This window comes from Chelonoidis abingdonii, chromosome 7 (assembly GCF_003597395.2).
Source record: "Chelonoidis abingdonii isolate Lonesome George chromosome 7, CheloAbing_2.0, whole genome shotgun sequence".
In the NCBI taxonomy this organism is placed as follows: domain Eukaryota; kingdom Metazoa; phylum Chordata; order Testudines; family Testudinidae; genus Chelonoidis; species Chelonoidis abingdonii.
Genome location: NC_133775.1, coordinates 43,317,300 through 43,375,489, shown reverse-complemented (window position 1 = coordinate 43,375,489; position 58,190 = coordinate 43,317,300). Strand labels below are relative to the sequence as shown.

Genomic DNA, 58,190 nt, shown 5'->3' with positions numbered 1-58,190 from the left:
ACTAGCTGATGATGAGAACCAGTGATACCTTGTAAAGAAATTTTCTCAAAACTGGGTTTGTGCTGAAATGCAGAAGGTTTATTTTTCCCAGGGCCGCCCGTGGGTGTGGAGCAAGTGGGGCAATTTGCACCAAGTCCCGCAGGGGCCCCCATGAGAATTGTATAGTATACTAGTATAGTATTGTATAGTATTGCAATTTTTTTATGGAAGGGGCCTCTGAAATTGCTTTGCCCCAGGCCCCCTGAATCCTCTGGGCGGCCCTGGTAAATCCAGTACTGGTGCTACCTGTGGGTTGCTAATGTTAAGCTAAGTAGTAGATGTATGTGCAATAAAAGCAATTGTTCTAGAAATAATTTGTCAGTGAACTGCTGTTGAAATAAAGCAGAATTAAAATGTTTTAAATACTTGAAATTAAATATTTGGCAGCACATTAGTCCCACAAAATTGATTTTAACTATCACATCACCCCAACCACCCAAAAAAGGGTTCAAGGCTTAATGTTAAAATGTTTGTTGACACAATTAGAATGAAAATAGAAGGCCAGATCCCCTTACCAATGTCGTCTTTGAGCAGAGGTGACTGTTCAGCTTGTGGCTCTTGAGAGTGAGCAGGCATGACATTTCCCACCACCACCACCTTGCTGTAATTCTATGGCAAGGACTAGGCTTTGCAGCGAGAGAAGTAGTGGCTGTTATCCATACCACACAAATAATGCTGACCCTTGCTCTCCTACTTCATGGTTATGAATGAAGTGACTATCTCATCTTAGAGATAATTTGGGGGCAATAGTCAGCTTGGAAAGTGATGGAGCAACGGTTCCTGCAGGTTCCAGGTAGGCATGGAGGGCTAGGGCTTCATGCAGACATTGGGGGTGGCCTTAGCCTCTGTGGATCCCTCAAGACCTTATATAGCTTTTGGACTAACAGGGTTAGGAAGCCAACCCTCCACATTCCTACATAATGATGCTGTGGAAGCTTCATGAATGAGAGCTTGGAATTTCCCCTTTTCTCTCTGGGAGCTATTTTATCTATAAAATAACCATTCCTATGCAGTATGGAAAGTCCAGCAGGTCATCATTATTTTAGTTCTTGACAACTGGAAAAATTAAACTGATTAGAAACAAAAGTGAAATTGGCAGTGTATATAGTTTCACAGGACAACCTAAGTGACATTTAAAAAGAAAACACCCCATAATGGGGAGAGTACATTATAAGCATTCTTTCAGGTTTAATAAACCTAGCTGTAACACAGGTACAGTATTTACTGGGGATGGATGGAGGGGGAGAAACATGTTTTGCCTTCAGAAAAGCTGATGCACGACCAGTAACAATGACTTTTTCTTTAAACTAATTTATGTAACTAGAAAGCAGACCAAACATTTACGTTTTTTTTCTTCACAGAATACAGTTATGCAACTCTACTGGTCACCTGAATCATCACTTCGGGTCACTTACACAAAGCATGATGGAACATTCTGAATACCAGTACTAAAATATTATTAAAAATGATTTTTGTTCACTGTCAAATACAAATTGCCCTCCTTAGGATTTTTTTTAAATAAATGAATTGCACTACTTAGTAAGAAATAGCTAGCTTTTATTTCCAATTTAGGGTTTGAAAAGGTAGGAGAATATAGAAATTAGTGATGGTCTGTTTGAACTCCCCCCCAACCTCCCCAAAAACGGTTTTAATGCAGGTTTTTCTTCATAGTCATAACATTTTCAACCATGGGTCCCTAAACTTAGTCATGTACATAAGTGGTCTTTAGTCTGCTTTTTGGGTCATAAGCAATCAGTTTCCAATGATGTCAGGGCCAAACATGAGCCATAGCTTTTATCTGGCATACAAACAACTGATTTTTCTGTATTCTAACGTATATTTTTAGTAGCGTTCCATACAAAAGCACTATTGACTTTTGGCAGTTGGTTTAATTTACATCCAGGAATTTTTGTATTGGTTAGAAAAGTTTGACAAATTGCACACCCTTATAATTTCTATCACGTGGGGCAAATATTTCTGGGTTGGTGTTGCTTTTAATCATCTGACATTTCCACTGATACAGGCATAATAGTAGAGGATCAGATCATGATGCTGTGCAGGAGAAACTTGCAGTGGAGCCAAGAAACTCGAAGGAAACAATGATTCTCCCCTGAATTCTTCTATGAAGCTGAGGTGGTGTTTACCTTCCCCACTCCAAATGGGGAAAAAAAGAGAGATTCAAACCAAGGACCTACCATTTGTGGGAGGCTGGCTGAAACCCAGCATCTTCCATCCACAGGCCACATGCTTCTACAATAGATCCTCTGGCCCCAGCATTCCCATCTTGGCTGTGACAGGTACAGTGGAAGCTTTGCTACCATGCACTCAGCTGTGGCCCACTGTGGATAATAGTTGGTGGTTCCTTCACTGAGGCTAGAGCATGGGCATATACTTGGCATGGTTCATCTCCTTCCCCCACATTTGCTTCTTTTGCAGCATGAAGGAGACCCTGGCATGTGCCAGGTTGCACCCGCTTTTATGGCTGTTCCAGAACCTTCTCCTTAGGGTCTGGTTGCACTTTTCCCCCCACACCACCTGATCTACACTCACCCATCCATAACCCTACAAAGTTACAAAACCTTGTCAACAACCTTCTAGTGCTGGTTAATATGGCCATCCACCATACCAGGAGTATGCTGGACAGGGAAGTACTCTTGAGACTGAGGCCTATTTCTGCTCTTCCCTTAGATCCTGCATCTGGGCAGTTCCCCTGAGCCACATCCACTGACTCCCTAGACATCTTTGAGAAGCAGTGGGAAGCTGTCTGGGGTTCTTTGCTTGGTGTGTTGTCGTCCCCATCCCCCCTCGGATCCCTGCTTTTGACCCTGTAACCTTTATTCCCATCTCTGTGTTACCTTACTTGAGCCTTAGGTTCAGTGGATCCTCCCCTTAGGCTGGAGGTGGGGTCTTCAGAGGGGGGCAGGCTTGCACCTGTCCACTCCCAGAAACTCAGTAGGTACCATGGACTCAATCAGCTACTGTCACTAAGCTACCTCTCTTCCCCAAAAGTTCATAATATGCAGGCAGTGGGTTTGCACCAACAATTAATAAAGCCTATACTCTATTACATTTTTGAGCCCCATGCCCTCTGAAAGCTTCTCTGTAGAATCAGGAAGTTGGTAAAGATGGCAGTTCTCTCACCTCTTCCAGATATAAGATAGGTGCATTGTACCTGTTTTTATAGATGTAGAAAAGCTTAAACAAGTGACGATCTCCAGTTGAAGATGAACTAGCTTTAGCCTGTAGGTTGCATTCACTTGTGGCTCCCAGACAAACTGTATTTTTTATCCTCCAATTGAAAAATAAACAGGCTGCAACCACTCTTGAATACTAAACCATACTTTCAGGAGTATGGAACCAATCACCTCATATTTTAAGGCACAATTCTTAGTACACGTCTTCTGCACCCTCCCTTGGGCTAGTCCTCATGTGTGACTGTCTCTCCCCACGCGCCACTCACATACACAGAAACATGAATGCAGATCTGCATTTCTGACATGCTTTGGTAAGCAGTAAAATAGCTAATATTGATATTTAAAGTGTCATTGGCATGTAAGTTACCACCCACTGAGATATGAGTCAGTTTACAGGGCAAAATTATTGCCGAGGATGGGTTATACTGGCTTTGTACTTTGAAAGTTTGTCACCATTACTTTAAAAAAATTAAGTGTAGAAAACAATGGATAAGTCTAGCTATGCTGCTTCATAATTTTTGTATCTCATCTTTGTAATGTCATCCAAAGAGGATGTCTAGCCATTAGTTTTAATGAAACCAGTAGCAGTTTCAATGACTTAACTTTTCATCTTTGCTATAGAAAATCCAAGTCCACATATGATTTTTAATTAAGTAGCAGGCTGCATGAATTATAGTGAGGAGTTTCAAGGAAAGTACTGCTAAACAGTGTAGGTACACTAATTGTAAATAAATACCTTTATGATGGTTTTTGATCATCAAATTACCTTGAATCAAAACAACCAGCTGCATAAAATTTGGATATCTTAATTACATCAGCCCTCATTAAACTCAAACATACTTAAGACTGTTTGAGAATGAGCTAACTTTAGTTAGAATTAAATATGTAGTAGGTAAATAGCTACAAACAGCAACATACTCTTCAAGGAATGAAGGTTACTGACCTTTAAGCAGAGTTTTTCAAGATTGAATATATGTATAGTCTTACTCCCCACTCAGGTTAGCTCCTAATTAAATCTTAGACTGGAGGCAGCTGGGGCACAATGCTTTCCTTTATAGCTCTGCCTTCAGAATTTATCATCAAAGGTGGTGAAGGGGCAAGCACTCAGGTGCTGCTATTAAAAGGTTCCACCATCAAGGCATCCTAATTACTACTGTGTATAAACCACTGGGTTTGGGGTTTTTCCCCCTGCATGTACACTATGGAGTCCTCATCTACTGTGTCCCACGCATTCTATCTATTATAGCAGGACAGTATATCTGCAAAACCTCTTGCTAGAGTAGCCCCAATACTGCAATAGTACCTGAATCCCACTGAAGTCAGTGGGGTTCTGTGCAGGCACAGGGCTCCATCCACACAGCATATTTTTGTAAAATCTAGGCCTTTCCAGACACAATTGGCAGGGCTCACCACACCATTAACCGAGACGGGGAGTGGGGGGTGGGGAGAGGGGAAGAGGGATATTTAAAGAACCAGGCATTTGAACATCTCTGCCAAATCTTTCAGTAGAATACAGAAGTACAGACAGTGGGACAAATCCTGCTCACTTAGCACTATTCACATGAGTAAGTTAAGCAAGAGTTGGCTCCTTGTTGCTCCACATCACTTGCACTTTGGTTCTTTATAATGTATAAAACACACAAGGTTTTTTCTGGCCTTTTTACAGCAGAAATTTAACTGAGTCTAGAATCGTTTATAGATAATGGGATAAACTAGTATAGGATTAAGGCATCATAAATACACAAAAAATGAAACCTGATGGGAGTGATCTTTATTCAAGCCCCTTAAAACTATTTGCTTTTAACAGCAATTTAAAATACACTGGGGGTGTAAGGGGGAGAAAACATTTAAAGTTTCAAACCCTCACTCACCTTGAGTAAGCTCCCACTACATGCTTCTGAGATGTCCCAAGAAGTCCTCCAACAAACACAAATTTATATTCCAGATATTTACAAAGCCAGCTAAAATACAATAAACAAAAGCAGGGGGAACTAACACTGGCTATATCCCATTCCACACATATCAGGACAGCCAAGGCTTAGCCAATATGGCCAATGGCAACATGGTTTCTTGAGTCATGCTGCTAGGAAGGAGGCACAAAAAGGTGTGTATGGTTCTATAAGAACTAGGTATTAATGTGGGGTTGTAATTTTGATTCCACACCTTCCCTTGGGTTCAGCTGGGTTGGGAGACCACAGAACCTGCATTTTCCAAAACCTGTCCCCTTTTAAGTGAGGTATTAATCAGAAGCACTACTGTATTTGCTTTGCTGAATTTTATTGCCCTCCTTCCTTTTCTCCCCCACAGGTTTTACCAGGGAAGGGTATGATACTGCATAAAGGATGGCAGGATTTGTAGTGTTTATCTGTTCTAGTGTTTGGCAAGGGTTCAACTTCTATACCTTCCCCCAATTTACATTAATCATTGTATTAGATAGCATCTCATCTACTGGAACAAGTGCTTGAAATTTACTACTTGCCACACAAATTACTGCATTAAAGGATTTAACTCTAAGCATTTAGACCATACTAATCACTGAATTTTTAACTGAAAAATACTATGATTGTTGTACACAGCACTGTGCTGATATAATCAGAGAAGAAAATACCCCATCATTACTGGACACCAATCACTAGACTAGACAATTAAACAGCAACCTCAGACTTAGAGAATTCTTCCTAATTTTCTTCAGCCAGAGGGATGCCAACTGAAAAACAGGGTTCTGAGCATATGGGCATCAAGTCATGTAAACAGAAAGCAGCTCAGCACATCACTTTCTCTCTCACTTCCATCCTCTCAGATACACACACTTTGCATGAATAAAATAAAAGTTCTGTGATATGGCATGGCATGGTCAAAATTCTGAATTTAAGTGTAATGCTTGGTGTTCTCATATGCTCAGCAACCAAAAGGGCAGATAAGACCTACTGCCAAACTATTGTCTTCCTGCATTTGCTGGTGGGCTGCAGAGCCAACTCAGAGGGTGACAGCTCTTAAATATCATTAAGACTACTAAAATACACATTAAAATTTTTCCATGCAAGCAAATTTTAGTTGGCACAAGGTGATTATGATCATATGTGGAAGGGGAGATTACCCATAAGAATCTATTAAAATGTGAATCCAAAATCTGAGAAATGAAAGAACGTGAGATTGCACTTTCAGAAGTTTGGGTACAGTTGCATGTTCTCTTGAAAGCAAAAGTTTAGGATTTTATGTGCTTTTACCTGGCAGATTGTTACTGCTGATGGTTATAAAGGATATAGTAATTCACTGGCAATGAATCAGCATGCAGTGTTGTAAGTTACAAAGCAGCATAGGTTTTCACCTCTGGAAACGTAAGCCACTATTTACTTATGGATACAGCCAAACCATCCACAAAAACTTTTATTCACCATATCCAACTCACTATGACTGTAGTCCTGTAATTCTTCTGTGTAGATTCTCTCAAAGGGGTTTTGCACATTAAGAGCAAGGCAGCAGTGGCTGAGTTGTGGAAGAGGCACCATAGGCTTACCTGTTCCTTGACCACCCGTGTTACCAGTTTTTCACTAAACTATGTAACCTTGCAACTCTGTCTCCTTATTTTCTAACTTCATCCATTTCTTGTTTTCATTCATTACACCATATCTCCAGTCAGACTGTAAGCTCTACAGAGCAGGGCATGTACTTATTTGTCAGAAATATCCACCATGTGTCTGTATTACTGAATGGAATTTGAAGAGTCACATTATTTAACCAAATGTTAACAGAAATCTGGTCTCAAGCAGCACAGCGAAGGAGGAAAATAAATGGAAAGATGTGTTAACAGACTTATCAACTAAGCCATGTAGCCAATTCACCAAGAGAAGTAGACTTTTTGCAAAGAACCAGGCCTGGTCTACACTATGCGTTTAAACTGAATTTAACAGAGTTAAATCAAATTAACCCTGCACCCGTCCACACAACAAAGCCCTTTATATTGATATAAAGGGCTCTTAAAACCGATTTCTGTACTCCTCCCCGACGAGGGGAGTAACGCTGAAATCAGTATTGCCATGTCGGATTAGGGTTACTGTGGCCACAATTCAACTGTATTGGCCTCCGGGCGGTATCCCACAGTGCACCACTCTGGAAAGCAATCTGAACTCGGATGCACTGGCCAGGTAGACAGGAAAAGCCCCGCGAACTTTTGAATTTAATTTCCTGTTTGCCCAGCGTGGACCGTACGGGAGATACTGACTCTGATCGCTGTTTGGGGAGACAAATCTGTTCTATCAGAGCTCTGTTACAGAAGACGAAATGCCAAAGCATTTGAAAAAATCTCCAGGCTATGATACAGAGTCCACAGCAGGGACTCAGCACAGTGCTGCATGACAAGCATAACGGGAAAGCAAAGATCAAAAATGACGCATCATGAGGGAGGGGGACTGAAGGATCCAGCTATCGCTCAGTCCTGAAATAGCATTTGCAGTTCTTGGCTGAGCTTCCCTACTGCTGAAGGTTAGTAAACATTGTCTCGGGTTGTGTTCAGGGTCTCTCTCATCATTTTACCAGCTCCCCCCGCCGTAAAGCAAAAAGGGAAAAAAAATCGCTTCTCGCTTCTTTTTTCAATGTACCGTATATCTAACAATGCAATGCTTGCTGGTAACGCGGTGCTAAAACAGTCAGCATTCCTGATCCCCTTCCTTTCATCGTGATGGCTACGCAGTGCAAAATGGTGGAATAATCCATCCTCGATCATCCTGAGATGCTCCTGGCTGGCCTCGTAAAACAATGGAATGACTCGCTGGCTTCATTCCCGGCATGAACTGTGCAAAGATGAATACCGTAGCCTCATCACAGCAAATCTGGGGAAATTGAGAGCCTCGCATCAGCCCTCCGCTTCTCAAATGTCTATACGAAAGACTCTGTAATTGCCGTGGACTATCAATAAGCAGTCAGGAGGCTGCCTCCCCTCATATTTATCTCACTAACAAAAAGTCAGCATTTCTTATTCCTGCATTCTTTATTACTTCATTCAACAATACTCAAATGGAGGGGAACGTGCCACGGTAGCCAGTGAGAAGTTGGGGAAAGAAGGAGAAGCAATGGTGGGGTGTTTTTGAGGGCACCCCCTAAAATGGTATCGTTTCTGCGGGATCTCTGGGGCTGTGACCCGCAGGCAGCTGTTTTCCTCTGGTTCTCTAGTAAGCTTTCCCATATTCGAGCAGGACTATTTTAGACAAAACATAGAAGGAATGATCCGGAGAAAGCATTCCCATTTTTGCTATGCGCCACCTGGCCGACTCAGCGAGGCTAGCAAGGAGCAATCCAAAGACGGACAGCAGACAGTTACAAAAGGACTAATAACTGTGCATCACCAATTTCCAAAGCAACAGTGCTATAGCGGTAACCGTCTCTTTCACCCTTGTCAAAGGCAAATGAACGCAGGGATACGGTGGGGGGGGGGTGCTGTAGTAGCACTAGGCATACGCCACGCTCTGTCAGGGCAAGTATCCAGTACACATATGTTGACAGTGACAAAGGCTAAAGCAACGTGTCTGCATGGTGCCAATGCCTATGGCGTCTGCCAGTTGGCATCCGGGAAAAAAGGGCGCAAATGATTGTCTGGCATTGCTTTCACGGAATGATTGAGTACGAATATTACGACAGAAATCCACCGTGCGACACTGTTTTTGCATTGGGATGCTCAACCCAGAATTCCAATGGGGACGCGGAGACTGGCAGGAACTAGGGAATACGCTACCGCACAGTGCAACACTCCAAGAAATCGACCGCAGCCTTGGACGCACACCGCCGAATTAATGTGCTTAGTGTGGCCACGTGCAGTCGACTTTATACAATCTGTTTTAAAAAACCAGTTTATGTAAAATCGGAATAAGCTGGTAGTGTAGACATACCCCCAGACAACTACTGAGATCAGTACAAGAGTAGCAACAGTCAAACATTTAAAGCCAAGTCTCTGAACTATCTTCTATCATGCTGCTACCCCTCCCACTCCGTAAAGCAAGCAGAATCAAAGTAATCAAAATTGCAGATAAGATGCTGATTATACATTTTCTGATAAAAAGCCTCAAATGTTTTTGTTTGTTTTTAAAGCAAGAGAACAAGATAGACGGCAACAGCAGTCTGGGTTTTCTATTGCAGTGGATACTCTTACACCCACACAAGTTTCTCCTCAAACTCTGATTTCAAACTCAATTACCCATTGATCTAAATAAAAAATAAATAAATAAATAAAAACAACATAGGGGAGTAGCACTTCAATACTAAAAAAGTGTTTCTCTGCTTCTGGAGGGAAAAACAGAAAGATTAACAATACTTTTAGAATTAAAGGTGACCAGAAAGGGGGGGGGGGGGGAATTGAGCTTGTGCTACCATTGCTTCTTTAATACAGAAATGAGCTGATTTTTTTCCTCTCCAAAATATTTTCTTTTTGCCTTAGGTATTCAGGCACTTGCTATTTGTTCTGCAAGATCAGATACAACTAGAAAGTTGTTTTACTACAGTAAATTAACAGTTAGATTTATTGACATATACTATGAAAAAAAGAACAGGAGAGGGAAAGTGACTGTATTAAACACTTGTTTAAACTTAATACCTAGAAGTGCTACATCATACAAAAGCAAAAAAGGGGGCAGGGGGTGACACAAACCTCAATTTTTTATCATCTTCAGGTCACTCAAACCACAAATGATCCACCTTTCAACAATCTGAAACCCTGAGTTTAACCTGGTTAGTCTTTATATGTTGACCTACTACTTTGAAGTCCTGGTCCATACATAGTACCATTTCTCTTTAGATCAAGGTATATAGAAATCCACACATAGATCTTTTTAAATAGCATTGAACATACGGGGAAAAGCTGACACTCAGCACAAAGGAGTTAATCCAGTGTTTATTCCAGACCCATGGTTCTCCTCACTCAATGTACAAGTCATAAGAACAACCTATCAAGCAGAACTGGACTTTTATTATATGATTTTTCAATAGTGCATTTTGGTATTACCTCCTATTAGCTAACCTGTTTTAAAAACTTATTTACTTTTCCCACTGCTGGAGATGAAATTTTCAGCTCAGAACAGCAATCTTTATTAGTTGTAGAAAACATTATGAATTAAAAAAGGACACTATCAAGGTATTTCTTATTTTAAATGTTTTTCCATTTATAAAAATGCTTTGGAAGCCTGAAACTCAAATGTGTTTCTTGGCAAAAATTCTCCTTCCTACCTCCCTCCTCCATTCTCACACACCTTTGTTAGCCTAGGATTATGATGAGTGACAGGTTGACAGCACTGATTTTTTTTAAAATCAAAACAAACTGAAGAAAGGGTTGAAAAGAAGAGCAAATTTACATGGACTTTTTAAACAAGAAATAAAAAATGCATAGGTAGTTATGGTACATGCTTACCAACCTTAACAGTGTCCCTCTGAGGTAGCATTTCTAAGAGGGTTACTAAATAAGCCATAGCATAATCTAAATCCCTGCATTAAAAATTGCTACCTGCTTGAAAACCTACTCTGAATATAACACTTTGTTGGGGATTAAAACATAATACATTTTAAAAAGCTTTCTAAGACTGTAGATACAATGGACACAAGTTAATTCTAAGTCTTCAGTCCTTATGTACATCATATGCACATAAATATTTGAGCTATAATACATAATCAAGACCCACCCCCAAAGCTTCTGTCATACTATTATGCAAAGCACAGCCATGCTAATTTCTAGATATAAACCATAATTCCACATCTACAAAACAAAAGTAGAATTAGTGGCAGTTTATTGCCTTATATAAATTTAACCAACATGGTAACCATACCAAAGGAATTAAAACATTTTCAGGACATATGTACAGACTGTACATTTGAGAAACATTTGAACAATAAAAACGCAAGAACAATCTTTGCATTATGAATTAAACTAAACACATGTGTTGAAACCATCAATGCATCAAATGGGATTACAAAGGCACTTCCCTACCCAACATAGGAAATGACAACCTGCAGCCTAGAGGGAGGTTGAAAAAAGAGTGCTCAACTACTGCACAATCTCAACTTTAAGAAAAAAATAAGCAGGATTTAATCAAAAAGATTTATAGGATTCAATGTGATCCACTTTTCACTGAGTTCACACAGTCTCATCTTTGTTTTTATGTTGCTTTTCTTGGCTCTCTCGTTCTGTACTTTGGCTCCTTCGACAATCCTGTTAGTCTGAATGGTCCTTGCTATCACTGTGATCACGTTTAAGGGATCGTTCTTTGCTTCTACTATGCTTTCGGGATCTCTCTTTGCTGGGACTGTGGTCTTGTTTTCTGGACTTTTCAACACTATCGGTTCTTCCTCTGCTTCCACTTCTACTTCGTTTATTTGATTTATCTTTACTTTCATTTTTATGTTTACTTAATTTCTCCTTGCTCCTGCTTCTACTGTGCTTACCTGTATTCTTACTTCTACTCCTACGCTTTCTCTCCCTGCTTCGACTTCTGCTATGTTTTCTGTCTTTTTTGGAATCTCTCTTATCATCCCTGTGCTTCTTTTCATCCTTGTCATCTTTGTGTCTTTTCTCTTCTATTTCACCCTTACTTTTCCTGTCTCTTGACCGCTCCCTTGATCTTTCTCTTTCATTACCCTTTTCCTTGTCATAGTCTCTATCTTTTTTCCTGCTTCGTTCATTTTCTTTCTCCCGCTCTCTATCCCTGTCTCTTCTATCTCCCTTTCTACCACGACTTCGACTACGGCTTCTGTGTCTCTCTCTGCTTCTGCTTCGTCTCCGCTCTAATGCATGATCAGTACTTCGTGATCTTCGCCTCTCTTTTTCTCTCTCTTTAGCTTCACGTTCTAATCTCTGCCGTTCTCTCTCCCGTTCTAGTTCTCTATCAAAACTAGATGATCCATGGCCTTCCCGATGATGACTTCTGCTTCTGGATCTTCTAGGAGACCTCCTGGGGCTCACAGACCTTCTTGGAGACCTACATTAAAAATAAAGGATTTACCAGTTGAAATTTTTAACAATGAGCTCTCTGGATTTTTCCAGATTGTGTTTTATGAATCTTCCCGTTCCACATGCTAGCCTTAATTGTCAAACATTATGCGTTTATTTCAATATAATTTTATTATTTTATTCATCAGTATTACCATCAATCAACAATTTTGATTGATTGGTTTAGAAACATTAGTTGTCCCAGCAAAGGTAGAACACTATTTTTTCTGGTAATACAAAGTGTAAGGCACTAGACATTGGCTTTTACAATTGCACTATTTTGAAAAGATAATGTATAACCTTGAACGTCTACGCTCTGCATGTCGGTCTATTTCTTCCACTCCCTCCTTGGCATCCTTCTTGATTTTTCTAGGTCTGGTTTTTATTTGCTGATCAATGTTTTTCTGGACTGGAACAGGAATTCTTGGAAACAATGTTGAAAACCATTCGAGCTTAGTAAGAAAGGAACGAAGCATCTCCCCAATGGTCATAACACAACCCCCACCTGCCTTCACATCCAGGTCCTACAAAACACAAAGGAAAAATATCCTGACTGTCAAAAAAGTTCTTTGATTATTTTAAACAAATGCTGATATATTTATTGCCATCTTGAAGTCTCATAATTATGAAAATTTACTAGTTTCATACTTTAATACATGTTCCAGAAAAAATTCCAATTCTTGTACCCTTTGGATTTGGCAACAAATGTTGTTACAGATAGGGAGTGGGACTTAATACACATGCATGCAGGTCCATAGTAAGCCTGCAGCCATCTGGATGTTAAGGGATTGTCTCAATGAATAGATTAAGGTGTAATCCTCTTACTCTGTCTAGTTGAATGGTATGATCTTGTATCTTATTTAAATGCTACAAAACTGAGAATTTCTTTGTAAGACTATATTTAATACCTCATTTTATAGGTGCATGACGGTACACGGTGATAGCCAACACTGTGGTCTATCCACATAAGAACTACTTCGCTTCCTGTCTATAAATGATCATATAGAAAGTTGTAATACAAAATGGCGTCCTAACAAAATTGGAAGCAATAGCAAACCAACTGCCATGAAGCAGTGAGGTTTCTAATTTAGAAATATGTAAAAAAATAAATAAATGAACAAATAATTGGAAACGCATAATCCATGATGACCATTGTCTCTGAAAAGGGTCATTACCGCATGAAGGCCTTCTTGCTATGCCCTCTCACAGCTCAGGACATGTTAGTCAGCTATTGTCAAGTCCCAAACCTATAGTGCAAGCACACAAGGAAAGTGAGATTTGTTATCTAAACATGAAGAGAAAATCTAAATGTAAAACTGCTTGCACTCACACACATTTAAGTGTTCAGATATACAGTATTTCCAAATATAATCGTTGCACAGAGATCTAAAGAAGAAAACAACGAGTTAGCTTATATGTAGCACCTTGCGAGTATCTACATGGTTAAACAGAACAAACATTAGAAGCATTTAGAAAAATAACCGTGGAACAGAAAGAGGCCTTCTGTTGCAAGAAAGTGTGACAATGTTGAACAGCTTCAACATATTAGATTTATGGACTAGAGTAAAAATTTAGAGGTTAAAATTATCCTTCTTATAAACGTTTACCGTATCTTTAAATGAGTTTGTGCAACACTGGCAAAAAAAAAAATGCATATGAACCAGCTGTAAGTACTTCCTCCTACATAAAGAAGAACTAGGGAAGTGGCAGAGAGAGACTGGTTCTAATGCATCCTCTAACATACAGTTTTGGAGAGATAGGAGACATGAAAGTATGCCACTATTCAAAACATTAGAGCAAAAATCGTGTAGTATGTCATATGTATAAACTAAAAGTAGGGTCTTTACTATTAAAGACACCAATTAAGGCCTGCAAGTTCACTCATTTTCTTGTTCAACTTGTCCTATGAAGGAAGTAGCTTATAGGACTTTGGAATTGAAGCCTCCCCCAAAAAAGTTACAAGGCAGTACTTTACTTCTTGGATATGAATATTAACTATATTTCTATAAAGCAGCACCCACCTGGAGGGAGGGAGAGGGGAGAGAAGGAATGCTAACTATGAATTATGCGATCACCCCACAGCTGAATTCTTAATTAAGGAATATTTTGATCACATTACAAATATACAATAACACAGGTTTACCTGGATTAACAAATGTCTCCTTTGTACAGTATTTGATGCTTAGTATGAAAGTAGCTGTGTAAAATAAATATACTGCGTTGTAGTCATGCGTATGTATTACACTGCATTTTTATTAAAAATAGGGCTTTTCTGTAAACATGAAGTTTGATATTTCTTGTAATATAGGGTGTTAGTCTCAACCAGTCAAGGAAAATATGTTCTTAAATCTAGTAAATAACTTCAGACTCAAACTCAGTATACACTACATATTACTGCAATTTGAGGATTGTGTATTTAAAATCCTCTAACCTAGAAATATGTTACGTATGCTCCCACTCAATTTCTCTAGCCAGGAATTTTGGGATAAGAGACAACAATAATTCCCATAACACACTGCAATCTGTTTGACTGAAGGAGTTCAGAATTTAGCACTTAAAATTTCCTCTTGTTACTTCATGGATCAACATGAACATTCAGACAAGTACAGGTGGCACCATCCTATCCAGTAATTAAGTTGCTCGCTTCTGGTTAGTGTAGTTTAGTTTCTAGTGACTTGGGATATAATAGCCACAGAGATGAGCTGATAAAGTTTTGCTGTAAAATTGTTGATCCCAAATCACACACCTCTTTCCATCTGAAGTACAAGATTAAATTTTTCAATAATACACAATACATACATTTAGGAGCCTAATCTCTCAAATGCATTTTTGAAAGTCCTGGCCATAAACACTTATTTATTGTGGTCTGTTTAACATATTCTTTTCTCTCCTCCTTTTTTTTTTTAAAAACGTGTAACAGTATAGAGTATAAAGCCATTAGAGACACCACCATGCAGCCCAAAGGTCTTACTTTAAAGAAATTCTTTAAACTGTTTTCACATCGGTTTCTAACATATGTCATAAAGTTTAAAATGATCACTAGTCTTAGCCAGCGGAAAACTAAATTAAATCTTTTGAACACAAAAAACAAAGTTTGTTTCCGGATCAGACACATTCCCCCCATTAATCTATTAGTGTAATTAAATTAAAAGAAAATCACAACATGAAGATGCTCAAACTACAGGAAAATGTATCAAAACTTTTAATCTAAAAAAGCAGCATGAAAGGAAACAAAAGAAAACAAATTATTACCCTCGCTGACATACCTCTTCATCATCAAGGAACGATTCAAACCAGTCCCATAGATCAGTAGGAGGCTGTGTGTACCTTGAAGTACAAAGAAAATGTGTAAATTTAATACAATTTTCTGTGTATTAAACTAGTTTATAGTTAAATACATTGCTACTCACCTAATATACATAAATCCAAGAGCCCTAATATACGGAGAATCTGTGTGTGTAATGAGGCCCATCACTTGCTTACGAGTGAGTTTCAGAGTAAATAATTTGTATAGTAGGCAAAAAGCTGTAGACACAATTCCTCCAGTTCCAACACCTCGCACCTTCAGTGACAGAAAAAAAGATATTTAAGATGTTTAACACAGACAGTCGCTAAAACATTACTCCAGATTTTCAGTGGCAGAAGAATAAGAATTAAGCTTTTCCACCGGAGAAAAGCAAGAATACTGCTTGCCTCCCCAAACTCAAAACTTTCAGAGGCAAAGAGGGTCTCTCAGTCCTCTGTAATTTGGAAATGTGTCATCTACATTCTGATCCAATACTCAAGTCTCATGTGTAGACAAGACTGGGATATTTCAAAGGTGTTTATTTATCACACAAAAGTATTTAAGAAGGCACGTACTTCTACTTACCCCTCCGCACATCCCTGTCTGGCCTGCTGTTTTTCTGCTCCCTTTCTCCCATGGTTCAACATGTGTAACCTGAAAGCGTGAAAAAGATTACTATCACAGCCATCACATTTATCTTCACAGATTATCTACAAGTACATAAAACAATCATGACATGCCCAAATACAGTTAAGTTCATAAAAAAATTTCCTAAACCAATTCAGTAGTGCTCATCAATTCATACCAAATTAAAGGCAAGCTGGATACTTCAGCAAACAAACAAAATATCTGGTCTTTTTGTGACCACGTTACCCAAGATTTTAATAATCTTTCCTCAAAAGCTAAAAAAAAAAAAAAAAAAAAAAAAAAAAGTAAGTAACTGTTTTTATATTGCACTGCAGTCTCCCCCAAGTATTTATCTAGGGATAAAAACAATCATTACTATGGTCAATGATGAGTAATTCCACTTAAACATACTATTACCATTATGCTTGTTAATAGAGCATTTTAGTCTGTGGTACTTACTGCACATGACTATGGGGTACATACTCCACTATTTACGCAGTTTAATAAGATTAATATTTTCTTATTCTCTCCTTATTATAACCTAAATCTAAGACAATGAGAAAAAACAGCTATGAACTGTAATATTTTAATCTAAAAAGCTAATGGCTTTTTTGTAGTTTGTGACGATTCTCTCAGATAACGACCTGCTCTCCATACTAAACAATGGCGGCAGATTTAGTTTTATGAAACGTTTTAGCATAGTACAAGTACATCTTAAAACAAAATTAGATGATCAGTGCTAGAACTAAGTTGACCAATACCGTCCTTGGACTCTTGTAATCAGAGTCAGACACAACGATCTGCTCAAGTTACATTAGAAATTGAGCAATTCATAGAGGGAGTAATCACTTGGTTACACAGGTAAGTAAATTTATAAACTCATCAATTTAACATGGGTCAGTTCCACTACCTGGTTCAGAAACTGGAAGACAAAAATCCACAGGTCTTACACTGACGCTGTGTAATGCTCAGGTCCAAATATAAAATGGTAAAATTTTACTTCACTTGACACTTCAGAATTAGGGCTGTCAAGGGCTTTAAAAAATTAATCGCAATTAATCACACTTTTAAACAGAACAACATTTAAATATTTTGGGATGTTTTCTGTATTTTCAAATATATTTCAATTACACCACAGAATACACAGTGTACAGTGCTCACTTTATATTTATTATGAATATTTGCACTGTAAAAAATAAAAACATAGTATTTTTCAATTCACCTAATACAAGTATTGAAGTGCAATCTCTTTATCATGAAAGTGCAACTTACAGATGTAGGGTTTTTTTGTTACATAACTTCACTCAAAAAACAAAACAATGTAAAATTTTAGAGCCTACAAGTCCAATCAGTCCTACTTCTTGTTCAACCAATTGCTCAAACAAGTTTGTTTACATTTGCAGAAGATAATGCTGCCTGCTTCTTGTTTACAATGTCACCTGAAAGTGCGAACAGGCATTTGCATGGCATCGAAGGATAATTACATGCCAGATACGCTAAAGATTCATATGCCTCTTCGGGCTTTGGCCATTGTTCAAGAGGACATGCTTCCATGCTGACGACGCTTCTTTAAAAAGAGTTAATTAAATCTGTGACTGAACTCCTTGGCGCAGAATTGTATGTTTCCTGCTGTTTTACCTTCATTCTGCCATATATTTCGTATTATAGCAGTCTCAGATGATGACCCAGCACATGCTGTTCATTATAAGAAAACTTCTACTGCAAATTTGACAAAACACCAAGATGATACCAGTGTAAAATTTCTAAAGCAGCTGACCCAAGATTTAAGAATCTGAAGTGCCTTCCAAAATCTGAGAGGGATGAGGTGTGGAGCATGCTTTCAGAAGTCTTAAGAGCAACACTGATGCGGAAACTACAGAACCCGAACCACCAAAAAAAGAAATCAACCCTCTGTTGGTGGTATCTGATTTAGATGATGAAAATGAATATGCATCTGTCTGCACTGCTTTGGATCATTACTGAGCAGAACCTGTCATCATCATGGACACATGTCCTCTGGAATGGTGGTTGAAGCATCAAGCGATATATGAATCTTTAGTGCATCTGGTACGTAAATATCTTGCAATGCCGGCTACAATAGTGCCATGAAAACGCCTGTTCTCACTTTCAGGTGACAAATGTGAACAAGAAGCAGGCAGCATTATGTTCTGCAAATGTAAACAAACTTGTATGAGCAATTTGCTGAACAAGAAGTAGGACTGATTGGACGGGTAGGCTCTAAAGTTTTACATGGTTTTGTTTTTTTGAGTGAAGTTATGTAACAAAAAACTCCTACATTTGTAAGTTGCACTTTCATGATCAAGAAATTGTACTTCGGTTCTTGTATAAGTGAACTGAAAAATACCATTTCTTTTGTTTATTTGTAATAAAAAAATAATAGAAAGCACCGTATACTTTGCATTGTGTTGTAACAGAAATCAATAAATTTGAAAAAAAACGTAGAAAAACATCCAAAAATATTTAATGAATTTCAATTGGTATGCAACTGTTTAACAGTGTGATTTAATCACAATTAACTTTTTTGAGTTAATCACATGAGTTAACTATGATTAACCGACAGCCCTACTCAGAATTATTTAAGAGAACCTGTGAAATAAAACTTTGAATACATGCATAAAGCATGCTGAAATCCAATGAAGTAGTCCAAGGTTTATCTTACAGTCAAACAGCTAAATCACTGTTGACAGCAGCCATCTTGCTAAAAATGTGAACTTGTCTCATACCAATAACAACATGAAAACCCATTCAACCTGCTTTATCATATACAGCCTACATATTACCAGCAGCACATTTGAAGATCTCAGAAATACCAAGTACCATATAAATTATACTGAAAGAATATTTCATATTATTCACTGTGAATTGTACCTTTTATCTCACACAGCAAGGCACTAATGGGTTGAATAAAGTAGTTCTCTTTTCAGTCACAGGACAAGAACCAAATAATAAACAGTGTACACAAAAAGATGTTCTTCAAATTTGATTTGTATTACAGTAGTGGCTAATGGCCCCAACCAAAACCAGGGCTCCGCTGTGCTAGGCACTGTACAAACACATAGTAGGAGACAGTCCAGATCCCGATGCCTGTGCTTAACTTGATGGGACAACTCAGAGTGCCTAAAGTTGAGTGTGTGCAGGATCAGTACCTAAATGTGTAAAACAGTAGGAGAAAGGAGGTGCACCAGTTTACAGTGCTGAACTGAAACACACACATATTAGGGGACAGATTTTAAAATTAACTAATTCGGGCATCTAAACAGAGGCCAGATTTTGAGTAGTACTCAACAGCCAGTAGTTCAGAGTGTGACTCCCGGTCAGTTTTGCCAATAGGTCAGCACTCAACATGATGAAATCTTAAAAATCGAACTATTTTGGTGCCAAAATGGAAACAGAACTCTTTTGAAAAATAGGGCCATAACTGATTTGACCACTATTACTCAGAAAGTGTGTGGCAAAGCAGAGAATTAAATCCAAATCTTTTGCGTCCAATCTACTGTGCTCCAGTGTCTTATCCACAAAAAAATCCTTTTTAATCACACCCACTTTACATGTAAATACCAGGTAAGAATTCTGTTAGTTTCAATCCAACTAAGAACCTCTATGCCATAAACATCTAAATATTTTTAAACATCAGGAACCCCATTTCTGTGTGTCAAATTAATCTACTAGACATTTTTATTTAAAGAAGAATGGAAAATATATTTCCTTTAAAGGTTTACACAGACTGAAGTTAAATAATGACCAACAGTCCAAAACTACAGAACAACCTCTTTTCAACATGAATATGCAAACTATTTCAACTACTCTAATTAAACTTTAGAGAGTATTTAATTTAGTACAAAGCAATTTGTATGTACTAATTTTAAAATATTTTTTAATATATCTAAAATGTGACTATGGAAAACACCTTCTCATTCCAGATATGCTATTCAGTATTTAACCTCAATGTAGGTGACAAAAATAGTCTTTACATCCTTTCACTTCCATTAGTCCTATACTTTCAGCACAGCTCCAGGAAAGTGAAGTGGGCTCTGTTACTTCTTTCGCATCAACAGGATTGGTTTATGGAATCCCAATTGATTATTCCTATGCAATCTCACTGACTGTAATGAGTAACACATGTAATTGAGAACAATAATCTGGTCTCCAAAATCTGTGTTACTGGAAATTATGCATGATAAGGAAAGAGTCCATCTTGACTCTCAAGAGACTAGGTTGAGTTAACAGCACTCTAGCATTTAGGGGAAAATGCCATCCTCTTTAACCAGTAAACTGAGCAAACTTGATACAGAAATAATTGACACACAAACATGGAATCACACACAGTTGTTATTACAGAATCACTTTTGAGAACACTATTCTTTAAGCAATGGACTTACCTATGAATAATGTTTTGAGCCAAGCAAGCAAGTAATAAAGCTTATTTCCAATTATATTTACACCCACTTAGTGATAACGCAAATGAGGAGTACGGTCAATACACGCCAGAAGCATCAATATTTTCCAGAGTACAAATGACTGAAAACAATGGCCTAAATAACCCTAAAGTTGTACACATTAGCAGGACAATGTATGTAATTCTGTTGATGAGCATTAATTTTGCATACCTCTACCTGGTACCCTGGCTTGATGGAAGCCTCGCAGCAAGACTGATTCAATCCTGCTAACGAAACAAGAACTGAGACAAGGATGCACCGAGGAGTTCATTTATCTCCCCAGCACAGCCAGACTAATGCCAACGCTGATCTCGTTTCAATACCTGGATGCCCCAATCTCTAACTGGAGAGCAAGGCCACACGCAAGCTCCTATTGGGAACAGTGACTGGCACCGCCATCCCTTTTACACCCCAGCAGTACAACGTACTAGCAATCGCTCGGTGATGGGGGCTGGCCGTGGCCCGGGGCACAAACTGAGGAGATTCCGATGCTCTGCGCACTCAGCAGACAGGCTCCCTTTCAGAGACGGGCGCGCGTGCTTCAACCGCTGCACATGGTTTTTACAGCTTCCTATTCACCGTGTTCTCGGACTCGGCTCCACGCGCCCTTGTGCGGGAAGGCCGCGGATCCCCGCGCCCGGGGCCCTGAGGAGAGGCTGCAAGCGGCCATTTCATCTCCGCAGCGCTGACAGCCCCCGCGCCCACCATTCCGCTCAGCACCGGAACGCTCCACTGAGCCCAGCTATGCGCAGGGGGCAGCCCCTGCCCTCCCCTGCTCACGCGCAGGGAAGGTGGATGCCGCCCACTGCTGGGCCGAGATAAAGGACAAGGGGACCCCGCCACCCGGAGCGAGGGCGGGCTGGGAGGAACCCGCGGGCCGGAAGCGCCCCCAGTCCCGCACCACAGCCGCTCCCCCGAAGGAAATGGGCAGCACGCAGACGAGCGGGAAGGCCTCGGGGGAGCCAGCTGGCCCAGGCCCCAAGCCGCTTCCACGATGGTGCCTCCCCGCCTCCGCTGGCCTCACCTTGAAGTAGATCTCGTCCACCACCTCGTGGTAGGTCTTGAGCTCGTAGAGCTGCACCTTGAAGTAGGGTGAGGAGAGGATGTTGGTGAGGATCATGGGGTTTAGGTTCATGGTCTTCTCGTTTCCCCACAGCGGCAGCACGTTGCCTTGCTTGCCCGAGGCCGCCGGTTTGGGGGCCCCGCTCTGTAGCGGCGGCTGAGCCGGTGGGAGGGATCCGGCCTGGTGCTGGGCCGCCTGCTGCTGCTGGCAATTGCCGGCGCCTGCCGCGGGGCTGTTGTTGGCCATCGTGCCACGGCGGCTCAGTGCTCCGGCCGGGGCGGGGAACTGACTCGCGGCACCGAAAGACGAGTGGTCGAGCCGGGCGCTGTCTCCACTAACTGCCAACAAGATGGCGGGCCCTGCGGAAGTGACGAGTTCGTGTTCCGGGACCGACCGCACTGCCGACCAATCGTACCGATCCGGCCGCTGTGACCCCAGAAACCCCGGTGCTGAGAGAGCTGGGATGGCGCCGTTTCCCTGTGCTGAGAATTAGGGCCCCTCCTGGTCAGGGAGATGAGTGACTCCGCGGGGCCCCCGCTCGCAGCGGGTAGAGAATCCGCAAGGCGGGGTCTCTCCGCGCTCCTTAGCTGTCGCTGTCTTAGGGGCTGTGCAATCATTTCGTTTGCTTGAAACCAGCTTGGCAGGAAATGATTTTCTCCGGCCTAGGACGTGTCTCCTGCAGCTTGGGCCTGTCCTAAGAACAAACTGGGTGAAGAGCTATGAGCCCCTGGTTCTGGCACTAGTGGAGAGCATACACTGAAGTCCAGGGCTACAACGAATGGGAAATAAATTCCCTCTTGGGGGTTTTAGGACGTGATTCCATGAAAAGGGCTGCTAACCAAAATCCTTTCAACTGAAAGCTTCCTGTTAACAGCAGCCTCTAAAAAATTAGGTCCACAAACTGTAATAGTATAGCACATCTGGAAATTACCAGTTTCAGGTAGTAGCCATAAAAATATAAAATAACAGACGCTTGTGGAATGAGAATATATAAAACCTGGTGCCATAGGTGCCAGAACAGTTTTTATAGTGGGGGTGCTGAATGTCATTGAACAAAACTGTAAACACCCTGTACATGATAGGAACTCCTTCAAACTAAGGAGTGCTGCTGCACCCCCAGCACTTCTAGTTCCAGCATCTATGTGTTGTGCTACATCTGAATGAACTGGGACACCAAGGTTTCATTCTGCACTTCTGTCTCATGCAGATACCATTTTCAACAAGAGCAGTGTGTACAAGTGACTGCAGGATTAGATTTACCAGAGTCTAGAAATATGAAACCTCTCTAGTCTAGCCTGAGAATTGTCTGATACTGACTCTTGTAGCCAAATCATTTAGCGTAGTGTTATCTGTGAAATAATATTAAAAAGGATAACTAGAAATATTTAATGGTGCTAAATTTAAAAATGAGCAGCAATATTTAGGAATATCTCTTTCTCCAGAAAAAGTTTCTACTACTATGCTTAAGGATTGAAAGAAAGAATTATAGAAGTGTAGGACTGGAAGGGACCTTGAGAGTTCTTCTAGTCCAGTCTCCTACACTAAAGGCAGGACTAAGTATTATCATTCACACATTTTTAATTTTAATCCTATCTTCCAAAGCACTTGCAACCCCTCTCAGCTTGGTATTGTCTGCAAACTTTATAAGTGTACTCTCAATGCCATTATCTAAATCATTAATGAAGATATTGAACAGAACTAATTCCTGTGGGACTCCACTTAATATGCCCTGACAGCTTGCCTGTGAACCACTGGTAACTACTCTCTGGGAATGGTTTTCCAACCAGTTGTGCACCTACCTTATAGTAGCTCCGTCTAGGTTGCATTTCCCTAGTTTGTGAGAAAGTCAAGCAAGACAGTAGCAAAACCTTACGAAATTAGGTTGATTTTATAAGAAGTCAATCTTTAAAAAGCAATTTTATACAATCGATTGTGTATGTCCCCACTAAACACATTAAGTCAGCGGAGTGCGTCCTCAATACTATGGCTAGCATCGACTCACAGAACGGTGCACTGTGGGTAACTATTCCACAGTCCCCGCAGTCTCCACTGCCCATTGGAATTTTGGGTTAAGCTCCCAATGCCTGATGAGGCAAAAACATTATCACAGGTGGTATTGGGTACATGTCGTCAGTCTCCCTCCCTCCATGAAAGCGATGGCAGACAATCATTTCACGCCTTTTTTCCTGGGTTACCCATGCAGACGCCATAGGACGGCAAGCATAGAGCCCACTCAGCTCACCACTGCTATAGCGAGCATAGTAAACATCTCGCACATTATCCTGCAGTATGTGCAGAACCTGGCTATAAGCCGCCAGCACAAGGACGATTGTGAGGAGGACATGGACACAGACGTTCTTGAAAGCACAGGATGTGGCAATTGGGACATCATGGTGGCAGTGGGGCAGGTTGATACAGTGGAGCCCCGATTCTGGGCCTGGCAAACAAGCACAGACTGGTGGGACCACACAGTGTTGTAGGTATGGGATGATTCCCAGTTGCTGTGAAACTTTTGCATGTGTAAGGCCACTTTCCTGGAACTTTCTGAGTTGCTTTCCCCCACCCTGAAGCTCAGGAATACCAAGATGAGACCTGTCCTGACAGTTGAGAAGGGAATGGTGATAGGCCTGTGGAAGCTTGCAATGCGTAACTGCTACCGGTCAGTCATGAATCAATTTGGAGTGGGCAAATCTACTGTGGTGCTGTGATCCAATTAGCTAAGGCAATAATTAACCTTCTGCTAGCAAGGGTAGTGACTCTGAGAAATGTGCAGGTCATAGTGGATGGCTTTGCTGCAATGGGGTTCCCTAACTGTGGTGGGATGATAGACGGAACGCATATCCCTATATTGGCACCCGACCACCTTGCCAACCAGTACATAAACCGCAAGGGGTACTTCTCAATGGTGCTGCAAGCACTGGTGGATCACAAGGGACGTTTCACTGACATCAATGTGGGATGGCTGAGAAAGGTGTCTATTCTCAGGGATGATCCCTTTTAGCCAAGCACAAATAGCCCAGCATGAACGGGTCCTTTTACTGTTCCCTTACAAAAATTCCTCTATTTCAGCCAGGTGACTGGCTCCTATCACTCTCCTGAGTCTAACACAGAAAGATATAGACCGAATGTTGCTTGAATTTGACCAAAACCCAGGACCATTCACTGCCATGCTTTGTGCTGCAATGATTCCAGACTACTTGCTACTGTCTTGGTGTGGTAAAGTGTCCTACCGTGGAGGACAAAATAAGGTTTTCAGAGTACCTCCAGGAGAGCTTTATGGAGCTATCCCTGGAGGATTCCTGCTCAATCCCCAAGCACGTTAACTGACTTTTCCAGTAGCTGTACTGGCTGGAAATGCATCCCAAGTCTTCAGGGCAAATCAAACATTAAACACAATTGCTTTTAAACCCTCTAGTGTAGTTACAAATGTGCACTCACCAGAGGTACCTTTTCCGGCTTCAGGGTTTGGGGAGCCGCCTTGGGAGAGTATTGGCTCCAGGATGATGAAAAGGTCCTGGCTGCCACGGAGAATGGATTCTCCGCTTCCCTGCTGTGCATTGTCCTCTTCCTCCTCTTCCTTATCCACAAAATCTTCATCCCTGTTGCAATGAGACTCCCCCCTGACCCAGAGCAACCGTTTGTCTCCTTTGTCTTTTGGTAGGCTTGCCTGAGCTCCTTAACTTTTCACACATCCCATGTTTCCCTGTTGTAGCCTCTATCCGCCGTGCCCTGTGTAATTTTGGCATTTCTTCTTTTTGATAGGAGTTTGACCTGCACAGATTCTTCTCCCCATACAGCAGTCAGATCCAGTGTCTCCCATTTGGTCCATGCTGGAGCTCGTTTGTGATTCTGGGATTGCATGGTCACCTGTGCTGCTGAGTTTGCCATGCTGACCAAACAGGAAATTAAATTCAGAATTTCCCAGGCTTTTCCTGTGTACCTGGCTAGTGCATCGGAGTTCAAAGTGCTGTCCAGAGTGGTCACATTGGGGAACTCTGGGATAGCTCCCAGAGGGCAATACCATATAACTGCATCTGCACTACCCCAAATTCGACCCAGCATGGTCGATGTTAGCGCTACTCCCCTCACCAGGGAGGAGTACAGCAGTCGATTTTAAGAGCCCTTTAGGTTGATGGAATGGGGTTGGATGTGTAGACGTGTTGTTTATAAAATTGACCTAATGCAGCTAAATTTGACCTAACCTCATACTGTAGCCCAGGGCTTACTAAAGTCAAGTTATGCAACATCTGCAGCTTCTCCCCTATCCACAAGGCTTGTTATCCAGTCAAAGAAAGCTATTAGGTTGGTTTGACATGATTTGTTCTTGACAAATCCACATTGACTGTTACTTATCACCTTATCTTCTAGGTGTTTGCAAATTGATCCTTAATTATTTGCTCCATTATCTTTCTGGATATTGAAGGTAAGATGATGGTAATTCTCTGGGTTGTCTTTATTCCCCTTTTTAATAGATTGGCACTGTATTTCAATTATAGAATCATAGATTATTAGGGTTGGAAGGGACCTCAGGAGATCATCTAGTCGAACCCCTGCTCAAAGCAGGACCAATCCTGAAATGGCCCCCTCAAGGATTGAACTCACAACCCTGGGTTTAACAGGCCAATGCTCAAACCACTGAGCTATCCCTCTCTAAAAAAAATTGCCTTTTTCCATTTCTCTGGAATCTCTCCTGTTTTCCATGACTTTTCAAAGATAATTCCTAATGGCTCAGTTATCTCCTCTTTCAGCTCCTTGAGTATTCTAGGATGTATTTCATCAGGCCCTGGTGACTTTAAGACATCTAACTTGTCTGAGTAATTTTTAACTTTTTCTTGCCCTATTTTAGCCTCTGACCGTACCTCATTTTCACCAGCATTCGTTAAATTAAATGTCCAATTGCTACTAAACTTTTTGGTTAAAACTGAAACAAGAGTCATTTAGCACGTCTACCATTTCTACATTTTCTGTTATTGTTTTTCTGTTCCTCATTGAGTATTGGACCTAGCCTGTCCTTGGTCTTCCACTTGCTTCTAATGAATGGTATTGGGTTAATGCATCCAAAAGATAAAAAAGAAAAATTTCACAAATCTCAGTGGAATTTAAGGTCACTGTTTCTGCCTTTGAATGAGTTAGGGTTTGTCATGATAAAGGGAGAAAAGACATAATACAATTTAGACTAAGTTTAACAAAATATATCTGATGCTTGGGCTCTGCCTTGAGCTTCCACTTAAATATAAGTCTAATTTGTTTATTCAGAAATATACGTGTTATAAAGCACCAATATTCTTTAGTAATAAAACACAATATCACATAATGCTTTAAAACAGTGGTTCTCTCAACCAGAGGTGGGGTGGGAGTCAAATTTTATAGTGATTGTGATGAGTCTTGCCACTAACTTAGGAGCTCACAACACCATCCACTCAATTTTGGGCCAGCTTCTCCTCTGTGATGATGGAGGGATGACTGTGCAAATTTGAGTGAGTGGTGGCGTGACCTGACACAAAGGGTTGCAATGTCCACTAGCATTTTCTGATGCTGACAGTGAGAAATATTACCCTGAAAACTTTGTGGATGTTAAGATATGTGCTTTTAAGAGATTTCCTGGCCTCTGCACAGTTAGACAGCAGGATTAAAGGTCTGATTTATTTAAAGTAGAATCCCCTTTCTTAGAATCAATGTACTGGTCCCAGTTCCATGTAGATTACATTGAAAAGTCCCATTTTGTAGAGGAGGGAGGGCTCAAAGTAAAAAAAAAAAGTTGAGAGGACGTGATTCAAGAAAGTTTGAGAACCTCTACTTTAAAGAGTCAGTCATAAGCTAAACTACAAAGTAAAGTTTTAAGGCAAAATATAAAGGGAGGATTGTGAGGAAAACTAAAAGGATCTAAAACTTGAATGATTAGAAAACAGGATGATATGAAATTTAGTAAGTACGGCTGTCAAGAGATTAAAAAAAATAATCGTGATTAATTGTGTGATTAATTGCACTATTAATAATAGAATATCATTTGTTTAAATATTTTTGGATGTTTTCTACATTTTCAAATACATTGATTTCAATTACAACACAGAATACAAAGTGTACAGTGCTCACTTTATATTTTTAATTGCAAATATTTGTACTGTAAAAAACAAAAGAAACAATATATTTCAGTTCACCTAATAGAAATACTGTAGTGCAATCTCATTATAATGAAAGTTGAACTTACAATTATGTACAAAAAATAACTGCATTCAAAAATAAAACAATGCAGAACTTTAGAGCCTACAAGTCCACTCAGTCCTACTTCTTGGTCAGCCAATCACTCAGACAAACAAGGTTGGTTACAATTTGCAGGAGATAATCTGCCCACTTCTTAATTACAATGTCACCTGAAAGTGAGAACAGACGTTCGGATGGCAATGTGTAGCTGGTGTTGCAAGATATTAAAGTGCCAGATGCGCTAAAGATTCATATATCCCTTCATGCTTGAACCACCATTCCAGAGGACATGCGTCCATGCTGATGACGGGTTCTGCTCGATAACAATCCAAAGCAGAGCAGACTGATGCATGTTCATTTTCTTCATTTGAGTCAGATGCCACCAGGAGAAGGTTTATTTTCTTTTTTTTGGTGGTTTGGGTTCTGCAGTTTCCACATCAGAGTGTGCTCTTTTAAGATATCTGAAAGCATTCTCCACACCTTGTCCCTCTCAGATTTTTGGCAGGCACTTCCAATTCTCAAACCTTGGGTTGAGTGCTGTATCTATCCATAGAAATCTCACATTAATACTTTCTTTGCGTTTTGTCAGATCTGCTGTTAAAGTGTTCTTAAACATGCTGGGTCATCATCCGTGACTGCTATGACGTGAAATATATGGCAGAATGTGGGTAAAAGAGAACAGGAGACATGCAATTCTCCTCCAAGAAGATCAGTCATGAATTTAATTAACGCATTATTGTTTAAGAAGTATTATCAGCAAGAAAGCATGTTCTCTGGAATGGTGACCAAAGCTTGAATGGGCATATGAATGTTTAGCATATATGGCATGTAAATACCTTGCAACGCTGGCTACAAAAGTGCCATGTGAACGCCCATTCTCACTTTCAGGTGACATTGTAAATAAGAAGCAGTCAGCAGTATCTCCAATAAATGTAAACAAACTTGTTTGTCTTAGCAATTGGCTGAACAAGAAGTAGGACTGAGTGGACTAGTAGGCTCTAAAGTTTTACATTGTTTTGTTTTTGAGTGCAGGTATGTAATAAAAAAAATCTGCATTTGTAAGTTACACTTTCAAGATAAAGAGATTGCACTACAGTACTTGTATGACGTGAATTGAAAAATACAATTTTATCATTTTTACAGTGCAAATATTTATAATAAAAATTAATAATGTAAAGTGAGCACTGTACACTTTGTATTCTGTGTTTTAATAGAAAGCAGTATATTTGAAAATGTAGAAAAACATCCAAAAATATTTCATACATTTCAGTTGGTATTCTATTGTTTAACAGTGCAATTAATTTTTGTAATTGCAGTTAATTTTTTTTAGTTAATCGCGTGAGTTAGCTGCGATTAATCGACAGCCCTATTAATAAGATAATTGCAAGGTAGTACAGAGTGGGACAAAATAATTTGAATGTTGTGTGTACAGTGATGGGCTCTGCATTCATAAACTTCTGAGAAAAAACATCTAGGTATTATGGAAAGGTCTATAAAGATATATTTCCAACATGCTGTAGTGGCTAAAATGGTGAATTGTATGCTTGAATTTATGAATAAGAGGATAAAGGAAGCTGTAAATTTTATCTTGTCCCTTCCAGCTGACCAACAGCTTTTTCATTGCATTTAGGTTCACATAGGCTTTACTTTTAAGATATGTGGGGTAGTATGGTCTATGTTGGCTCCTTTTAAGACAAATTTTTTATCTTATTTAAAACCCTCTGCAGTCACCCCTATTAGTCAGAGGCCTTCTCTTTAGAAAATCCCTTATGCCTTTAATTATTTTTAACTATTTTTTGAACCAGACATCCTCCCTACTCCATTCCTTCTGGCCTTATAACTCATTATTTTCAAGGCCTTCCTTCTACTTGCTAGTCAGGGCCTTTCTTTACAACACATTTATTTTTTTCATGAAACTTAAGCTAACTCTAATTCTTTAATTTCATATTTATTCTATACTCACCATTTTGGTTATGTTAATTGGCCAGGGAAGAAATGTACACAAAGGACTTCAAGAACAATTTATTTTTCTGTCATGCTACACCTAATATCCATTGTCTTTCTCAAAGGACTGAAGTCTTAAAACCAACGCGTTCTCTTGTGGAGGTTCACCAGGCACATCCCATGTCTGTTCCACATCAACAAGTCTGTCTGTATGATGAAGAGTTTCTAGAACCCACTGCTCCAAGAAAGAATGTAGAATCATAACTTATTTGCCTTATGGCAGTCCTAGCAACTTCGGAACATCTTTGATTTGCTTAGCTAAGCTTTGTATTATAATTAATTATTTATATCACAGCAGCACCTAGAGGCCTGAACCAAGATCAGGGCTCTAGGGTGCTAGGGATTGTATATACAAGGCCTGCACAACATGCGGTCCGCGTGGGCTCACTGTGTGGCCCGCAGTGGATGAATAGGTGGGCTCATTGTGTGGCCCGTGGGGGGTGAGTAGGCAAGCGGCGGGCAGGCAGTGGTGGGGGGTGAGGAGGTGGGTGGGGAGGTTGAGGAGGCAAGCGAGGAGTCAGTGGCTGACCTGTTCTACTGATCTGGTCTGGCTCCCATCCCCTCTCCAAGGGTTGCAGCTGACTGGAGGTGCCTGCCTTCCACACCTTCCTCATTCACACTTCATTCATTCAACAGGGCAATCGATTACAAAGTTGGGGGAAGAGCTTATTCTAGTTCTAGCAATAAGACATTTTTCTTTTACCTTAATTATACTACCTTAGGGTCCTGCTATAACATATTACCAAGGTTCAATACCACTGTTTCGGTGGGGCAGCGCTGGGGAAGGAGGGTTTGTTTCTGTGGGGTGGGCGGTGCTGGGGCAGGTATTTTGGGGGGCTTGGTGGTGCTGAGTGGGGGTTTTTGGCAGGGCTGGTGGGGTTTGGCCCTCAGCTATTTTCTTTGGAGTAATATGGCCCATGCCGCTTTATGAGTTGTGCAGGCCTGGTATATATGCACACATTGTGATTTGATCCCTGCCCCCAAAAGCTTGTAATCTACAGCTAGAATGTTCAAAGGAGACTAATAGATGTTAGGCGCCCAGTTCCCTTAGGCTCATTTGAAAACCTCAGCCTAAATAGATAAGACAAAGTGGGAGAAAGGAATGAGTAATATTCCCATTTTACAAATGGGGAATTGAGGGACACAGAGAAAAGATAATATACCCAAGGTGACACAACTGTCTAATCACACAAACCCCAACACCCTTGCCCTGCCTCTGCCATGCCCTTTCCTGAGGCCCCACCCCTGCCCCACCCCTTCTCTGAGGCCCCACCCTGCTCACTCCATCCTCCCTCCCTCCGTCACGTGCTCTCCCCCACCCTCATTCACTTTCACAGGGCTGGGACAGAGGTTTGGGGGGCGGAAGAGGGGGCAAGCTCTGGGAGGGAGTTTTGGTGCTGGAGGGGGCTCAAGGCTGGGGAGGGGAGTTGGGGTGTGGGAGGGGGTGCTGGCTCTGAGAAGAACTTTGGGTGTAGGAGGGGGGTCAGGGCTGGGGCAGGGGGTTGGGGTGGGGGTGCAGGCTCTGGGAGGGAGTTTGGGTGCAGGAGGGGGCTCAGGGCTGGGGTTGGGATGGGGGAGGGAGTGAGATGGGTGGGCTCCAGACAGGCAGCGCTTACCTCAGACGGCTCCCGGGCGGTGGCGCAGTGAGGCTAAGGCAGGCTTCCTGCTGGAAGCTGTCAGTACATCCCTGCAGTTCCTGTGGAGGAACAGGGGGCTTCGCACACTGCCCCTGACTGCAGACACTGCCCCTGCTGCTCCCATTGGCCACAGTTCTCGGCCAATAGGAGCTGCGGAGTCAGTGCTCTGGGTGAGGGCAGCGCGTAGACCTCCCTTGACCTCCCACGTCCAGGGGTCACAGGGACATGCCAGCCGCTTCTGGGAGTGGCGCAGGACCAGATCAGCCAGGGAGCCTGCCTTAGCCCCGCCACGCCACTGGACTTTTAGCGGCCTAAAATCTCCCAGTTTGGCTTCAGCAGCCTCCGGGAGACAGAGTCCGATTCCGGGAGACTCCTAGCGAAACCAGGAGGATTGGTAACCCTATGCACAACACCTTCAAACAACTAGCATGGGAGTTTAAATTAATAATTTTGCTACACGTTAACAATCTTGGTCTTAATAAAGACCTTGGATTTGTGGTTTGTTACAAAAACCTGTAACCCACTAACCCCTGTTTTTCTGTTTGATGTCTGCAGAGATGTAACATGGCACTTCCCTTAGAATATATGTTAATTACTTATGCTAAATAATCTGTTCCACATTCTATTTTTCTGTGACACTCTGAGTACTTTCCCAGGACTGAAAAAAAGCTCTGTGCATCTCAAGTCTCAAAAACTTGTCTCTTTCACCAATAGAAGTTGGTCCAATAAAAGATATTTCCTCACCCACCTTGTCTCAGTTATTTACAAGACATGCAGGAACAATAACAACCTAAAAACGTGATATCCAAAAACTTAAAAAGTATGGACATGGTCCTTACATTACTGACAACTGTATAAAAAAGTTGTCTGTTCTAACTTCAAAACCATTTTATAATGAGGTAAGTAATTGATGGTCAAGCCATTTCCTGGGGATTAGTGACTAGTCAGGAAGTCCCTGTGTGGGTCTGAGCCTTGGTGACTGGCCTGTAATTCCAGTGCATTTCTGTAACAACCTACCTATTTAAAAACTTTTAATTTTTGAATTAAAAATTCATACACATTTTAACTTAGATTTTGTTTAAAAATATACAAGTATATGTTAAAAGGATGCCCCTATTAAATAATCACACTTCTGCCTGAGAGATGTTTAAAACCTACCATGGTTAAAAGTAATACAAACATTACTACAACTAAAAGATATTACAAGGAAAAACATTTTCTCTATTGCATTCAGTTTGCATATTTGACAGCACCGTGTCCTTGATCTTGCAAGAACTATGTAGGCAGAGCCCCAACAAAGTAAACAAATGCAAAGGTCCAACCCCTCAAAGGGAGCTTGCAGGATCCAGGTCCTTTACATGTAATCATTTTAATCAAAGTCAGTTTTCACTGTTTGTCCAGGTTTTTCATGTAGCAACAGGAGAGAAAAGTTTTTAAAACAGAAAAAATCAGCTGTAAAATAAAAATTTAGAGGATGCTTGGGCAGGTGTCTTACCTGAAACTAAATTTAATTTGTATTTGGATGTTGACTAGAATTCAAGCTGATGCTGTTCCTAATCTCCCTCTCTCTCTCACTCACCCTCCCCCATTCTTTGTTATGCAATGATAAGATGATGTACTCTACAAAATCTCACTCTTGTGGTTCATACTATGAAAAAGTTTGAACACCATATGTAAATAAATAGACTTTGCTAGTAGTAATTGCATTAATACTGAGATGCTGTTTCCATTCTTACACCACTTTTTCACTTGTGCATAACTAGAGCCCTGCGCGGATACAAACTTGTATCCACATCTGATTCATGATATGCAAAAATGGGCCATGGATATAAATCATGTCTGTAGATTTGCAGGACTCTAGATGCAAAATTTGTATCTGCGTCTCATCTGTGATTCACAAAAATGGTCCATGGATATCTGCATCCGCAGGTGTGTATCCAAAGATACAAAGCAGATATCTGCAGATTTGCAAGCCTCTACTCATAACTTCTTTTAAAAAAATCTTTTGGGGCTGATACTGTCCATACTGAAAAACAGATTTTGCTGAAAAAAAGTTTGAGCAAAACCGGCTCTGCTATTTTTATGTGATAAGTGAATTCTTGCTCCTTTCCCATGAATTCTAAAGTAAAATGTTGTGGCCATATAAGTAAAAAATGCCTGAAGCAAGAAACTTCAAACGTGGCTTATTTTACAGTCTTTACTGAAGGTGACAGACTTAAGGCCAGGCCCCAGCAGAGAGAAGAAGCCTGACTCTGGCTTTGGCTGAGTAATAGACCTAGTCTTTTAGGAGCTCATCAGCACTTGAGTGGTGTCAGATTTGATAACTCATTCTTCCATTGCAAATAATTTAAGGCCAGGCCCCAGCAGAGAGAAGAAGCCTGACTCTGGCTTTGGCTGAGTAATAGACCTAGTCTTTTAGGAGCTCATCAGCACTTGAGTGGTGTCAGATTTGATAACTCATTCTTCCATTGCAAATAAATCGCATGGCACTAGCCCTTACAAGTTCAGAATCTTTTAATCACAGGGCTGTGTTGAAGAAAGTGACAGCTGCTCAGTCATTGTGCATTGCTGATATCCCTGACCTGCCATAGGACTGCTTAATTCTTTTCCCTCTTCCCCCACGGGGGAGGCGGGAATCCCTAAAGTAAAGGAAATATGGAGGGTAAGGCTGGGAGGTGAACCAGGCAGGGACAGAGGGTGGCTTTGGTTGAGGGTGGGGCTGTCAAGGTGAGAAAGAGCAGGGAACAGACTAGTAGTGGGGGTTAGGGAGAGACGAAAGGGCCCTGGTAATACAGAGATCCTGGAGGGGGATTAGAGCGGAGCAGATGCGCGACAGCCAAGTCAAGGGGAGGGGGGAACTGGGTGTTCCGCGGGACACGGAGGGGCGGGGCTCTCTGCCACTGGCTAAGCGTCCTCCTGGGGCCGACTCGTCGAGAGCTCCTCGCGCTCTGCCTACCCGCGGCCTGTGGGGCATCTCACCCCGCCAGCCCGCAGGGCGGCCACAGCCATCTGTCGAGGGGGTGGAGGAGAGGCTCCTGGGGCTGAGGCAGCGTGAAGAGCCCTAGGGTTTAGGAGGAAGGACAGGGATCGGAGCTGAAACACAGCGAATGAGGTGGGGGCGTTTCCTAATATTTGGGGTGGGTGTGTTGTGGGCGCAGACTGAAGGGCGGAGCCCCGGAATTTGGGCCTCCAGGGGAAGATACGTGGCAGGACTGGGTTTTTTATTCCAAATTCAGTAGTTGGTGATACCACAAAAAACAGTCTCGGTATTTTGCTTGAAATGGCTGGAAGATGCACGATTGCCAAGCCTGGGCACTGACCCTGGAGCCTGGCCCATGGCACAAAGACCTGTATTTCCCTTCTTTTTTTCTGTTTTTCTTGAGAGAGATCCCAAACCAAATTTTTTTCAATGATGACACAGCCCAAGAAGGCTTTGAAGGCCATGCAAAGGCAAAATTGTGAGGAACCTTGTCACAAACATGTTTGATAGCAATTTTCTAATTAGATACCACAGGTGCACACTATGAGCCTTGAACTAGGAAGACACTTATTCAAAAGACTTTGCACTCCCTAGCTTACCTGATTTCCTGCTGACTTTATTCATAATTTATCATGTTGTTAATATTATGCAACCCTCGTTTTTAGGTTTAGGAAGATATTTCTTTCCAAACATCTGTTTGTACAAAGATGTAACTTTAAGTAATGGGGAAAAATGCAGAGCTTGGAAGTGCAGTAATGATTATCTTTCCAGTGAGACATTGGATTTTATTAGCAATGTAATGTAAAACTTTACTGCAGGCACTGATTATATGAATAAATGAACCTTTCATGTTATATAGGAAAATTAATCATAAAAAAAATTCCTGTGTTTTGCCACTTTACATAAAGTATATTGAACCAAACAAATACACAAACAATAAATATAAAACAAAGCAGATGAAATAGGACAGCCATTAAAATGATATTTTGGGTAGGATATGCTTAATTAATTTTTTTGCAATTGTTTGAAAAATTAGCCAACCAGACTACAGAGTGGATTGTGCTGATACCTCTTCCCCCTCCCCCCCCCCCCCCGCGCGCACCCCTTTGGATGGACAAAGACAAACAAGCTGTTGGGAAATGGCTGATTTCTTTTATGACTGTGTAATGGGTATTTTCTTTGTCAAATATGGTGAAAGGGGTATAAAGCCTCATTTTGTTCCCATTGACATCAGAAAGAATTTTGTCAATTACTTAATATGAAAACAGGATCACATCTATGTTTGTTTAATTATGAAGTGAGTACTACAGAGAACAATAATTGACAGAATTTGTTGTGAAAATGTTTCAAAAACATGATTTATTTTTAATTTTTAGTGTGGACAGTATGATGGATACAAATCTTCGAAAGGATGATCTCACAGGAACAATTAAGTTCATACCTCCCCTGTACAAACAACGTTACCAATTCATTAAAGATTTAGTGATTAAATACAAACCTAAAAAGGTTGGTATGTTTGTTTTTTCAGAGCTTAAATTTTAAAAGATACAGGAAATACTGGCACAAGACATCTAGAAACAGGAAATACCAGTGTTGTCTGACTTTCAGTGCCAAGAACCAGCACTTCAGGGAGTTTTGTTAAATCTGAGTTACCTTGGCAAACTATTCTTGGCAGTCATGTTTAGCTTTTCCAGGCTCATATAACTAGTCAACTGAAGAAAAAACACTTGAACTGAAGTGTTCTTGGGAGATTAAAAACCTACAAATAAAAATATTTTTGCCTCTTGCTGGGCAGAGGGTGGTTTTCTGAACATTTTATTGTTTTCCTTTGAGAGGAAAAAATATTTTAAAAGACTCCTTTAAGGGCTTAGTCCCATCTCCTTCCCCTAAAGGTTTGTCTTCACTGCAATGTTAGCTTGGACTAACTCAGATTTTGCCCCTAACCCAACTCTAAAGCTAGAGATTTTTAAGTGGTGCTTTAAACTCAAGGTAGCTTGTGGGTGTGGGGTTGAAACTCAAGTGCTGCTGTTGCTTGCTAGTAATGCTCTGGGGATGCAGCAGCTCAAGTTACAAAAACTCAGAAACAGGTTTCAGAGTAGCAGCTGTGTTAGTCTGTATCCTCAAAAAGAACCGGAGTACTTGATGCACCTTAGAGACTAACAAATTTATTTCAGCATGAGCTTTCGTGAGCTATACTTATACTGACTGCTATACTTACCTACATGCCCCCAGCTTCCATCCAGGACACACCACACTATCCATTGTCTACAGCCAAGCTCTAAGATATTTGCTCCAATCCCTCAGACAGAGATAAACACTTACAAGAGCTCTATCAAGCATTCTTAAAACTACAGTACCCACCTGCTGAAGTGAAAAAACAGATTGACAGAGCCAGAAGAGTACCCAGAAGCCACCTACTACAGGACAGGCCCAACAAAGAAAATAACAGAACCCCACTAGCCATCACCTGCAGCCCCCAGCTAAAACCTCTCCAGTGCATCATCAAAGATCTGCAACCTATCCTTAAAGGTGATCCCTCACTCTCACAGATCTTGGGAGACAGGCCAGTCCTCGCTTATAGACAACCTCTCAACCTGAAGCAAATACCAGCAACCGCACACCATACAACATAAACACTAACCCAGGAACCTATCCTTGCAACAAAGCCTGATGCCAGCTCTGTCCACTTATCTATTCAAGTGATACCATCATAGGACGTAATCACAACAGCCATGCCATCAGGGGCTCGTTCACCTGCACATCTACCAATGTGATATATGCCAGCAATGCCCCTCTGCCATGTACATTAGCCAAACCGGACAGTCTCTATGCAAAAGAATAAATGGATACAAATCTGACATCAGGAATCATAACATTCAAAAACCAGTGAGAGAACGCTTCTGCCTCTCTAACCACTTAGTGACAGACTTGAAGGTGGCAATTTTGCAACAAAAAAACTTCAAAAACAGATTCCAAAGAGAGACTGAAGAACTTGAATTAATATACAAATTAGATACAACTAACTCAGGCTTAAACAGAGACTGGGAATGGTTGGGTCATTACACTAATTAAATCTGTTTCACTATGTTAAGTTCTCCTCACACCTTCTATGGGTCATCTTAATTATCACTTCAAAAGGTTTTTTTCCTCCTGCTGATGAGAGCTCATCTCAGTTGATTAGACTCTTCCTGTTGATGTGCATACTTTTCCACCATTTCATGTTCTCTGTATGTATAAATATCTCCTGTCTGTGTGTTCCATTCTATGCATCCGAAGAAGTGAGCTGTAGCTCACAAAAGCTCATGCTGAAATAAATTTGTTAGTCTCTAAGGTGCAACAAGTATTCCTGTTCTTTTAACTCAGAAACAGTTAATCCAATCATTCTACCTATATGTCTACTCTGCATCTAGAAACATGACTTGCAAAGTGGGTAGAAAGACTTGCACTAGCTTTGCTTGAGCTAGTACACTAAAAAATAAAATGTGATGGATATTGCAGCAAGGTGGCAGCTTGTGGTAGCCGCCTGAGTCCAAGCTCAGCCATGCTTAAGTGGCTAGTCTGAGCTGCCACCCATGTTGCAACGTCCACACTGTGATTTTCAGCATGCTAGCTTCCGCGATGCTAGCATGTGTCTACTTGCATTGGGAAGCACACAGCCAGCTGCAGTGTAGATGTACCCTGTGCTGCTAATCAAAATTACACTCTGTGTAATTTACAGTGTTGCTTAGCAGAGTGGTTGCTCTCATCAAGTTAAGCCAACTGTTGCAATGAAGATAAGCCCTAGACATCTTCCAGTCTCTCTGTTTTGTAGTGCCAATATAGTGCCAAGCTCATCTCTCACATTCACACACAAATGCACACTCACACAAAAGAAAGACATTAAGAATCTGGGATAGTGTTAGTATGCAATCATCTAGGCAAAAATAAGAGTCCTTTTTTCCATTGGAAATTTAAGATGTCAGGGTACTTACTGTTTTAAAAAGTTTTGAAGATGAAAAATGAAAAGTGCTAAACTTTAATTTTTTAAATTTTGGAAAAAAAAAAAAATGTTGGGATCTAGGGTTAACCTCAGTGTCCTCCCCAACATTTGGTCTCTGTGAAACAGATTTTAATGTCTCAGGGAATATGTGAGCTTTTGGCAGTCGTATAATAACAGTTGTGTTTTTTATGTATTCACATTACCAATAGCTAATTTATTGCTTTATAAAGCACTTTTCTGTTCCACTTAATGAGATCGTGACATTTTGATCTGGTTTTGCACAGAATCAGTTCAGTAGCTCTGTTGCATCTGTATCTATAAAGCTTTAATGCTGCTGTCTTGGCAATGCAAAATTTTAATTTTTTGGGGGGTAAATTAATTTAGTGTAAAAACTGGAGTTCTCTGTTTATCAAAAGGTCAGATTTAGCCTGAGTAGAAACAGTTTAGGCTTCCCCACATCAGCTGAGCTTCAGTGTGCTTCAATCCTGATCTGCATGGAGTACCAGGATGTGGAGTTGTTTAGTTTGCATGCTCATCTAGTCCTTGAGATTACAATAGATGCCCTCCCCGCCACCCTACCCCCCAAAAAAACTCCCCCCCAAAACAACCCAAACTGGATTGAGACTACCAATTCATTGTTGATAGGGCCCTGCCTAGCTATCTAGATGGTGCCGGGCAGGTTCTTAACTTTATGCATTGTGAGTAGTCCCAATGAAATCAATGGACTACTCACTGCGTAGAGTTAACCATGTGCAGTGATGCTAGAACAATTTTTATAGTGAGTTTCCGCCTTCAGCAGCCCATGTATTTGGGTTGTTATTACTACTTCAGGATGGGGGTGTAGGAGTACCCTTAGTTCCAGCACCTATGAGCATGTATATAAGTCTTTGCTAGATCAGGATCTAAACTATTGCACAGGAGTGAACCCGTTTGCTCATGTGGAGGCCTATTAACTGCATAAACACCAACCTGTGTAGAACAGTTTGCAGGACTGGGGCCTAAATGTCCTTCTTTGTAAAGAATCTTTTGAATTCATGTAACTCTTGTAAAAATAAATTATAAAGTGTCGTAGAAATGCCATGCATTTAATTCCTATTTCATAAAAATATTGTTTAATATCAATGCAGAACATATTTTTTGAGTCACACAAATAACTTAAGAATAGAGAGTATTAAGATCCCATTGTTTTCAAATCTACTTTATAGGTTGCAGACTTGGGATGTGCTGACTGTACATTACTCTGGATGCTGAAATTCTGCAAATGCATTGAGGTGCTCGCTGGGCTAGATATCAGGGAGAATGTAATGAAAGGGAGAATGTAAGATGCTTTTTGCATTATTTTTCTAAATAATTCAGTATTTGGTTCACCCTAACAGCATGTTGCAGCAGTAGTTGTCAAGAGATTCAGCATAAGGATAAATGTAAAGTTATGAACTATTTGCTATGTAAAGATTGAGTATATTGAGAATTGGTATGGTGGTTTTTGTAAAACTACTGGTATGCCATATGCTATTGGCATCAAATCTGTTTAGTCTCTTATGTGGTACCCTTATGATTAGCTGAGCACTTCCCAAAATTGACATTTGCATAAGTAATATTTTGCTCCCTTTTCCTTCCAATCAATATGTATTGGACTTTGTTTCTGTTTTTATTGTGGGAAGGTGAGGTCAGAGAAATTGGGTTTGCTGAGAAGGCAAAGGTGGGGTTATGGTTTTGTGAGCTCTTTCAGGACTGAGTTCCAAATTTATGGACCAGTTGGTGAAAAAGCTCTGTTTCCTGAACACAAAAGTTGAAGTTGAAAGTACCATTGCTCCAGTGATAGCAGTAGGATATAGATTGTACCACACACGTGTTTTCTTGGTGGTGGTTATTTACACAGGGTGAAGGAGCTTTGCATTTATTTATTTTATTACTGTATGTTATTTGATAATGTATAATTTATAAACAAAATTTAAAAGGAAATTTACAAATGTCTTCAATAACCAATAAATTTTGGTTATTTTGTTGTGAAAGGAGGTTAATATGCATGCACAGTAACTTTTTAATTGGAAATTATAAGGATTGTTTTTTTAGTTTTGATTTGGTTTTTGTAAGCATCTCGGTTTGCTATGTTTCTGGAACTCTGTTGCCATCAAAACTGACAATAGCATCTCTCATCTTCAAAGATATCTGGTAACAAAGTCGGATTTTTGCAACCTTGGAGGACTATTGCTGAAGTCCAATTCCTCCTTTACTTTCTTGTCTTATTGTAGATAGTCATGGCAGGTGGCTGCTTATTTGCATTAGGTTTGTTTCTTTTTCCAACGAACAATAAGAGGCACTTCATAGATTCCAAGGATACACCACGTACTTCCATTTTTCAGTTATGGGTTCTGCCTATGTCCAAGTCAAACTGCCTTTGAAGGGAAGAAATCACAAGCCTTTTTTTGGCCACATCAATTCCCAAGAAATATGACAGGTTAACACAGAAAGAAGCAAATAACTTCAAAGACAGTATATTAGTTGGAAACAAAGCGAAAGGCAGCTAAGAATGCTGCTTTCTTGTCCGCTTCCTTCCCCCATACTTGAATAGGTTTGGTGTGAACTTAGAACTATACTCTCCTGATTGGTGGTGCAGTCTTCTCTTCAAGGTTGAGATTTGGCCCAGGTCCTCATCTGCAATACACATGGTGAAAGACTCTTTAAGGTCAGGTCCCATAAAAGGGCTCAGATTTTTTTTTTTTTTAAATTCTGTATCAGTTCTCACTTGAGGCTTCATCACAGTCAAGGTTTCAGGCTCCACATTTAACTTAAATGTTATTTTTTCTGTGTAGTTGTGAAGCTGAGCATTCATCTACCATTTTTTCCTGTATCAGTCAACTACTGCAGCAACCATTTGTCAACCCCCCATTGTCCTGTGTGGTCCACACAGGACATTGTGGTTATGTTTCGGTTTTATTAATATCTCCAGGCTGCAGTGATTGGGTAATAAGGAAAAATGTAAGCAGAATCTTCATAATTTCAAAAGAAAAACAAAGTAAAAAAATCATCAAGGCAAAACATCTAAACTGATTTTTTTTTCCAGTCAGGAACTTATGGTTGGTCCCATAGATTTTAAACATTATCATAATTTAAAGGTGGAGCCTCAGCCTGTGCACTTATTTATAGATTTCAATTAACTTCAGTCTTTACATAGTAGGTTTTTCTTTTGTTTGCTTCCTTTAAGTCTTGGGTGTCTATTGACACACTCAGAAGATTATTGATTTGTTGATATTTTTCTATGTAAGGTACTGCAGTGATTCCATCTTAAGCAACTATCCAGGAGACCCTCAAAAATCATCTCCTAGTAAAAATAGTCTTTAATTAAAGACAACTGTACTGGAAACTGTTTTGTCTGGTAAGAGGTACTTATCCTCGGTAAAAAGTTAACTTTATTGTTTTTTAGGAAGATTGAGTCATACTAATTGTTCAGCACCAAACAATTACAAATGCGTCCTTATCCTTTTGTCTTGCATGTTCCTGTACCTGTTTCTTGCAGAACATGCTCAACTCCCATTGAAATCAACAGGAGTTAAGTGTATACAGCTTCTTACAGGAGGCCCTTATTAAGGACAGACTCAGGACAAGAATCTTGCCTCAACCTTCTTGTATTGTGTTACAAATTGAGTGAGGTTCCAATTTACTCAGTACTTAAAGAAACCTCAGTTTAGTCACCTTAATTTATTTTATTAAAGAATTTGTTACAGTCAAACAGAAAGGTACATTGTCAAGTCTGTGGTAACTGTTCCTTGCAGCCTAATGATTAGCTTGACCTATTTGTCTGGTTCTAATTTTGCTTACAACTTGGCATATTTTATACAGGAATTGTTTACAGTTTCATTTTTTTAATTTCTCGTTTTTCACAGACAGACTTATTTTTAGCATATTTACAAACTTTCCAATAAATCTCCAACTGCATGATCAAACATCTGTTATTTACTTACTATATTTTGCTAACCTAAATATCTGGTACTTGTTCGGGTTAGTGAAGAATATTGCTAACAATATTTATTCTTATTTAACAATTCCTGAGCTAATAATTTCTAGCAATCTGGCATTTTCCTCCTCTTAGCACAACTACATAGCATATAGGTACACTTGCTCACATAGCCAAGCCAATAGCCTTTATAAGGATATAGAGTTTTTAGGTCAACAACTGTTTATTTTTGAATGTTTTCCTAGGCATATGTTGTCTCCCCTTCCTGCTGATTATCTGCAACCAAGTGAAAGATCTCTAACTGTGATCCTGCATCATGGCTCAGTCGCTCATAAAGATCCTTGCATGCTTGGTTTTGACTTGGTAACGTGCATTGAATTGTGAGTATTAAGCTTACGTGCTCTAGTTTTTCTTATCCAACACATTGTAAATATAAATATTCATAGAGCAGAATTCCACTTTTCATGCTGTAAAAGCAGCAAAGAATCCTGTGGCACATTATAGACTAACAGACGTATAGGAGCTTGAACTTTCGTGGGTGAATACCCACTTCGTTGGATGCACGTAGTGGAAATTTCCAGAGGCAAGTACAAATATGCAAGCAAGAATCAGGCTAGAGATAACGTTGGAGAGGTTTTAGCTGGGGAGACTCTGGAAAAATCCCACCACTATTTCAACAGCTTCCACCCCACCATTAACCTCAGNCATATGATATATTATGCAGGATGCATACTGGAAGCATTGACAGAGGCAGGACTTTTACAGGCGGAATCCTTGGGCAGTTCACTTAAGAGCTCTGTGCCTTAGTTTTCCCAGTAGGGAATGATAATACTGACATGATCTTTTCAGATTTTCCTTCCCTTACTGTTTTGTAAGTAGGTTGTGAAATTAATCTTTGTAAAATGTAAAACATAATAATGTATATTTTTGAAAATCATCTTTGCATTAACTGAAATATTAGTGAGTTCCCTCCCCCCCCAAAAAAGTGTGTTTACATTATTGCCTGGAATTGTTAAAAATACGCTGGCGACAGAGAAATATTTATAAATCTATATGAATAAAACATTAGTACAGCAAGTTGAAAAACACCACTTCTTAACTAGCATTCCAACATGCTATGCTACTAACTGTAAATGTCTTGCTATACAAATACTGGATCTTACTCTTATCTCTATTAGATTGGTTGCTATCACTTTGAATTAAACGTATTGTTGATCTTGTTATCCAATTGTTCACAAGGAAGCACAATCCAGCTTCCATGGTCTATAGTCTCACTTATAAGGTTCACATCTATGTTGTATTTATTGTACTATTTTATTTTAAAAAAAAATCAAACTCAGGTTAACTAAAGTGAGATAACTAAATCCATATTTGGATATCTGATATTAGCCTGATTATGTATTCACAGTTCTCAGTGAGGTTAACGGGTGTCTTATTTGCTCTGCAGCTGTGCTGTGAAAAATCAAGTCATTTTTATTAAGGTGCCTAAATCTAGAAGATTTTGGGTGGGATTTTCAGAGATCTAAGTAAGTGAATAGGTGCTTTTTTATACCTATTAAGAGAGAGTCACAGGTGATCTTGAAAATCCTACTTACAGTTGCCGAACTAGGCATTTAAATTCTAAACATTGAGCTGTCAATTCTTACAGTATCAGAGGGGTAGCCGTGTTACTGCTGAGCTTCAGTTCATCTGCAAATTTGACACCCTCAGCTCAGGATTAAACAAAGACTGTGAATGGCTTGCCAACTACAAAAGCAGTTTCTCCTCCCTTGGTGTTCACACCTCAACTTCTAGAAGAGGGCCTCATCCTCCCTGATTGAACTAACCTCGTTATCTCTAGCCTGATTCTTGCTTGCATATTTATACCTGCCTCTGGAAATTTCTACTACATGCATCCGACGAAGTGAGTATTCACCCACAAAAGCTCATGTTCCAATACGTCTGTAAGGTGCCACAGGACTCTTTGCTGCTTTTACAGATCCAGACTAACATGGCTACTCCTCTGATACATTTCGTTCTGTTCTTCCTTTGCATTGTACTTTGTAATGTGGCAAGACTCATTGAGGTCAGGAGGGTTGAAATTAGAGTTTAAAGCCTTTACTCTTAGCAAACTGTTCAATCCTGTACATTTAACACTTTCAGAATTCAAATGGAAGATTAGCAGGATGTGGCTGATTTTTCTAATATGTGAAGTTAATCATATTAGGAACCTTGGGCAGTGTGTGTCGATAGAAGAGTGAAAAAAAAGTATGAAAGAGGGAGAGATTATGAAAAATAGTAGAGAATCCCCTTTGACAACTTATATTTATTCACTTTGCAGCACGTTTTAACCACATGACTAAAATATTAGGACATACATAATCTAGTTGAATTGATTGTAGAGAAAGTCAAAAGACCCTGAAAGACTTTAAGGACCTATGTAATCCTATCCTTTTCAGAATAGAGCACCTGGAAACAGCAGAACTGGAAAAGTTTCCCGAAGTGGTATTTGGTTTTATGGCTCCAGCAATGGTTGTAATCAGCACTCCAAACTCAGAATTTAACCCTTTGCTCCCAGGAGTGACACTGTTCAGACATTCAGACCATAAATTTGAATGGGACCGAGCACAATTTCAAAGTTGGTAAGTTTGCTAGTTACTGTACATTACATTATTTATACTCAAAACAGTAAAAAGCAATGGTAGAGATTTACTTTTTAAATACAGTTTATGTGTGAGGGTGGTTGGTGTGTTGAAAAGTGAGTGTCTTGGGCCCAACTAGGGATAATATGTTAATGAACCCCTTATATACTGTTACATTAAAGAGATAAGTGTGGGCTGGGGTTTTTTTTTTTGTCAGGTTGCCACTGGCTTACTCTCATTGTAACAAGAGTTGTAAAAATCTTAAACTTTTGGGTAAATATACAGAAAAAGAAGGAAAAACAGCTAAAACATTTGAAATGTGAAGTTTTAAGTAAGATTTTCATTTTAACAATATCCAATTTTCCCTTTAGCTGTAGAGAGTTTTTGTGGGTAAAACACCCTGTTTTTACAGTCTTGGATGGTAGTAAACATGGTAATAACTGTCCTTTTTTGGGAAAAGAGAAGAATTTAGTTGTGCTGATTAGGAGCTGTTGTTGTTTAAAGTCCAGTCCTGTTTCCTTGAAAACAAAACAAGACAAGCACACACAAATGGGAACAGAAAAGAATACCAAATATAGAAAATGCAGCTTCTGTCTCTGGTGCTCACTCTCACTTGCAGCCTCACTACTGGAGAAACACAGGTGCATAACACATGCTCTTATCAGCCAGTCCAAGAGCTGGCAGAATGGTACCAGCTTTGGGTTGTTTAGGGGATTGCTTTTAGCTGCCTCACTAGTTGTGAGCTCACATCAGTGTTGCAAAAGATGTAGGCTAAACCAGATTCTTATTAAACAGAAGGCAAAAAATAGAGAGAGAAAAGAGGAAGAAATAAGTTGCAAGAAGGAAAAGAACTCACAAGGGAAAGGGTGTGAGCAGGAACCCAACTCTTACATTCCAGGTAGTATTCAGGATTTCTGGTGGTGGTGGCCTGGCCTTTTCTGGTCAGGATGTTCAAAAACACAAGAATGGCATTACTGGGTCAGACCAAAGGTCCATCTAGGCCAGTATCCTGTTTGCCAACAGTGGCCAATGCCAGATGCCCCAGAGGGAATGAACAGGGCAAGTAATCATCAAGTGATTCATTCCCTGTCGCTCATTCCCAGCTTCTGGCAAACAGAGGCAAACACCATCCCTGCCCATCCTGGCTAACAGTCATTGATGGACCTGTCCTCCATTAATTTACCTAATTCTTTTTTGAACCCTGTAATAGTCTTGGCCTTCCCAACATCCTCTGGCAAGGAGTTCCACTGGCTCACTGTGTGTTTGTGGAGAAATACTTCCTTTTGTTTGTTTTAAATTGTTGCCTATTAATTTCATTTGGTGACTCCTAATTCTTGTGTTATGATAAGGAGTAAATAACACTTCCTTATTTACTTTCTCCACACCAGTCATGATTTTATAGACTTCAGTCTTATCCTCCCTCCCCCTGTGTTTTTCACAATCAAGACTATGAAGGCCCAGTATGTCATAGTGGGTCCCAGGAGACGGTGTGGGTGGCAGCCAGGATAGTAAAGCTCGTTCCTTCCAGTCCATCCGTGCCCATAATACTACCATTCAGTGACACTCAGATAAACTACATACAAAAAGATGTGCCAGCCTCATCCCATTAGCATTAATTAATCAAAACACATTTCACTGTAAACATTTCCTCTCATTTCTAGAAACTTGCACCTTATTATCTCAACCTGTGACCTTACTAGAAGCCTCCAAGACTACTCCTGAGGGAATTCTGTGCCAACAAATTCTATGCACAATATTTTAAAATTCTGCATAATTTATTTGTCAATAAATTAAATAAATGTGGGGGCTCCAGAATGGCAGTGGGGAGCACTGGCCATTGTCTGCAAGGAGGTGGGAGATCACCCTGCAACCTCTGCCCGTCAGTACACGGATTTGATGGTGAGGCTGCACCCAACCCTGACACAGTGCAAGGGTCAGGCCTGCCCCAGGATCACCTTGGGGCCCTGCCCTTCCATGCCAGGTACATCAGGATAGCTAGTGAGAGGGACAGAGTCTCGCAAACCTGCCAGCCTTGGTCCCCAATCCAGGTATGAGGCAGGCAGGCTGGCTCAGCCCGGCAGGTCCAGGTGGGGTTTTAGGGTGGGGGGATCCTGGTGTGGAGTGAGAGGGTTCTCTGTGGGGCAGTTGGGTGTGAGCAGTTCAATGTGGGATCTGGGTGCAGAAGGGAATCATCTTGTTGCTTGTTGGGGGAATGGGACTCTGCAGGGGGTACAGGTGCAGGTAGTTGGGCCTAAGTGAGGGGGTCTGGGTTTAGGAGGCTAAAGAGGGGAGTCTGGGTGCTGGGAGAGTGGGGCTTGGAGGGGTTAGGGTCCTGGTCATTGTGGCTCAGTGTAGGAGTCCAGGTCATTGGGGCTCAGTGTGGGGGTCCAGGTGCAATGGGAGTGGGGCTCTTCAGGTTGGGGTTTGAGTTTGGAGGGCTCAGAAAGGTGTGGTCTGGGTGCAGGTGTGGGGGTGGATGCAGAGAGGAGGGGCTCGGCGGGTATACAGATGCAGGAGGGCAGGATGGGGTTCAGGTGTGTGGGGGGGTGAGACTTGGGGGGAGAGGTGGTTGGATATGGGAGGGTCTGGATGCATGGAGGTTGAGTGGATGGGGGAGCAACTGCCAGCATATAGTGACCCCTAACGCCACAGCTGAGGAGCGATGGGTACAGGAAGCGTGTGTGTGTGGAGCTTCCTGCAGCTGGGGGAGGTTTTTGGGGATGGGTCTGACCCATCCCCTCGTTGCAGGGGAAGAGGAAGTCCTGTCCTCCTCAGCCCAGCTGGGACTAGCAGCTGAGCCTGTAAGAGTCATTAGCCAGGGTGTCCCCAACCTCCGTCCCCCATGCTGATACCTCTCCACTGGGTGCCTGAAACAATACACCCATGGTGCTGGGGAGGGCCTCTTATCACAGTTCTTTTAACCTAACCAATTCAATTTGAACCAGTCAATTTGTCTTTATCTTTTGCTGACAAATTTAGGTAACAGTTTGAATTGGAGTTCTGTTATATTGGACAACTTAAGGTAAAGAACTTTGCACAGCAGTGTGAACAAATACTTAAATAAAAATAAAACCATCTCTCAGGTTATTATATTGTTAAGGTTCTAACTTAAATTGGGAGATTCTCATATCTGTCTTGGAAACTTTTTTCCATACTACTTTTATTTATTTTTAGTAACTGCTGTATGAACTGCTATTCTGGCTTTGAATTTTCTGAGGTTTGTTGTCTGCAATTCATCCATCTGTTAACTATACGTCTGTGATGGTTCTTGTTTGAGTGATGGTCCCTATTGACTTCCACTCAGGGTTATGTGCATGCGCTATGTGCCTAGAGCCAGAGCTTTTTCAAAGGACTAATGTCTGTTGCTCCATGCATGCACCTTTGCACTGCCTTCTGGTTTCACCCAAGGCGACTATGTCTTCAGTTCCTTCTCACCACTGCACGGTCTGAGTTGGAACTTCTGCTGGTCTCTTGTCTTTGGTGATGCATTTTCCAAACTTTTCAGGAAAAAAAAAAGTTTTGATTTTTGTGCATAGTCAGGATTCTTACATAATAGTTTTCTTGTTTCTAGAGTTTTAATAGGTTTAAGGGCTGGGAACACTGCTTTGGCAGTTTCCCGCCAAACAATTCCTAAACCATCCCTCTCTGCTCCCCCAGTGTCCAGTTTTGGATACTGTGTATAGTCAAGGGTTTGTTTGGTTTTTTTGCTGTTTTTGTAGTACTGTAATTTTCTTCTTTCTGAAAGTTCTGGTATGATTAAAGACTTTGGGTTCCACTTCTGCAGTTTCCCACCAAATTATCTTCATCCCACCATCCAGGTTGGGATACTGGATTATGCTGAAAACGCTGGGATTCAAAGTCTGTAGTTCCTGTCCTCATCGGTTTTCCCTCAGCAATGAGCATCAATGTTGTCTGTTCTGTTTAGGGGTGACCTACACTACGTCCAGGTACAGTGTCTGCCTCTCCTTCCCTGCTCGTACTTAGGAAATCAGTCTTCTGTCTTAAGAAGCTTCTCATGGAAGTCGCCATGGGGCCAGAGATCGCCTCCGGACTGTTCGGGCAGGTGTACAAGAGTGTGCCTCCTACTCCAGAGCCTGAGTCTGGCTCTGCTGGTACAAGTGCTATGGACACCACACCAAGGCCTAGCCATGGGTCATGGAAGCACGTGCATAAGCATGGCAGGAAGTCTTCCTCCAGATCTAAGACAGAGCCCGCACCATCTACAAGTTCCGGCCACAGAGCAGTACTGTGTTCCAAGACCCACAGGTGCAGCAAGAAGTCACATCGCTCACCAGATCCTCCAGTCCCGGTTCTGGACCCACAGACCCCTCCTGCATTGGCTTCACCAGCGCCTTGTAAATCATCAGACCAGAGACATATCCCCTTACTGGCCCCCATTCCGTCCAGAGACCATGTACCATTGACTCCGGGGAAACTCTGAAGTTCTCCAGGATCTCATGAGCTGTTCTCCCAGGAAAAGATGAGATCTCTGTATATCATCTCGGATCCACCACCTTCTGGCTATTTTCCTACAATACACTCCATTCTGTTGGCTCCATGAGCACTGCCATTTGTACAGGACTCTGGTTCCTCTGAATCTGAGGATCCAGATGTTATGTGTGGTCTGCCACTACTGTTACGAAGATCTGACTGTCAAAGGGTTCCAATGGCACCGTGACAATACCTTCCCTTACCTCAGCCCAGGAGTCACTGGTACTCATCTCCTTGAGCACCACCACTGCAACAGCTGGAGAAGGGGGACACCCTGATATTAGCCCCTCCACCTCTGCACAGCAAGCAGGAGCTCCAAGGCAGAGGGCAGGAGCAGCACATGGTAGTGGGGGGAATTCATAGCTTGCTGGGCAGCTGCTGCACAGGGAACTTAGAGGAGCAGGGAGTTGATAGGGGGGCTGCCAGTCCACCCTGGTTCCAGGCCCCCACCAGCTAGCTGCAGTGGGCTGCTCTTCCTGCAAGCAGAGGACAAAGCAGGTGGCTGCCAACCAATATTATAAGGGAGTGTAACGGGGAGACGACTCCTGCTGGTTGTCCAGGGAGTTAGCTTTTCCAGCTTCAAAGCGCCCTCTGCAGGCCGGTGTCCTGCTTGCCGCTGGACCCAAGTCCCTCCTGGACTGGTGTCCCTTTCAGGCCGGGAACCCCCAACCCCCTATCCCCACCTCGCCTCAGTATATGGCTACTGCCAGTCACTGTCTAGCCTCCAGTCACTGGGGAAGACTGCAGTGTACACGCATTCATCATCCGCAAGGGGGTTTTTGGACCTGCTGCCTCTGCCTGCCCTTGGGCTGCCCTCTGCAACCCCAGTACCTTTTTCTGGCCTTTAACAAGGCCTGCAGCCTGCGGGGTTTCTAGGCCAGAGCTTCTCAGCTCCTCTGGCCTTCCCCCAGCTCTGCTCCAGTCTTGGTACCCTCTCAGCTTCCAGGCAGCCAGGCCCTTTCCTCTCTACCATTAGAGAGAGATTCTCTGTGTGCTTCTGTCCCACTGCCCTCTTATAAGGGCCAGCTGGGCCCTGCTTGGGGCATGGCTGCATCTGTGGCTGGTTCCCCAATCAGCTTTTCTTAGCAGCAGGCCTCTCACAGCCTCAGCCCTGTCTCAGGGCTGATTTCAAGCCCTTCAGGACCACCCCGCTACAGGGAGCATTGCACAACTTCAAACAAGCATGTTCCCTGATTGATCAGCAGCTTAACAACAAAACAATGTTAACTGGGACAACTTTAAGTGAGGAGTTCCTGTACTAGATATTTTGCATGCATTGGTACCAGCCAGAGTGGCCCTATTGATCAACAGTGCCATTCTACAATTGGTACACAGTGTGTGCCCCCAGCCTGAAAGAGGAGGAAAAGAGATACTATGTCCCCCCAAGGGTCTGAGTTTCAGTTCTCACGTCTTCTGCCCATTTCCCTGGTGAGTCAGGCTGCTGTGAAGCAGGTTAAACAGCAACATCCACTCTCCACATCCGCCGATAAGGAGGGCAAGACATTAGACCATATGGATTGAAAAGTCTTCTTTGCCAGCCTCCAGTTCGGGATCCCAAATTACTGGGCACTGATGGCCAAATTACTTTTTAAAATATGGACAGATGGCAGATTTTGCAGATAAGCTACCTCAATGGAATCATGCCCAACTCAGAGCTTTTTTAGAGGAAGACAAGTTGGTTGCTAAGTCCATACTTTAGGCTGTGGTTTATTTAGCAGACACGTCCTTGTGCATATTGGTGATTGGAATTGTCATGAGGAAGGAATTCCTCAGGTTTCCCTAGGGAGGTACAGAACTCAATCGAGCCCTACCTTTTGATGAGTCACATCTCTTTAATCAGAAGACAGATGGTTCCTTGCACTCACTGAAAGATTCCAGATCCATCTTGTGTTCCCTAGGCATATCTGCCAGTGCCAAAGCTGAAATTTTACCATTTGCTGCCTATGAAATGCTACTGGTCTCCCCAATTCTAAGGCCTACAAGCCTCCACAGAAACACCAAAAGGTTCACCAGTCCCATTCACCTGTTCTAATGGTGCAATCCTCTGTGCAACACTCTCAATCTTTGTAAGCAATATTTCTGAGTGCAACTAGAGAGTCGCCAATCACTTTGCACCCCAAAGCTCTTGCCAGACACCCCTTTCTGGGGCTATCTCAAACTATTTCTTCTAGCATGGAGAGCAATAACAATGGACAAGTGGGTCCTGAATGTGGTTCAGCCTGGCTATACCATCAAGTCTGTGGCCTTACCTTATGCCAGCTTTATCATACCTATTGGCCACCGTATCCTTGGAACAGTGCAGAGGAAGAGAGGTGGCCCTTTTAGATCTCTTTCTCACCTTAATATGATTCCCATGCACACTGTTATGGACCTGAGATGTCTCCGTTCTCCTCATCTATATAAGAGTCAAAACTGTCACTCTGAAGCCTTGATATGTCTGTAGAGTCAGTGAGAAGCATGCTTGCAGCTGTTTTCTTTGCATCACACTGACTCAAAATTCTAGGCTTCTCTTTTTGTTCAGAATATCATCAGGTTGATGTCGCAGCCTGTTACTGTTCAGTTTTTAAGTTCTCAGACGTTTTGACTTTACAAATTAAATCGGTTAGACAGAAAGACATGTATCTGTGCCATACCAAGAGTCCCTGGAAGACCATTGTGATACCAGAGGTAACTAAACCAATCACCACCCCTCTTATACAGCTATATTGCATGTAGCAGTTTAATTGGTTGTATAAGGGAGACTGCACAGATGATGGAGACATGACCCAGCTGTCAGTTTTTCAAATCCACCCACCCAGCAACACAACCAGCACACACAATAACCTTAAGCACACATAGCTCCTCACTGTGGCATATATTCCTCATTCTCTATATGTACAAATCAACACAAATCTCCCAGCACATCTCCCCCAGACACAAATCAGTGCAACCACCTACACAAAAACACAGCCAGCATACACAGTAGCCCCAAACACACACAGTCTCTCACCACAGCACACACCCTTTATTTACCACCTACACAAATAAATACAAATCTCACAATACAACACAACCCCACACAACAACACAACCAGCACACTCTAACCACAAACATCACTCTGAAGCCTAGATTGAGTAAGTGTGATGCAAAGGAAGCAGCTGCAAGCATGATTCTTTTGTTTAGACTATCACCAGGTTCAATAATCACTGAGATTCATTGTCTGGTACCATGCAAATTCTAAGTTCTCAGCCATTTTGACTTCATAAATTACACCTCTACAACAGTATGGGCTTTCAGATACTAGTATAGCTATACTGGGCCTGCAGACTTGGAGATTCAAGCATATATTTATATCATTTAGCCAGTATTGTCTTTTTTAAATGCACTCTTCTCAAAAGATAATAGTGTGTGATTAAATTCTGAAAACTTGACAAAGTACTAAAAGCTGATGTTTTCCATAAGCTGTTGTATTTTTATTCATTCTATCTGCTTTATTGAGAGAGAGAGAGCGGGCATAATAACGAATATGTATATTTTCCAGCAGGTGCTTGTGAAATATTAAAGGAATTTTGGTTTATTTAAAAATGTAGAAATAACAATTTAACCCAATGGTGGGCAAACTTTTTGGCTCGAGGGCCACATCTGGGTGGGACATTGCATGCAGGATTATGAATCTAGGGCTGGGGGTTAGGGTGCAGGAGGGGTGCAGGGTGTACGAGGGGGCTCAGGGCAGGGGGTTGGGGTGTAGAGAGGGGTTCAGAGTGTGAGAGGGGGCTTGGGGCAGGGGGTTGGGGTGCGACAGGGGGATCAGAGCAGGGGGTTGAGGTTCAGGAGGGTTGCGGCAGGGGGCTCAGGGCAGGGGGTTGGGGTGCGGGCTCCGGCCTGGCACCGCTTACCTTGAGTGGCTCCAGGTGGCAGCGATGCGCAGCGGGGCTCAACTGGGCTGCCTGCCTGCCCTGCCCCGCCCCTGTGCTGCTCCTGGAAGCAGCAGCACCACATCCTGCAGCCCCTGGGGAGGGGGAAAGCAGAAGGCTCCGCGTGCTGTCCTCGCCTGCAGGCACTGCCTCCTGCAGCTCCCATTGGCCAGGGTTCCCTGTTCTCCCTGCCCCCAGGGGTCTCAGGGACATGGTGCCGGCCACTTCCAGGAACAGCGTGGCCAGGGCAGGCAGGGAGCCTGCCTTAGCCCCGTGGGCTGGATCCAAAGCCCTGACAGGCCGGATCTGGCCCGTGGGCCATAGTTTTCCTACCTCTGATTTAATTTGATTTCATAGTACTACAGACTAAGGCTCTGATCTTGAAAATGCTTAAGTATGTGTCTAACTTCGAGCACATGAGTAGTCCCATTGAAATAAATATTCTTGAAGTTAAACAAGTTCATAAGAGCTAGCAGGATCAGGGTTTTAGTTTTTGCACTGGTGTTCATATTTGTTCATCACATTACAAATATGACCATTCAATATAATAAGATTACATTATTTTTCTTAGGGCAGTAGCTGCAGCTACTCGCTATGATTATACAGTGGAATTTACTGGACTTGGGACCCCACCACCTGGAACTGAGGATGTTGGGTTTTGTACGCAAATAGGTGTGTTTGTGAGAAAATATCCAAAGAATGGTGAAACTGTTAACTCTGAGAAACACACGGAACATGCTTACAAAACTGTAAGTATCTCCTGCTCTCCCTCCTACATATCCATTTAGTTTACTTTGTGTAGGGATCAATAAATAACAACAAAGGGATAGTTTTATGAGACAGAATCATAAGGGTTATGTGTATACCAGAGTTGACTATTGCTACATGCTACAGTGGCTCAGCTGCAGTGCTTCAGTGTAGATACTGCCTACACCGACAGGAGGGGTTCACAGCCCTGAGACATAGCTATGCTGATGTAAATTCCCAGTGTAGACCAGCTCATACTCAAGAGCATTGAGAAAAGAATAAGCCTGTGATTATGTTTTTAAAAATACCAAACATTGAGGCTGATGTTATGACTTCTTGCCTGTGGCAGGGAGATCCATGCCCAGAATCTGGTCAGCTGTCATGGTCTTGGCAGGGAGTCAGACACTGGGAACCAGTAGGACTCTCAGCAGGTAGTGGGAAGCCCAGGCAGCAGACCAAGCCGGGAGCCTAGGTGGCAGCCCACCTTGGAGCAGAGACTGGGTAACACCTTGGCTTGGGAGCCGGCTTTCTTGTCAATTTCACAACTCCAGCAGAGCCATGAAATTGACAATTATGACAGCCAACAGCTGATGTAAGGAATGCAGTGGCTATATAGAGACTGCATCATCCTCGTTACAATGATATAAGCCCTACACCTCTTGTTGAGGTTGTTTTAGTATGTCGGCATAGCAGGTGAGTTACATTGGTGGGAGGAGCATTTCAGTGTATACACCGCCGCTGTTTTGTTGGCAAAAGCTTGACTTTAGTGTTGTGTAGACAAGGCCCAAATCTGTTACTGTCTGCCTTCTGCTTGTCTCTCTCACACACTCTTACCCACAACAGTACCCAGCAATGCCTCCCACCCATATAGCTCAAATCATTGAGTGGCCTTGGATATGCCTTTGTTTTGGGCGGTGACATTTGTGTGGTTTGTTTTGGAGACTTCTGGGTCTGTCATAATATTAAATATTTTGGGGTTTTCAACATTATAAAGGTTTTCAAGGCAGTGTACCCAAGTCTTAAAGATGAAAAGTACCTGCAGAATGCAGTGGTCAGTGAAGTTCTTTTCGGAGCAGACATCATTAAAAGACGACTACTGGGCAATTTGAAGTCTGAGTGTAAGAAGGATAGTGATGGCCTTGAGCCAAAACTCAAATTCCAGCCATTTAAATATTTCATGACATGTTCAAAGAACCTTTCTCTAGCTGTAACTGAAAAACTTGCTGCTGATCGAAGCATGGAGCCGTTCATCAATGGAAACACTGTTTATATACCTCTGGCAAAAATCTTTTCTATTCCAAAAGTGAATCAACTTTGTGGCACCTTTGAGAAGTTAAGCAAGCTTATTGCTGGCAAAGTAGCACTGAGCAATGATGGTTCTGCCGTGATAGTCACTATCGAATATGAAAATGAAGAACAAGAGAATTAGAAAATCCTTCAAACTGTGGTGACAAAGAAAACCTTGTTAGTAGATTCATGCTGATGTTATTTCCATATAGTGACAAGATACAGCACTCACTTAGAATATTTTTTTAGTTTTGAATATTTCTAGCGGGACCTAGAATTTTTGCTTGCTAAAGGCAGCACCTTTAACGATTATAGGGCAGATTTTCAAAGGCACAAAAGGGAGCAGTTAGGCATCCAACTGCCATTGAAGGGGCAATAGTTTATTTAGCCATGTTTTGTTTGCTTTCCCCTTATTTCTCTCTCAAGTATCGTAATTACACTCATTTAGGTATGTTGGGAGTATATATACAGATTGCACTAGCTGTAACTGAGCCCCCCAAGACTAGTCATGTGACTGGTGGTGCAGTAGAGCACTACAGCTTCACCACCTCTCTAGCTATAGGTTTCACATATTGATTCTAATGCTAAAACCTACACAACAGTTATATCATATGTCAGCTATAAAAGAAGCTACTGGGTAAGGAAGACAAAAATGTTAATATTTTTGGTAAAACTTACAAACAAAAAAAATGTAGGTAAAAGTTCATTTTATTTTTTTGGTTGAAAGGTGAATGTGAAGACAGAAATGGAAATTCAGAAAGCCTATCTTATTGATCACTGTATAGTGTAGCTGGAAGAGAAATAAAAGCAACAGGTAGAAGATATGTTGCAGGATGGGGGGAGGAGAGAAGGGGGAAAAAAGCATAAATTTGGACTAATACAGAAGTAAAAATATTCCTGTAGAATCAGCCACTAATGGAGAGATGGACATAGCCATTGTACCAGTTCTTACGTTTTCCTTCTCCTTCCCTTTTTTGGTCATCTTATTGTAGCAGCACAGATCCCATGGACATAACTTGATGGATATGTCTTCCTCTGTACCTGCGTAATGCCCATTAACATGAGAATCTCACAACTTTAGGTAGCGTTTATTAAAAAAACCACTTTCAATGGATGTCATTGCACCCCAGAGCACAGTTTCAGGCTTGGAGAAAGTCAAATGCTTCTTCTAGGTTAATGGGAAACGTGGTACAGTTGTTAGTGGTCACAGGGGAAGTTCAGTGAGAATAATCTGATGGGAAAGTAGCAGACATTAAAATGTAAGAGTACTGTATTACTAAATAAAATGTGTTCCCATCATTTTCTGTTAAATATCGCTGACTTCTGTTTAAAAATCTTTAATAAAAGAAACCTCCTAGATCTGCTTTAAGGAAAAATTACCCTCAAAGTAATAAGTAATTGGTCCCTAAAAATACATGCTATTCCTAATACTCTCAGTAGAAATAGAAGGCTGTGCAATACCAGCGATAGTGAAGCTTGTGATTTAGGGCAAGGAGATGATTCTACTAGAAAGAGATGGCCTAGCTGCCTGCCTTAGACAACGATATGTCGCACATAAAAATGTGCAGTAAACAAACTACTAACTATTTATTAATGTCTAAGAACTAAAACTTATGTATGCACAAGAATAGCATGTTCACACATGTTGCAAAATTTTCCCCTCCCTTTTCTCCTTTGTCCAAGATAAGTAATATTTTTGATGTGACTAGGTCAAAGCACATGGTTTCCTTTTGTTAATATCTGATAAATGCTAAAATGTTTCTCATGGGTATTGCACAATTAACTAGTGAACAGGCCTCACTCCTTGGATGCTCCCACTGATGACACTGTCTTTTCTGGCCCTCCTTCAACTCTTAAATCATTCATGGTGAAGGGCCAGACAGAAAATGGGGGCAGTAACTTAAAGGAGAGGGATAGGTTCAGAATCTATAAGTAGGATGAGTTTCTCTGAAAGAGACAAATGCTTTGAAGCATTCTACCTCCCTTCAAATGCTTTTATAATTTCTTGATACTTTTACTTTTTGTGTGGAATTTTTTCATCCCTGTTAAACAGCTATGCGTACTAAATGTTAACTTGTAATCAAAACTATTTAGAACTACTTCCTCAGTGGTGGTGGTTTTTTTCTTTTGTGGCTGTACAGTTATCTTGTAAAATGCCTTAAATGTTACACATGTGAACTTCAAAGCTTGTAAATAAACTGTTCTTTGGTTAATAAAGAGCCTAACTGTTTAATTACTGCAGAGTTCAGTACCGTTTGCTTGGCCATTGTTTTTGAAGATATCTCTGCAACTCAGTGGTATAAGGCACATTTAGCAGATACTATGTCCGTTAAGGTTTTTTTTGTCTCCCCCCAACATTCCTTCTCCACTCTGTTTTTTCTTGTTGGTATTTCTTTATTTAGTGTACTTTGTAGCCTGATCATTTAAAATAAGGAACAGGTGACTCTGGCAGAATTGGAACAATATTTGCCTTGATTATGATGTCACATTACCTCTAATTATAGGGGTGCTCATAGAAACACTCTTTTTGGAAAGATCAGACCCCTAACATTTTGTTCTGTAAACCCAGTTGGAAATTGGTCTATATGAATATTGGGTTGGCTACCTTTATCCCAAAGGATTTTTTATTATATCCTCCAAAAAACTCCACTTCCCCATAGCAGGAGTGATTGCTTCTTCCTTCTGTAATCTTGACTGGTAGGAATTAGTACTGAATGTTAACATCTTAAAGGGAGAAGAAAGAATCCAAGAATAAATAATTTG

General features: G+C 41.4%; 3 protein-coding genes across 4 annotated transcripts in view; 2 read left to right on the top strand and 1 right to left on the bottom strand.

Annotated features, from left to right (window-relative positions):
• FNDC7 (fibronectin type III domain containing 7) overlaps positions 1-1,527 on the top strand; it is a 27,628-nt gene extending 26,101 nt beyond the window's left edge. Inside the window, exon 14 of the mRNA XM_032803734.2 lies at positions 1,401-1,527. The gene's annotated coding sequence lies outside the window, so the exon portion shown is untranslated. The remainder of the gene's footprint in view (positions 1-1,400) is intronic.
• An 8,641-nt stretch (positions 1,528-10,168) lies between these two features.
• PRPF38B (pre-mRNA processing factor 38B) lies at positions 10,169-21,981 on the bottom strand. Its single transcript, XM_032803733.1, has 6 exons — positions 21,593-21,981; positions 16,070-16,138; positions 15,609-15,760; positions 15,465-15,525; positions 12,499-12,722; positions 10,169-12,187 (listed from the first exon to the last, which is right to left on the bottom strand). Exons 1-6 carry the CDS (start codon positions 21,875-21,877, stop codon positions 11,425-11,427), a joined length of 1,554 nt encoding a protein of 517 aa, XP_032659624.1. The 5' UTR covers positions 21,878-21,981; the 3' UTR covers positions 10,169-11,424.
• A 12,391-nt stretch (positions 21,982-34,372) lies between these two features.
• On the top strand, positions 34,373-57,644 carry HENMT1 (HEN methyltransferase 1). 2 transcript variants are annotated; one of them, XM_032803735.2, is made up of 7 exons: positions 34,381-34,585; positions 35,830-35,959; positions 39,638-39,750; positions 42,633-42,767; positions 44,826-45,008; positions 53,965-54,142; positions 55,135-57,644. In XM_032803735.2, the coding sequence occupies exons 1-7, from the start codon at positions 34,581-34,583 to the stop codon at positions 55,567-55,569; spliced, it is 1,179 nt and encodes a 392-aa protein (XP_032659626.1). In that variant the 5' UTR covers positions 34,381-34,580; the 3' UTR covers positions 55,570-57,644. The 2 variants fall into 2 exon arrangements, with proteins under 2 accessions (XP_074923942.1, XP_032659626.1); XM_075067841.1 differs by lacking the exon at positions 44,826-45,008 and having other exon boundaries at positions 34,373-34,585.
• The last annotated feature ends 546 nt before the right edge of the window (positions 57,645-58,190 follow it).

What these genes read in the sequence shown, in the direction of transcription:
- HENMT1 (XM_032803735.2), top strand. An exon ending in CGAGCACAATTTCAAAGTTG is followed by an intron (nt 45,009 to 53,964) that starts GTAAGTTTGCTA and finishes TATTTTTCTTAG; the next exon opens with GGCAGTAGCTGCAGCTACTC. An exon ending in CGGAACATGCTTACAAAACT is followed by an intron (nt 54,143 to 55,134) that starts GTAAGTATCTCC and finishes AACATTATAAAG; the next exon opens with GTTTTCAAGGCAGTGTACCC.
- PRPF38B (XM_032803733.1), bottom strand. Translation starts at nt 21,877, where the DNA reads ATGGCCAACAACAGCCCCGCGGCAGGCGCCGGCAATTGCCAGCAGCAG. An exon ending in AGACAGGGATGTGCGGAGGG is followed by an intron (nt 15,761 to 16,069) that starts GTAAGTAGAAGT and finishes CTGTCACTGAAG; the next exon opens with GTGCGAGGTGTTGGAACTGG. An exon ending in GCAGAGCGTAGACGTTCAAG is followed by an intron (nt 12,188 to 12,498) that starts GTTATACATTAT and finishes TTTTTAATGTAG; the next exon opens with GTCTCCAAGAAGGTCTGTGA.